At 38.1% G+C, this 72089-nt stretch overlaps 3 protein-coding genes and 2 non-coding genes across 5 annotated transcripts in view; 3 read left to right on the top strand and 2 right to left on the bottom strand.

Moving 5' to 3' along the window:
- The window catches only part of LOC141617310 (uncharacterized), a 1364-nt gene extending 79 nt beyond the window's left edge, over positions 1–1285 (top strand). The window contains exons 1-4 of the mRNA XM_074434492.1: positions 1–263; positions 388–447; positions 738–1010; positions 1082–1285. The exon at positions 1–263 is cut by the window's left edge and continues 79 nt beyond it. Coding sequence (XP_074290593.1) covers positions 1–263; positions 388–447; positions 738–1010; positions 1082–1285 — 800 coding nt within the window. The remainder of the gene's footprint in view (positions 264–387; positions 448–737; positions 1011–1081) is intronic.
- A 19981-nt stretch (positions 1286–21266) lies between these two features.
- LOC141625494 (small nucleolar RNA R71) lies at positions 21267–21373 on the top strand. Its single transcript, XR_012535273.1, has one exon. It is a non-coding gene; the product is annotated as a small nucleolar RNA R71 (small nucleolar RNA).
- Positions 21374–28544: 7171 nt separating this feature from the next.
- LOC141625617 (small nucleolar RNA R71) lies at positions 28545–28651 on the top strand. Its single transcript, XR_012535387.1, has one exon. It is a non-coding gene; the product is annotated as a small nucleolar RNA R71 (small nucleolar RNA).
- A 14531-nt stretch (positions 28652–43182) lies between these two features.
- On the bottom strand, positions 43183–45037 carry LOC141617309 (uncharacterized). The gene is made up of 4 exons (XM_074434491.1): positions 44789–45037; positions 44600–44743; positions 43965–44516; positions 43183–43905 (listed from the first exon to the last, which is right to left on the bottom strand). The coding sequence occupies exons 1-4, from the start codon at positions 45035–45037 to the stop codon at positions 43183–43185; spliced, it is 1668 nt and encodes a 555-aa protein (XP_074290592.1).
- A 1164-nt stretch (positions 45038–46201) lies between these two features.
- Positions 46202–56335, bottom strand: LOC141621382 (protein PIN-LIKES 1-like). The gene is made up of 10 exons (XM_074437933.1): positions 56186–56335; positions 48960–49039; positions 48709–48833; positions 48313–48434; positions 47780–47950; positions 47534–47644; positions 47328–47428; positions 47142–47194; positions 46858–47043; positions 46202–46738 (listed from the first exon to the last, which is right to left on the bottom strand). Exons 1-10 carry the CDS (start codon positions 56318–56320, stop codon positions 46614–46616), a joined length of 1209 nt encoding a protein of 402 aa, XP_074294034.1. The 5' UTR covers positions 56321–56335; the 3' UTR covers positions 46202–46613.
- Between the last annotated feature and the right edge of the window lie 15754 nt (positions 56336–72089).

The raw sequence follows: 72089 nt of genomic DNA, 5'->3' as shown, positions 1-72089 counted from the left end.
ATGATCTGCTTTTGTTCTGTAAAGGGGATAAGAATGTGGTTATTATGTTGCTAAGGGCTTTTAAAACATTCTCTCAACCTTCAGGTCTTTGTATGAATCAAAGTAAGTCTTGCATCTACAGTAATGGAGTTCCTAAAGAGATTATCACTGAGATTATTCATGTGGCTGGTATAGTTGAAGGTAAGCTTCCTTTTAGATACTTGGGAGTTCCTATATCTGCAAAGAGGTTATCTGCTCTGAACTGTGCAAAACTAGTTGATAAGGTGAGTGAAAGGATAAGAGCTTTAGGGTCAAGGAAATTATCATATGCTGGCATATTAGTACTTGTGAAGTCTGTTTTGAGCACATTGCATTGTTACTGGGCCAAAATTTTTGTTCTCCCTTCAGGCATTCTTAATAAAGTTGAAGCATTATGCAGGAGCTTTCTATAGCAAGGAAAAGAAGATGGTAATTCTCCTCCTTTAATTGCTTGGGAGAAATGTTGCAAAAGTAAGAAGAATGGGGGATTGGGCATTGTTGATTTGAGAAGATGGAACAAAGCAGCACTAGGTAAGTATATATGGTGGATTAGTCAAAAGAAGGACCATCTATGGGTCAGATGGGTTCATTTTATTTACATTAAGGGTACTAACTGGATGACTTATCAACCTAAAGCTTATTCTAGTTGGTCCTGGCATAAGATCTGTGGTATTAAAGAGCAGCTACAGCCTGGTTATCATGGAACTTGGTGGCTGCAGGATAGTAATGCATATACAATCAAGCAGGGGTATCAGTGGTTGGGTGGAGTTGATGTGCAACAGCAGTGGCATAAGTTTGTGTGGAATCATCTTAGTCTTCCCAAACATTGCTTCATTGGGTGGATTGCAGCTAATAGAAGACTCCTTACGAAAGACAGACTGCACTCTCTGCTTTTGAGTACTGATAAGGTCTGTGTTCTCTGTGGGATTGAGGATGAAGATCACTGTCATTTGTTTTTCAAGTGTCAGTTTAGTAGAAGATGCTTAGATCTGGTGAGTCAACTGGTAGGACTCCAAATTCCAATGGATGATGTTATTCAATGGTGGCTCTCACAACGTTGTAGGACTTTACTCAGGAAAAGGTGATTGGTGCGATGATCCAAGCTCTGACTTATAAAATCTGGGAAGTTAGGAACAAATGTCGTTTTGAGAACCTCATTGTTAGACCTGAGTTTATTGTAAAAGTGATTAAAGAGGAGGTCATGTTTCGAGTCCTTCATGTTAATAATGCTAAGAATAGAGATAGTATTAGTCAATGGCTAAAATAGCATTAGATTAGTACTCTCTCTCGTTGATGAGTTGGATGATGTAATTCGAAGGTTATTTTGGTTATAATATACTTACATTTTACCAAAAAAAAACACTTTATCTTTTCTTTGCCCCAACACAGCTCCAACTGCATAATCACTAGCATTACACATAATCTCAAAAAGGTAGGCTCCAATTCGGAGATCGGATTATAGAAGTTGAGATAAGAGCATGTTTAATCATGTCGAAAGACTTAACACACTCATCGGTAAACACAAAAGGTGTATCCTTATGAAGCAACTGGTTTAGAGGTTGAGCAATTTTTGGAAAAACCTTAATAAAGCGGCGATAGAACCCTGCATGACCAAGAAAACTACGCACACTTTTAACATTAACCTGGTACGGGAGTTGCTTAATTACCTAAACCTTAGCTTTATCCACTTGGATACCTTTACCTGACACTAAATGACCAAGTATCACCCCTTCAGTAACCATGAAGTGGCACTTTTCCCAGTTGAGCACAAGATTGCTCTCCTCACAGCGCTACAAAACCTTAGTTAAATTTCTCAAACAAACATCAAAGACAGTACCATAAACACTGAAATCATCCATAAAGACTTCCATAATAGACTCTATGTAATCAGAAAATATGGCCATCATAAACCGCTGAAAGGTAGCTGGGGTATTACACAAACCAAAAGGCATCCTCCTATAAGCAAATACACCATATGGACATGTGAAAGTAGTCTTTTCCTGATCGTCGGGATGAATGGATATCTGAAAGAAACCGGAGTAGCCATCTAGGTAACAGAAATAACTATGACATGCTAGTCTTTCTAACATCTGATCAATATAGAGAAGTGGGAAGTGGTCTTTCTTAGTAGCCGTGTTCAACTTCCTATAATCAATAATACACATTCTCCATCCTGTAACAAGTGTAGTAGCAATTAACTCATTTTTATCATTCTTTACTACGGTAGTACCTCCCTTCTTAGGTACAACTTAGACAGGACTGACCTACTTAGAATCAGAGATAGAATAAATAATGCCAGCATCAAGTAATTTCTGTACTTCTTTCCTTACCACCTCCTGCATTGGAGGATTTAATCGTCTTTGACCTTGTGCACTAGGCTTGTGGCCTTCTTCCAAGTGAATACGATGCATACAAAAGTCAGGACTAATACCTTGTAAATCATCAATGCTATACCCAATGGCCTTTTTATGAGTTTTCAAAACGGTCAACAAAGCAGAAAGTTGGCCTTCAGTTAGGCTAGCATTGACAATTACTGGGTTCATTTCACAGTCATCCAAAAATTCATACTTAATATGAGAGGGAAGGGGTTTAACTTCAGGTTTCTTTACCTCGGTAGCTTTAGATGGGCTATCTAAGCTGTATACATACCTTTTGGTTTGGGCATTCCTCTCCAGTTAGCAACTTCTCAATCTCATCAACTTCTTGACTCCATGAACCCGTCTCAGCAGCTGAATCAGAAACAAGGGCAATCTCCAGAGGATCCCTGTTTAAACACATAGCAAGACACTCATCAATAGTAAAATTAACAATTTCAATACTATGACAAGTTTTTTATATCATGGGATGTTTCAAAGCTTTTTCTAAGTTGAAAACAATACTATCATCCCCCACAGCTAATGTCAGTCTCGCTCTCCTAACATCTACAGCCGCCCCCGCTGTGTGAAGGAATGATCTACCCAAGATGATAGGAATTTGGTTGTCCTCAGCCATATCTAAGACAACAAAATCAACGGGAATGAAGAATTTCCCAACTGTAACTAGAACATCCTCCAACACACCCAATGGGTGCTTAATAGATCGGTCAGCCATCTGCAAAGTCATATTAGTAACAGTCATTTGACCCATATTTAATTTCTTACAAATAGAATAAGGCATGACACTGATGCTAGCTCCTAAATTACAAAGAGCTTTACTAATAGCAAGATGACCGATATGACAAGGAATAGAAAAACTTACTGGATCCTTTAGCTTAGGTGGTGAATTAGCTTGCAACACGGTGCTGCACTTTTGAGTAAAGGCAACTGTTTCCACTTTATCAAAGGACCTCTTCCTTGTCAATATTTCTTTCATAAACTTCGCATAAGACGGCACTTGAGTGATCAACTCAGTAAAAGGAACACTCACTTGTAAGTTCTTTACTACCTCCATGAACCTTCCAAACTGCTTGTCCAGCTTAGATTTTTGTTGACGATGCGGAAAAGGTAGTGCAATAGTAATCGGCTCGGCTTCCTTTGCTTTAGAAACAATTTTTAAAACACCGTCATCAACTGCAGGGGTCCCTCGATCGAGCCTGGGTAACATTCGATCGAGCCTTGGTCTACTCGATCGAGGATGTTTGGCAGTTCCATCATTTCTGCTCTTCTCACTTTTATTCTCATCTCGTGTTTCAGTTTCGTCAACTTCTTTTTCATCGTCACTTAGCTCCAAATTTCCCAATCCCTTAGGATGCATATAGGGTACCTCATCTTCATTAGTGGGCAATTCATCTTCATTACGAGGCAACTCCGTATTTTGATATGTGGTACCGCTCTTCAATTAAATGACATTAGCTTGCTTACCTTGAGGAGGAAGATTTTCGGGCTGTTTTGAGGAATTATGAACCGCCATCTGAGCCACTTGTGTATCCAACATCTTATTATGGGCAATCAGCTCAGAAATTTGAGTCATCTGCTTTTGTTGCTGGTCGGATTCACTTTGAGTTTAGATTTCGGTTACTTGTCGTTAGGAGCACCTAGACCAAAACAATATTTATAACTTAACAAAGAACTCTACTACTAGTAAAGAGGCAAGTAAAGGTCGGATCCCAAGGGACGAGTATTGATGTAGGATTTTCGATTGCAAGTAGTGGTGTCTAGGGGTGTCACAATTTGGCTTGAGATAAGAAGATCGCTAAACTAAATAACAATTAAAGTAAACAAGCAAGATGACTAAAATGAGATGTAAACAATTGATTAAAAGCACTAGGGTGTCATGGGTTCATAGGGGATTCATGGGAATTGATCATACAAACATATTCTCAAATTATAAGCAAGCAATTATTGTTGTGATAGGATCGAGTTGGTTTATATCTTACAATCCTAGGAAGGTTTGGGTCCCGGAGCCGAATCGATTAGATTGTACAACACCTACAACTCAACTTAATCCTCCCTACTCAACTATATGCATGGTCTAATGAGACTCGAGTTGGTTTATTTCTTACAAGTCTCATTGAAAAGGTAGGTGATGAGTAAAAAATGCAAGGATTCACAGGCTCGCATTTCATCAAACATAACATGTGAATAAGTTGAAATCACAACAAGCAAGCAAATAAATTATGAAAACATATTAAATTAAGCATGAATCATCCCCCATGTTGGTTTCCCCTAATTACCCATTAACCCTAGTTAAGGAAACTACTCACTCATTATCAAATTTAACATGTTAACAAGGTTGTCAATCATATTAACAAAGCAAAACATGATGAATAAATGAAGATGATTAACAATAATTAAAAAGAGATTAAGAGAGTTATACCTAATGATGATTCCAAAATAATAATGCAAAGAATAATAGAAGTACTTGATGATTGATGGAAGGTTGTCAATCTCCCAATAAACTCAAATAATCTTCAATTACCCAAAATAAAGGATGAACAAAAGATAAATTAAGGAAATGAGATTTGTATTAATATTTGATTAGAAGTTGATTACAAGATTAAAGAGAGATTAGAATAATATAAACTACACTAAAGATTGATAAGAAGAACATGATAATCTAATTAGACTAATGGGGTATTTATAGTGGGGATTAGGTGCATAAATTAGGGTTACTAAGGGCATAAATGACGATTAAGTCCTTGAGGAATCGCTCCTCTCAAGAAAAGATGCGGGTCTTCTTTAAGCTAGTCTTCCAAAAATATGCGCATCTCAAATGAAGAAAGAATAGGACGTGCCCCTCTGGAGTACAATCCGAGCGTCTAAGGGTCGGGACGAGCGGATTGGGGAGCTGCTGGACGGGCGGACTGGTGGTAAGGACGAGCGTCCTGGGTAGCTGTTGGATGGGCGTCCCGATGGTTGGGACGAGCGGATTCTGGCTCAGCTTCTTTTTCTTCTTTTCTTCTTCCAACAATCCTCCGGGATTTTGTCGGGGATGCAAGGATCTTCTTCATCATTGCCCATCTACTACATTATGTACAAAGGCCTTCTAGTCTTGTCTTCTGTTTGATGCTTGGTCATTAGATTCGATCAATTTAGCTCTATTTTGCCATGAAAATGCAAGGTTTGAACTCCTCTCCTACCAAGGAAACAAAACCTCAAAGAATGTGCAAAACAAAGACTAAAGATAGTAAATGACCCAAATATGCACTAAAAAGCATAGGAACTGTTGGAATATGTGTCGTCCGACAATAATGCGATCACAACTGTTGATCATGATGATCACATGTTTAAGTCTCATTATAAAGAATACAATTGGGAAGTAATATTTACTGTCAACTGGTCCACACATATCGGTAATGATTGGCTGACTAGAGTTTGACATTACTGTCGTGCGACGGTGGTGATCAGTTGATCCCCTAGGTCATACCTAAAGGGCAACACTCTTAATTGATCAATTAATTGATCGTATAACGTTACGAGTCAATTAAATTATTTAAAATTGACGGACGATTTTGGAAGTAATATTTACGTGTCTCATTGAAATTTGATTAAATGAGATACGGTCTAAGTAATCGAATTGTTTCATTACTCAGATGAAATTATTGTTTAAGGAAACAATTGAAATTGAATGAATTATTATAAATACAAGTTATTGTGATTTATAATTGGTAAAATATTGTGGTACAAGTAATTATGAATTACTAGGTCGATTTTTGTATATGACGTATTTTATTAATACGTTGATTTTTAATATGTTAAAAATACATAACAAATTTATGTAACATATGACATGTGACATAAGACAAATTGACATTTTGACAAAGATAATATGGAGTCCATATTATCTATGTATGCCAAAATTAAGAGGAGAATTAGGCTAATATTGTGTTGATTATATTAGTGGAGAACATGATCATTACCTAAAGACTAGCCATGCAAAACCTATTTGTCATTGTGAAGAACAACTAGTGCATGCATTGGCTCCCTCTTCTCCCTCTTCCACCCGGTTTTACACAAAGAAAAGCAAAGGGTTTTGCCTTATATTTATTATATTCAATACATAACAAATCATGGTATTGGTATTATTCATTCATTATCTAAAAATAAGAATTTTAGAAAGATAAAATACTTTCCTCTTCCTTCTTCTCTTAACCGGTTTTAGGAGAACAAAACCAAATTTTTTGGGTCAATTTTATCACTAAATTAATATTGTTCTAGTATACATAATATTAATTTTATTAAGAGTGTGCCTTGGGTATTATACTTTGGGAGAGATCCTATACTTGGATCTTAGTTCTTCCATTGAGGAAAGCACAAGAACAAGAGAGAAGGAGATCTCTCTTGTGCCCAAATAAACCAATATTCCAATGTAAGATAAAGATTTCTTCTTTATATTAATTATAGTTTGCATGCATAAGATCACCATTTAATTTTATGATTAAATTAACATAAAACATATATGATTATGTTAGTATATAGATCTAATTTTCCTTCAATCGGTATCAAGAGCCTTGGTTGTTTGCATGCAAATCGGTTAAAAGTTTTTCCGAGTTATACGATTAACATATAAAACTTGTTTAATTTTGTGTTATTATGATATATCACGAAAATCATTATGCATGTTAAATTTTCTGGTCCTAAAATGTTATTAGGATATTTTGGTTAATTTATGGATTTTTTATTGCTCATATTATATAATAATGGCATTAAAAATATGATTTTATGAATAAAATGTCCTTTTCGGACTAAAATTAGCTAAAATTCGAATTTTCCAGTGATTTTTGGATATGTTGTCACATATATTATTTTGAGATGACCTGTAAATTTTCTTAATTTTTGGACTTCTTATGCTCGAAAAATGGATTTTTCATTATTAAAATCGGATTTAGATGAAAAATATGTTAATATGAGATAAATTTCGAATCTGGTCATAGAAATTTAGTATGTTGTCACATTCTATTTTCCAAGATGTGTGTAAAATAATAGGCTATATTGAAGTCTTTATGCATGATTTATGATTTTTGAAGAAAAATAGCATAAATAGTGACTTAATTAGTGAAATATTAATAAAACATACTCTATGACTAAGGAAAAACATCACATGTTGCATTTTATTATCTTTTTTAGATCTAAAATTGAAAAGTTGATGAATATAATTTTTCTCATGTTTTTATGATTATTTTGTTAAAACCGATAAACCGCAACATTGTTTTTCCGGATAAATTTCGAATTTTTTAACCTAAGTTTTTGAACATTATGAGTGTCATGGTATTTTTCCAGAATGTTCATGAGTTTAAATTTCAAAGTTTGAATTTATTTGAAATTTTGTGATTTATTTGAAGTTTATAGTTTTTATTATAATTTTAGGTCCATTAATGAACAAATTTTAGAAATATGAGTTAATTATGGTCAAATTATTAGTGAAGACTAAATTTTGAGTCCTAAGAGGTTAGGGTAATTAACTTATGCATAAATATGAATTTATGTAATTTTTGTGATTATAAAATGTTGAATCACGCAAATCCGTAAAAACCGATCAATATACGATATTGGCTACTTAAAGGCGATTTAGCATAAAATTGGGCATGTTCATACATATTATAATGCTGCATTTTCTTTATGATTGTCATAATTTTATTTATGTAATTTTGAATTATGTAATTTTTACTTAGTATGGCCTTAGTTTTTAATTGGTATTACCCGAAATGTATGGGAATATCGATTCGGTTGTAATTTATTGTGATCTCGTATCACCGTTTTGTAATTTAATAGATTTATTTTATTTTAGTTACAAATGTATAATAGGAAATTATGTAATTTGTTATGTAATTTTATTTATTTCGGAGTTCCCAAAGACGGATTTCTTCAAGATGGCGATACATAAAGACGGTGTTACCTCGAGATGCGTGCCACAACCGAAGTTCAAGGGACCAATGGAGTTGGTTTCCGAATATGTAATAGTTAATTAGATTTTCTATTTTAGGAAGGCCATACTAGGATTTTTTATGCTTTGCATTTTATTTATATGTCACATGCATCGCTAAATCGCCATAACTAAAACTTGCATTATCATTTAATCGAGTTTATCGACCGTGTCAATAACAATTATCGTAGTTCACCGCTTTAGTTCACTAAAACGTGATAGATAATAAATTGACATGACCTCTCTCTAAAACAATCAATTGAGACATAGCCTTACCAAATAGTAGAAACCATGAAAACCTATTTCGTGAGAGAGTGCACTCGGCCACACCGGGGTACAAACCTTGTTACGTAGGGGAAGTGGGTGATAAATGTCTATCCACCGAATTCATGTTGATGAGGGTTTTATCGGCCACACCGTGCCCAAGTTAATGTGGGTTTGGATCATGGACACATTTATTCGAAATTTGGATTGAACTCAACAAAAGTTTTTCGATAAGGGTTTTATCGGCCACACCGTGCCCTTGTTGAATGTGTTTTGGGCTAAAGATAAATGTTAATGTAATATTATCGACCAAGAATTCTAAAAGTAGAATCGATTAAAGTGTTAATCCACCGAGTTATATTAATAAGGGTTTTATCGGCCACACCGTGCCCAAGTTAATATGAATTTGGGTCTTGGAATCATTTATCTAGTTGGGTAGAGGTCACTAGAAAAATGCATATAACTTGTTTAAATTATAAATTTTTACGAGTATTATTATTAAAACGACATTTGTTTTACTCCTTTTCTTTTGTTTTGTAGACCACTTCTTTTTCTCATAACAAATGGCTACACCAACCCCTAACGCCACGCCTCTCGCTAATTCATCGTGGCTCCGATCCTTCATGGATCGATGTAAACTTGAAAAGAATGGGTTAAATTTCTCCGATTGGGATGCCCAACTCAAATTAGCCGCCCAAGGTGACGACAAGCTTCGTTACCTTACCGAGGCCTCTCCACCCGACCCTACTACTAGGTCGACCGCCGCCACTAGGGAAGCATATGAGGCTTACCATAAGGAGTCCGCCGCAATGAAAAATGTGTTGATCTTTGCAATGGAGGCGGATCTCCAAAGGAGAACCTTTAAAATGGGCACCGCTAATGAGATTTACTCCAAGCTTGTGACAATGTTTTCACAAACTCCGTGGATCGTCCAATATGAGGCGGCCGCGGCATTCTTTGATCTCGACTTCAAAGAGGGCCAAAAGGTTAGCCCTCATGTGCTCAAACTTATGGAGCTAGTCGAGACCTTGAAGATTCAAAAAGTTGAAATCCCCAAAGAACTCATTGTAGAAAGGATTCTACACTCCTTATCCAAAGTCAAAGCGTGTGTTCAATTCCGGGTGAATTTTAACATGCAAGACAAGGATGTGTCTCTTGAAGAATTGCACAAGTTACTTGTGCAAGCCGAGAGGGGCATGGGGTTAAATGTGAACCCACCAAAGGATGTGCTTAACATAAGCACTAAGAGCAAAGAGAAGTTCAAGAAGAATGGGAGGAAGGGTAAGAAACAAGCTCCCACTTTCACCAAAGCTAAGACTAATGAAGCTAGCACTTCAAAAATCAAGAAGGGTCCTCTTGATAAATGCCATTATTGTAATGGTATTGGACATTGGAAAAGAAATTGTTCCAAATACCTTGGTGATATTAAGGCTGGAAAGATTACTCCAGTAGGTAAATGACTATCCTTTCTTTTTATGTTTCTATTTCAACTATGGTATTGTGATACAAAGTTGTGATAATGTATCTCCCTTTTTATTGTAAATAGGGCCTCCACCAAGCAAAGACAAGGGAAAAGAAAAGCAAGCATGAGAAACCATCAAGAAGCTAGGAATAGCTTTCATGGAGCTTCGCTTTTTATTGTCTTATTTTAATTATGTTTTTGATTTTAGAACCTTTTGATTTCCGTGTTCGACATGGAAAGGTATTTTGGATAATTGGTTGTATTTTGGATAATGGTGGCTTGGTTTGCAACCCAAGTCACCCGTTTTATCATTTTATCCTTGTTCTAAAATTCGTATTTAAATGCTTGCTCTTAGAAACATATGATTATTCACTTAAAGTGATCTAATTTGACAACTATAATGATGGGATTCATTATATGTCCACATGCTTAAGACTTGTGTATGATCATTTATAAAGTGATATTGAGTCTATGAAATCTCTTAAAGGAATGTCAATCACCAAGTACACTTACGAAATCTAAAACTATTAGTCAACCTATGAGATAGTTCTCCTTATACTTCAAAATGATTATTTGTGTCTCATATGCTATCTTTGAATCTATAGTGTATTTATTCTAAAGATAGAGTGGGAGAAAAATGAGGACACAACTCACACCAAGATAAGTTTGTGTACTTGTGAAAATGAGATCTACGCAAGGAAGAATGATTTGAATGGAGGTATATCTATTTATATAGTATACCCAATAGATGAGATCTATGGTCTGAAATAATTCTATATGACTAAAGAGACCAAGTGAAGTAATCATAAGAGTATGTTTTCAAGATAACTACACGAGGAGACCAAAAGAAAGTTTTGGAACAAGAATGACTAATGTAAAGTCTTAATTGACTAGTTTATGATAAATTTTGACCAATAGTTTAAACTTTACTTAAGAGCTTAAATGAATCAAATCAACATTCTAGTAATAAACAATATTTATGACTAGAGGTTGCAAGGATTGATATACCGATATCCTCAATTGCTAAAAGTTAAACCACGCAAATGTCATTTCTTAACCACATTATGAAAATGAATTGGTTAAACCTCCTTCTGAAAAGGGTATTTTGAAGGACGTGTATTAGATATTATTTATATTTAAACAATGACATTACTACGTATCATTATGACATGAACGAATTAGAGATTAAAATCTCTTTCCATAAGGTTAAGATGAGACCTCTTCAAAATAGGAATTTTGAAAGGATATGATGGGAACATATATGGCTTCATCTTAAATAACTTTGCAAAGCACATACATTCCAATTTTGAAATATTTTCGATTGAGTAATCAATTTCGAAACATGTGGAATTAAGTGGGAGTTTAGAAATTTTCATGTGAAGACATGGAATTTAGTGGGAGCTATCATCCTTTGAATGTTTACAACTCATTACTCATTAGGAACGAATTTTAGAGCAAGAAGTATTTGAGTTTTCAATTCTGGATGAATATGGACTATGATGAATCCAATTACATCAAGAGATATTGGATTAGTATTAAGAAATACACATCGTATCAACATACACATAGGTTATTCATGTAAATGAAAATGGAATTGCCATTAGCAGTCATGGTCGTTCATTGAACCTAAGAACGGTTGCTCTCATGATTATTAGTAACTAATGTTTCCGCCATTAGAATAATCATGCACATGTCCAATGGTGAATCATATGCATGAGAGCATGATAATTCATTGGTAAGCCATAATAGAAACGTCATGAATTCTCGAGAAGAATCCGATGAGCGATTTCGGTGTTTGACAGAATGCTCTGTTATGTGACAAGAGGTTGCACATATTAATGAAAATCCGAGCACATGTAAGGATTTATGAGAATCCTAAGCCTTTCAAGCTAAAAAGAGAAATAAGAAGTTTGGAATGATACTTAGTTGAATAAGAAGTTGCTCAAAACTAATCTTTCCTAATATGCTAGGACTTGTGAGAAGTGCTAGACTAATCATCTTGACAAATTGTTGCAAGACTCTACAAAACATATACCTAGTGCATTGTGTGTGGATGGAGCACTTGATCAGTACAAGTTATATCATTCACCACAAATTCGTTCGTTATGTGATAATCGATAAGGAAGTTCTTTCAAGATAAAGAACCGAAACCAAGGTCGGGAACCTTGATGTGTACTTGGTAAGGTTCATGCTATGAGTGATAACATGAATGTAAAGGATAATACGATTAAGAAGTTTGAACACATGGACACGTAACATGTTAAACTTCTATTGCAATCAACAAGTGTTTACACACTTACGATATGCATCACAAGGTTGTAATATGTATTGACTACCCGAGTGTGATGTTGACATTTGTCGTTTGAGTTATTATTAACTCACCTTATACTTTGTTACATCCAACGGGTTGTAGAGACAATTGAACCCCGTTTAAGTGAACACGGTTTAGCATTGTATTTGCCCATAGTTACTTACATGAGGTGGCGTCTCGAAGTGACTAGAGTGTGATGCGATTGATGGCAAGTTCAAGTGCCATAGAGTCATGTGAGATGACTAGTCGATCATATAGGCAGAGTGTTAGGAACATTTTGTCGGGCCTTATGACCGCTTATAGAGTTCTGGCAAATTTATATAGCCTGCTCGTGGCGAGAGCTACTATAGTATTCAAATGAGTCGATTCTTTTGACTAAAGACTATTCGCCTAAGATGGCACAGTTTCAGATTAACTTTGATTTGTGTTACTACGACCTTCGTAAATGGGGTCAAATGGGCATATTTTGGGTTATGATAGCTGTGGCTAGTTGAAGGGAATGAGTGCGATAGGAATTGTCCACCCCTAGTCAGGGTTATAACAATATCTCAGGGCCACTCGAGGAGTAATGAACTGGAAATGCGTGGCCACGCTCGGATTGTATCCATGGTGGATAAATCCGGTCAATCAGTTATTCTCCAGATCGAGGAAAGCACTCTCGATATGATCACTTGCAAGTACGACCTGAAAGATGCCTTGTATTGAGTGGGAGATAGTAATAGAACAAGAGAATTGGTGACGCACACTTGTCGAGGACAAGTGGGAGATTGTTGGAATATGTGTCCTCCGACAATAATGCGATCACAACTGTTGATCATGATGATCACATGTTTAAGTCTCATTATAAAGAATACAATTGGGAAGTAATATTTATCACAACGGTCCACACATATCGGTAATGATTGGCTGACTAGAGTTTGACATTACTGTCGTGCGACGGTGGTGATCAGTTGATCCCCTAGGTCATAACTAAAGGGCAACACTCTTAATTGATCAATTAATTGATCGTATAACGTTACGAGTCAATTAAATTATTTAAAATTGACGGACGATTTTGGAAGTAATATTTACGTGTCTCATTGAAATTTGATTAAATGAGATACGGTCTAAGTAATCGAATTGTTTCATTACTCAGATGAAATTATTGTTTAAGGAAACAATTGAAATTGAATGAATTATTATAAATACAAGTTATTGTGATTTATAATTGGTAAAATATTGTGGTACAAGTACTTATGAATTACTAGGTCGATTTTTGTATATGACGTATTTTATTAATACGTTGATTTTTAATATGTTAAAAATACATAACAAATTTATGTAACATATGACATGTGACATAAGACAAATTGACATTTTGACAAAGATAATATGGAGTCCATATTATCTATGTATGCCGAAATTAAGAGGAGAATTAGGTTAATATTGTGTTGATTATATTAGTGGAGAACATGATCATTACCTAAAGACTAGCCATGCAAAATCTATTTGTCATTGTGAAGAACAACTAGTGCATGCATTGGCTCCCTCTTCTCCCTCTTCCACCCGGTTTTACACAAAGAAAAGCAAAGGGTTTTGCCTTATATTTATTATATTCAATACATAACAAATCATGGTATTGGTATTATTCATTCATTATCTAAAAATAAGAATTTTAGAAAGATAAAATACTTTCCTCTTCCTTCTTCTCTTAACCGGTTTTAGGAGAACAAAACCAAATTTTTTGGGTCAATTTTATCACTAAATTAATATTATTCTAGTATACATAATATTAATTTTATTAAGAGTGTGCCTTGGGTATTATACTTTGGGAGAGATCCTATACTTGGATCTTAGTTCTTCCATTGAGGAAAGCACAAGAACAAGAGAGAAGGAGATCTCTCTTGTGCCCAAATAAACCAATATTCCAATGTAAGATAAAGATTTCTTCTTTATATTAATTATAATTTGCATGCATAAGATCACCATTTAATTTTATGATTAAATTAACATAAAACATATATGATTATGTTAGTATATAGATCTACTTTTCCTTCAGGAACGAGGCTAATTCGGGGACTAAATATGCTTAAATATTGATCACATCAAATATCCCCAAACCGAACTTTGCTCGTCCCGAGTAAAGAGGTGACAAAACTAGGACCCTTATTTAAACTATCCTACTAATATAGCCGATATGAGACAATTAGCGGGTCTCACTCCGCCCCTTCAACTCACAACAAGACAACCATGAGGTAGGATGCCTTCTTGCAAGGCAAGGTGGGGCTTGCCAAAATGGCGATACATCCAAGCATTAAAGCACACAAAATCAAGTAATGGATGCATCTATAAAAGAATAGCCACATTCCTCATCTAAGTGGCAGAAATTATCTAAAGGGGAAGCAATTCAAAGGTACACACTCCTTCATAGATATGGTTTCTTCAAACTACTAAGCCTAGAAGGATACAAATAAATCACCTCCAAGTTGTGTCAAGCTAGGGTACCTTTGTCCTCAATCGTTAAATGCTTTTGTCAAGAATAGGCTCCTTATGGTGTTAGAAACACTGGAGGATCGCGGAATTCCCCTTCTTGCCTAGACAAGAAGAAGGGTCGTCTTCTGTCTACCATGCACAAAAATGGATATGATGGATAAAGGGATTCATAGTAATTGAGTTTCATTTGGGAGTTTGCTTTTGTTGTTGTTTTCCCCCCAATTTCTTGTGGCATTTGACATTTGAGAACACTTTCTCTTTTTTTTGTCATTTCTTTTGATGTTTGGCATTTTCAATGCTTGACAACTTTTCAACTTTTGTATTTTCTTTTGAACATTTTCAAAGTCACCCCAATTAGTAACGAGGGTGCCTTATATTTGAAGCATAGGAGTTTTTATTTTTGTTACTCCTCTTTTCTTTTGATGCAGTTTGCAAACTTTTTGACTTTTCATTTCATTTCTTGAACTCAAATTTTTGAATAATTTTTGTGCCCATTCCCTTTGATGACAAAATGTATGGTAGAACATGGATGAATGATGGTAGCATGGTTTCAAGGGTAACCTTGGAATAAACGGTAGCCAAGAAGTTATCACACCACAAGGTACTCTTGACTATGCCTTAATCCATGGGTCAAAGGATACTAGCATGACACATCCTAGGGTGTTTTACAAGTATTCTAACAAGCAAAATCTTAAGAGGAAAAAGTATCTACAAGGGCCTTATATACACTTGTCAAGCTTCCCAAATAGACGGTTTCACAAACATTTTCCTAAATGCAACTATATGCCATGATGCAACTAACATATATACATCCTAATGCATATGCTTCTACCAACTAGTATGTCATATAAACTAAATGCAATCCTAAATTCACATTGTTTATACCGCATCAATCAAAATAAAGCCACATAGTCATTAACATAAAGAGGAAAAAGGAGATTGGAAAGATCATACCATGCGGTCTTCTATATCCTCATGTCTCGGATGTGGCTTAGTCAATCAATGTGAACAAGGATGAACAAACACAATATATACAAACAATATATACAAGACTATACTACAAAGGAAATGAACTTGTTTTTGGATTTTCAATTTTTCAATTTTTTTGAATTTTTCGAAATTTTTGATTTTTTTTTGGATTTTGAGTAAAAGTCAAGTTAGAATTTCCCATACCCACACTAGTATGGGCATTGTCCTCAATGGCCAATACGATAGGAAATTATGCAACTAGTATGCATGATTTCTAAACTAAATGCAAACTACACTAAGCTACACTACATGATGCATGTGTTTTTGTTATAGCGGAGAGCATAATTTAAATTAGCTCCCGATGCATATGCATGGACTTCCCCAAACCAAAATAGACATTATTTCTAACGTCATGAATTTCTGGGGAGTTTATGCACATGGAATGCAATGCATGAAACTAAAGATTGTCATTTTGGATTTTACAAGTTGGGAACAAAGATAAAGAACACCTTAATGAAGACAAGGTGTTAGTCCTCTAATGTTGCTAGGACTCCACAAAATAAATGATCAGGATAAAATAAAAACAAGAGAAGTAGACAAACCATAAGGGAGATGTAAGAATGTAGGAGCCTCAAAAGTTTGCTAATCCTCACCCATTGTATCATCATCATCATCATCATCATCTCTTGAGGCATCATCAACCTCCATAGATGTGGAATCATGTCCACTCTCACTTTCACTTGCTTGTTCTTCCTCACTTTCCTCTTCCTCTTCTTGAGCTTCTTCTTCTTCTTGAACCTCTTCTTCTTGAACCTCTTCTTGGTCACCACCCTCTTCAACAACCATCTCCTCTCCACCCGGTTTACTACCACTAGGAATGCTAGGAAAGAATATTTCCCTATCCGCCCAACTAGGCAAAGGACAAGACGGATCAAGAAGTCCTTGCCTAGCTAGATGTAAGAGGAGTGGATATTGGGCCTTGTAAGCATCCACTCTATCATTATAAGTTTGCTTGTGCATTTCCCTCATGAGTAGTGTCAAGTATTCATTTCCCACTTCGACATCCTTGGGTTTGAACTCTTGGTATTCAAATGGGTAAGGTGGGGTGATAATGGAGGAGGAGGAGGGCTCGACAATTTCGCCCCTTTGTTGTTGAATGATATACTCGGTCTCTTCGGAGAGTGGCAGAAGGTAGTTCGGTCGGTGAACATTCAATCGGCAAATTTTGGAAGGAAATGTGAAGGATCTAGCTTCATTTGTTAACCACCCATATTTGTCGTCAAAAGTGTCGTGCTTGACCCACTTGAACTTGTGAATCATGGTGTCCATATCAACAAGATGGCCTCCTTTAACCGACACATAAGTGTTGTTTTGTTGAAATCCCGGTTAAAACGCCTAGCCAAATAAGTAACTAGTCCTCCATTGACAATAAAGGCGGCGCCTTCTTTGCCACAATCGACATTAAGCCATCGTTCAAACAAAAGTCTTAGAGCATTGTATGGCTTGGTAAATTCCCTCCCAATGTTCAATGCCGACTCAAGAAGAATACAATCGAGTTTGGTAAGATGATTTGTGCCATTTCTAGCTATTAAAGTATTCCCAATGACCTTATGCCATACTCTAATGCCCGGATGGTGGACTAAGAGAGCACGACAATCATGAAAGCGTATGAATTTATTTCCGGAAATTTCCATCCAAAGAGGAGCGGGGTCATACTTGATAGGAGTCTTTGTATATTTCGGGTTATAACTAAGGCCTAATATCTTACCCAATTCGCTATAAGTTATGCGTCTATCAACATTTTCAAGACGAAACTCGATGTTGGTTCGAGTATCCACCCTTGTGAGTTTCAAAGAACTTAAAAATTCCAAGGTGAGGGAGGGGTATGTCAATTCTTTCATTGTAAACAATTTACCCAATCCCATAGACTCAAAGAAGGTTTTGGTTTGTTCAAGAACACCCAATTTTGATAATGCATCTTCACAAATAAACTTAGTAGGCATGATGGTTTTCTTAGCAAAGAGAATGAATTTCTCCCTATGAGAGTCGAAAGTGAAAGTTACCTCCGGATAATTGGATAATTGCTCAATGACCGGAGTTGTTGATGTTGTAGCTTCCATAGGGGATCTTGTTGTTGAACCTCCAACCTTGCCTCATGGACTACCAAATCCTTTGACAATTGTTTTGCTTGAAGAGCTAGTTGCCTTTTGGAAAGTGTCTTCGTTGGGGGTGCCTTGTTACCTCCTTTAGTTCTTGCCATTCTCCTTTGCTTGATTACGCCAATGAGAGTTTGAAATCTTCAATTTTTAGTTATACCCAAATCAATTTAGGATGAATGTTGCTTTGTATCCTAAAAATCGACTCAAAGGTTGAAGATTTTGGTGTTTGAATCACTTGTTGTTGCAAAAGGAGTGATTAATTTTTGTTGTGAGGAAGTTTGGATTTGATTTGGTTGAAGTTGGTTGAGGAAATTTTATTTTGTTGATGGAGAGGATGAGGGTTTTTGGGGTTTTTGGGTAGTGGGTAGTGGGTAGTGTTTGTATATTGAAGAAATGAGAATGAATGGGAGAAAGGGGTTTAAAACAACCGTTATATTTGAAAGTGCATCAGAGGACGAGCGGACCAGGCATCGGGACGGGCGGATTCTTCAATGTTTGGCGCAGGAAAAGACGCCACAGGACGAGCGTCTTGCTTCTAAGACGAGCGGATTCCTGGGTAGGGACGAGCGTCTTTCTGGGTGGATGCTCGGATTCCTTTACAGAGAAAATCCCAGATTTTTGCCATTAAAAAGACGAGCGTCTTTTGTGAAGGACGGCCGTCCAAAACAAGACGAGCGGATTCTCAGCTGAGACGCTCGGATTCTTTTACAGCCCAGTTTTTTTGTATTCTGCAGCTCTACCAGACGAGCGTCTGGTGACTTTGGACGCTCGGGTTCTTCAGAACGAGCGTATTGTCCATTTGGACGCTCGGATTCCTCCTTGACCACATGGATTCAGGTCCATCCGTGAGTACATCATAACCCGTGTCATTTTCATTCTTCAATTCTCGTGTTCTTCATTGTAGGGGCACTACAAAGGCATGCATAGCCTAGGCAATTGTTATCCCCACACTAAGGTAAATCACTACACATCAATAAAATCAGAAGTCTCTCCCTCACTTCTCTCAAAATGATGAATATCTTGATCAAGGCACAAAAATACAAACCCAAAAATGACAAAAATGCAATGTAATAATTGAAATGCAAGTTAGGGAGTTAGAATATTTACAAATGATGGTTTAGGGAGGACTCCACCAAACTCTCATCCAATGTGAGATGTCAAGGGGGCATATTCAAGGTGTTGTTGATGTTACTCAACACCTTGAAGAAGTAGTCGAAAGCTTGCTCATTATCATGATAAAGGTCCTCAATAAATTTTTGCACTTGTTGTTCTCCGTGATGGTCTTAGTTCATAGCATTACCAATATAGGAATTGAATATCCCTTCGAACTCATCATCCCAAAGACCGCAAACTTCATCTACTTGATCATTAAAAATTTCTTGAGTTGATAGAGACAACTCTCCTTCTTTCTTGTCTTGGCCAATGAGGCCATCTTCTTCACTTGTCATGAGTGAGCTTTTTAAGCTCTCATTGTTGCTATTTCCTTGCTCTTTTGATGGAGCATCATCCACTTTCTTTTTCCATTCCAACTTCTTCCTATCATCCTTCCGGCTATAGTGATCAACCATAAAGCACGGCTCATGCAATCGGGGAGCTCTCATGGTCTTGTCAAGATTGAAAGTGATGGTTTTATCTCCCACTTCAAGGGTGAGTTCTCCATGCTTTACATCGATCACCACTCCCGCGGTGTGCAAGAAAGGTCTTCCTAAGACAATAGGAATGTTGGAGTCTTCTTCCATGTCAACAATAACAAAATCCACCGGGATGAAGAATTTTCCAATTCTCACGGGAACATCTTCCCATACCCCTAAAGGTGTCTTTGTTGATCTATCCGCCATTTGAAGCGTGATGTTGGTACATTTGAGTTCTCCCATTCCTAGCCTTTTGCTAACCGAATATGGCATGACACTAACACTTTCCCCAAGGTCACATAAAGCTTTGTTGATTGTGGTGTCATCAATAGTACATGGAATGGAGAAGCTTCCCGGATCCTTGAGTTTCAGAGGTGAACTCCCTTGAAGGATGGCACTACTCACCTTAGTGAAGACAATAGTCTCAAGCTTCCGGATTGATTTCTTCTTCGTAAGGATGTCCTTCATGTACTTTGCATAGGCCGGAACGTGATTGATCAATTCCGTGAAAGGAATCGAGACTTCTAAATTCTTCACAATTTCCATGAATTTTCCAAGTTGGTCATCAAACTTAGGCTTAGCTTAACGACTCGGGAATGGAAGTCTAATCACAATGGGCTCCTTCTCTTTGGCCTTTTCTTCACTTTTCTTTGAAACTTCTTGATTGGTGGGTTCTTCTTCCCTAGAGTTTTGCACAACTCTTTCCTTTTCACTAACTTCCACAACTTCATCCTCAACTTGCTTCTTTGGTCCTTCATATCTCGTACCACTCCTCAAGTGAATGGCACTAACCGTTTCATGTCTTGGGGATTACTTTGAGGTGGTAATTGCCCCTTTTGTCTTTGAGAGTTTGAAGATGCGAGTTGGGTCAATTGGGTTTCTAACATTTTTGTGTGGGCTAGGATGTTGTTGATGGTGATGTCTTTTGCTTGGCTATCTTTTTGCATTTGAGTGAAAAATTCTTGTTGATTCTTTTGCATTTGGAGGACCGCTTTTGAACATCAAAACCTTGGTCATTTTGTTGATTGTATGGAGTTTGATTTTGATAACCTTGGTTTAGGTTGAAAAAGGGTCTTTGATTTTGGTTTCTCATGGGAGGTGGGGTGTATGTTGGTTGAGGGTTTTGAACATTTTGGCTTTTGTATGAGAGATTTGGGTGGAATTTGGTGTTTTCATTGTAATAGTTGGAATAAGGGGTACCACTTTTGTATACTTGAAAAGCGTTCACTTGCTCATTCGTTCCCCTACATTCACTTTGGTCATGTCCCAAAGTTCCACAATTCTCACATATCCCACTTGGGATTGATGAAGATGCCACCATGGCATTAACATGATGTTTTAGTGATTTTGAGGCTTATTCAAGCTTAGCCATAGCCTTCTCGAATTTCAAGTTGATGGTATCAATATGCGCACTAAGTTGAGCACCCAATTGAGTAATAGAGTCCACTTCATGCTTTCCTCCTCTAGTAGCCTTGTGAGGTCTACTATATTGTGAATTATGGACTGCCATTTCCTCAATCTTGTTCCAAGTTTGATTATCGTCAACTTCGGTGAACATGCCATTTGATCCCATGTTGAGAATGTTTCTTGAGTCTTCATAAAGACCATTCCAAAATTGTTGTACCAAGAACCACTCGCTAAGTCCATGATGAGGACATGAGCGACAAATTCCTTTGAATCGCTCCCAAGCTTCATACAAAGATTCTTCATCCCTTTGCTTAAAACCCGTAATCTGAGCTCTTAGCATGTTTGTCTTTTCCGGAGGGTAGAATTTTTTGTAGAAAGCTAGAGCCAACTTCTTCCAAGAGTCAATTCCAAGAGTAGCCTTATCAAGGCTTTTCAACCATTGTTTTGCGGTGCCAATTAGAGAAAAGGGAAATAAGACCATCGAATTTGGTCTTGAGTCACTCCGGTTTGTGAAATTGCATCACAATAGTCACAAAAAGTTTCTATGTGGGAATGAGGGTCTTCACTAGGCATCCCCCCAATTTAGCTTCTTTCGACTAATTGGATAAATGCGGATTTTGCAATGAAATTTCCGATTAAGTGTTTTAGTGTGGGAGTACCATTGGGTAGGTTCTCCTCGGTTGGTACGGAATGTGATGAAAATTTAGGCATTGTGGGTTGATTGTGTGATTGATTTTGTGTTGGGTTTTTCTCACCTTCTCTTGCAAAAGGGTAGATGAACTCAATAGTGTTTGGTTGAATATCTACAACCTCACCAATACCTCTCAAAGTATTTCTAGCAAGTCTTCTATTGGTTGTCAAAGTCCTTTCAATTTCGTGATCAATGGGTAACAAGTTACCTTGTGATCTTCTAGACATGCAAACTATCAAACAACTTGAAAATAATTAGAACAAACCTTGAGGAGTTTTACTTCCCCAAGGCAAAGAAAGACACAACTAATAACAATTAAAGAAAATCAAATCAAGTTAATACCGTCCCCGGCAACGGCGCTATTTTTGGTCGGATTCGCTTTGAGCTTAGATTTCGGTTACTTGTCGTTAGGAGCAGCTAGACCAAAACAATATTTATAACTTCACAAACAACTCTACTACTAGTAAAGAGGCAAGTAAAGGTCGGAACCCAAGGGACGGGTATTGATGTAGGATTTTCGATTGCAAGTAGTGGTGTCTAGTGGTGTCACAATTTGGCTTGAGATAAGAAGATCACTAAACTAAATAACAATTAAAGTAAACAAGCAAGATGACTAAAATGAGATGTAAACAATTGATTAAAAGCACTAGGGTGTCATGGGTTCATAGGGGATTCATGGGAATTGATCATACAAACATATTCTCAAATTATAAGCAAGCAATTATTGTTATGATAGGATCGAGTTGGTTTATATCTTACAATCCTAGGAAGGTTTGGGTCCCGGAGCCGAATCGATTAGATTGTACAACACCTACAAGTCGACTTAATCCTCCCTACTCAACTATATGCATGGTCTAATGAGACTCGAGTTGGTTTATGTCTTATAAGTCTCATTGAAAAGGTAGGTGATGGGTAAAAAATGCAAGGATTCATAGGCTCGCATTTCATCAAACATAACATGTGCATAAGTTGAGATCACAACAAGCAAGCAAATAAATTAAGAAAACATATTAAATTAAGCATGAATCATCCCCCATGTTGGTTTCCCCTAATTACTCATTAACCCTAGTTAAGGAAACTACTCACTCATTATCATGTTTAACATGTTAACAAAGTTGTCAATCATATTAACAAAGCAAAACATGATGAATAAATGAAGATGATTAACAATAATTAAAAAGGGATTAAGAGAGTTATACCTAATGATGATTCCAAAATAATAATTGTGAACCCCCGCTATAACGCGTAAAATATAACTTACAAATTCAAGCGGAAATTAGGAAATTTATGAAACTTTTAAAGTTTAAAGCGCGGGTTCATTAAAATCTAGAAAAAAAAAAACAAATAAAGAATGCGGAAATAAAGTTAAGTTTATACAAACGTGATAGTCAAAGATGAAGGAAAATATATCCCTCGAATGACAATACAATAAAAGGTGAGTCTAAGCAATCCTAATAAAACGACTACTAGTCCAAGGTGCTCGCTAGGTCACACGTCCAAACCCCACAAATGCATCTTCACAAACCTGTCATTCATGTAAACATGAAAGCCACAGTCAGTGGGCAGTAACTCAATGTTCTCCCAGCCACAAAACGTCAAAACGAACATAACAAAGAACGTGAACAACTAATCATATTAGATAAGTTATGAGTGAATCGACTTATAACTAAACATGGAGTCATACGTGTTTAAACCAACAAGGATAGAATAAATGATAGAATAGACAAGTAAGTAAGGCATAAGAAACAATAAATAAATGGAGAAGAAAGACAAGGAAACAGACACGACCACTTAGCCACGAGCGTGTATTTCAAGGAGATATGACCAGAGTAACCATCCAAATAATGCAAGACATTTATCACTCTTAGACTATAATTTCCCCGGGTAGGACTACGATAATAATACGGTCCTAGTCTAAATATGCAGATTCTCGGGTGTACATCCCGATTCGATGTGCGCCAGCACAACATGCACCCAAGACTCGACTACTAAGGAGACAAAGTACCCCAATCGCCAGAACAGCACGAAAGTGGCGGAAAGACTAAGATCAGACTCACTTGCCGTAACAAAGACACAGTGGCCAAAAGCCGTACTTGCCGAAACAAAGACAAGTAGGCCAAAACCGTACTTGCCAGAACAGCACAAGTAGGTCAAACCCGTACTTGCCAGAACAGCACAAGCAGGGCAAAAATGTATGTCAAGCACATACGATGGTATTATGGCATTTCTACAAGAATACGACTCTTTGCAAGTAGTCATTTAAAATAATCTTTTCATACTTGTAAAATATAAAAATAAACATTGCATTTCACTATTATACATACCGGTTAATAAAATAAATTGAATATAACAACTGGTAATGGATACTTTACGTCATGTGAAAATTCTCGAAAAGCACACAAAACCAATACATGTGACAAGGAGAGCTCAAACACACCAAGAAATTGAGTCCATATAAAATAAGGGAGTGAGTCCAAGTACAATAAGAAATCGAGTCCTAATATTATATGAATTCGAGCCCGCAAGATACAAGCAAGATAAACACTTTATAGCACTAAGGAACGAACTATGCACACAAACACGTAAAAACCGCTTCAAAGTTAGGTCACTAAATGATGATGGCAATATAGTATGGTATGACTTAAACTGTACTCAGAATGTTGTAAATAGAGCCGCTAACTTTAGAGCAACCAAAAGTGGCTTAAAAGATGCTCCTAGTTTCGCTATTTATGGACTGTCGTATGCAAAAAGGTCCGATTTTCATGGAAATGAATTATTGGTCAAATGAGACCTATCCAAGACCTAAGACCCTATATCCCAATTCCTAAATTGAAAGGTGAGAGTAGTAAGCCTGAAAGCAGGACGCACCTGCCCCAAACAGAGTTCAACACGGCCTGTTATGGCTTTCCAAAGCCGAGGCCAACACCTAAAAGACGGGTTTAGCGAATACTACACTATCTAGCCCATATGTTTACATTAACACAACATTAATAAGGTAAAGTCACACATTTTTATCGACCCATAAACAACCCATAAATACAGTCCCTCATCAGTACATAAGCATCCTGCTCAGTCGCGTTCAAAACCATCCCAAACAGCCCACTCGCAACCCTACTTTGACTGTCCCAAAACATTCTAAAAGCTGCATAAAACTATACTACAACTAGTATCAAAACGGTCCCCATGTACCTGCAAACACTACCCCAAACACGGTCCTGAAAACTATTCAAAACCATCTCCAAAAGCAGAAGAATGAGCAGCACTAGGCACTGTACCAAAACGGAGCTCAAGCAGTCCTGAACCGAGTCAAAACAGAGGTAACACGACAATTTTCGCAGCACAAAATCAGTTCCAAGCAGCCCGTTTAGACCCAACTTAAGACGGACATTGAAGATAGAGCTAAGACAAGAATTAGCATGACTTTAAAATGAATAAACAGTATTTGATTTACAAATAACAATACTCAAAGAACAGCAGCAGGTACCAAAGCAGCAGCCTGCAAAGGAAAGCACAGCAGCATACGAAAAACAAAACCACAAAAAGAACACCAAAGCCGAGACCTTTATACGAAACGAGCCATGGGAATACTCAAGCCCGCATATAGAATATGGCTGCTACACTCACATTCTCGACCATACAAATGAAGAAAAGCAAAAAGGACACAACTTTAACACACAAGAGCTAAAAACGAGTTTATAAGACGAATTTTAACATTTTGTCGAGTAACCTATCACCGTTACCTCGCAATTTCTTCGAATAAATGGCCCCCTAAGCTTGATTAATCCACCGGGTATTCGAAACCTTCATCAAGGAGCAAGAAAAAGAAAGGATTGAGGCAAAAATCGAAACTTTTATAAGACGGCGAAAAATGAGACCGTCACAAAAACGTGACTTTAATACCTTGAAAGATGAAGGAGGAAGCAAGGATGAGAATGGTGCAAGAATTACAAACTTTGGTTGAGAAATGGAGGAGGGATCGGGGTTTGAATGGTCGACCAAAAATGGAGTTTGAAGGTTTATGGTGTTTGTTGGTTTGCAGGTGAAGGCTGAAGGATTTTCGAAAAGAAGAAGGGAAAAGGTAGGGGTGGGGACACGACATCACAACCACACAATAATAATAATAATAATAATAATAATAATAATAATAATAATAATAATAATAATAATAATAATAATAATAATAATAATAATAATAATAATAATAATAATAATAATAATAATAATAATAATAATAATAATAATAATAATAATAATAATAATAATAATAATAATAATAATAATAATGATGATGATGATGATGATGATGATGATGATGATGATGATGATGATGATGATAATAATAATAATAATAATAATAATAATAATAATAATAATAATAATAATAATAATAATAATAATAATAATAATAATAATAATAATAATAATAATAATAATAATAATAATAATAATAATAATAATAATAATAATAATAATAATAATAATAATAATAATAATAATAATAATAATAATAATAATAATAATAATAATAATAATAATAATAATAATAATAATAATAATAATGATGATGATGATGATGATAATAATGATGATGATGATGATAATAATAATAATAATAATGATGATGATGATGATGATAATAATGATGATGATGATGATAATAATAATAATAATAATAATAATAATAATAATAATAATAATAATAATAATAATAATAATAATAATAATAATAATAATAATAATAATAATAATAATAATAATAATAATAATAATAATAATAATAATAATAATAATAATAATAATAATAATAATAATAATAATAATAATAATAATAATAATAATAATAATAATAATAATAATAATAATAATAATAATAATAATAATAATAATAATATATAAATATATGTAAAAGTAGAGTGTGGGTGAGTAGGTGTATGTGTTGTTGGTTTTTGGTTGGTCCGGATTAAAGTAGGTACAAAGTGAAATGTGACGGTCTAAAGCTAGACGGAAATTAAGACGGAATTTATTATTATTACGGCCACTATTATTATTACCCGACTAAAAATATGTATACATTTATTCTTACATAAATTATGTCTCAAGAATATAATTTAATAATACGTATTTTTATATAAATGAGCTTTAAAATATTACTTTTATAAAAATCGTATTTGAAATGGAATTATTTAAATTGAATAATTCAAAAATATAAAATAAAGCAATCAAACGGTTTAATAAATTTTAAATGTCAAAATGGGAAACTCGCGGGTGTTACAATAATGCAAAGAATAATAGAAGTACTTGATGATTGATGGAAGGTTGTCAATCTCCCAATAAACCCAAATAATCTTCAATCACCGAAAATAAAGGATGAACAAAAGAGAAATTAAGGAAATGAGATTTGTATTAATATTTGATTAGAAGTTGATTACAAGATTAAAGAGAGATTAGAATAATATAAACTACACTAAAGATTGATAAGAAGAACATGATAATCTAATTAGACTAATGGGGTATTTATAGTGGGGATTAGGTGCATAAATTAGGGTTACTAAGGGCTTAAATGACGATTAAGTCCTTGAGGAATCGCTCCTCTCAAGAAAATATGCGGGTCTCCTTTTAGCTAGTCTTCCAAAAATATGCGCATCTCAAATGAAGAAATAAGAGGACGTGCCCTTCTTGAGTACAATCCGAGCGTCCAAGGGTCGGGAGGAGCGGATTGGGGAGCTGCTGGACGGGCGGCCTGGTGGTAAGGACAAGCGTCCTGGGGAGCTGTTGGACGGGCGTCCCGATGGTTGGAAGGAGAGGATTCTGGCTCAGCTTCTTTTTCTTCTTTTCTTCTTCCAACAATCCTCCGGGATTTTGTCGGGGATGCAAGGATATTCTTCATCATTGCCCATCTACTACATTATGTACAAAGGCCTTCTAGTCTTGTCTTCTCTTTGATGCTTGGTCATTAGATTCGATCAATTTAGCTCTATTTTGCCATGAAAATGCAAGGTTTGCACTCCTCTCCTACCAAGGAAACAAAACCTCAAAGAATATGCAAAACAAAGGACTAAAGATACTAAATGACCCAAATATGCACTAAAAAGTATAGGAACGAGGCTAATTCGGGGACTAAATATGCTCAAATATTGATCACATCAGTTGCATTGACAAAGTTTGTTGTAAGAGAGATTTCAACTCTGACGTCTCATTATTTGGAGCTTGTTGAGGAGGTTGTTGGTATTGATTATTGTACTGTAGACCTCCTTGATTCTGCCTTTGATAACCTCCTTGTGGTTGATTACCACGGTTTTGAGGAACAATATACGGATTTTTCTATGGTTGTTGCGGCTGTGGATTTTGCACATTTTAACTAGACCATTGAAGGAAAGGATGCTCCTTCGTTCTTTCATTGTAAAAATTAGAGAAAGGTGTGCCTTGCCTGAAAGACTGATAGGCATTAACCTGCTCCAATGTGCTCAAACACTCAGCTACATTATGACCATCCATACCACATCACGCACAAGACTCCTCCTGTTGACTCATAGCATGGACTACCTCCTTATTACCCAAATATTGAGTAGTCTTCATCTCAGCAATTTGGGTAGAAAGAGCCTCTAACTGCGCCGCAATATCGCTATCTGCTCCACTTCCACGGACACTTCCCCTAGGATTTCCATACTTAGCAGTATGGGTAGCAATCTGATCAATCAACTTCCATGCAGTATCATCATTAGTGTTGCCCTGAAACCTCCCATTAGCTAAAGAATCTAGCAAAGCACGATGATCGTCTTCCAACCCATTGTAAAACTGGTTGCAAAGAAACCACTTTTGAAAGCCATGATGGGGAACCGAACGAACTAATCTTTTGAAGCGAACCCATGCTTCATTCAAATCTTCAGTGGATGTTTGTTTGAAGCTGGTAATCTGATTCCTCAATGTATTAGTCTTCTGCGGTGGAAAGTACCTCTTATAGAAAGCAAGAACTAGAGTATTCCAGTCGGTAACTCCCTGATATTCCATATCCAAATCTCGCAACCACTCCGCAACACCATCTTTCAAGGAAAAAGGAAATAGCACTTGCTTCACCTGATCTTGTGTCACCCTAGCTGTTAAAGGGATGGAACAACAATAAGTGACGAATTTCTTCATATGTTTTGCAGGGTCTTCAGTAGCCCCCCTTCTAAATAAATTTCGTTCCACCAAATTGATGTAAGATGGACGAATTTCAAAAGTGTCATCATCTGTGGTAGGGAGCTTGAATCTTTTAGGGATGGAATCCAAGGTAGGCTCGCAATGACTTGCTGAAGTAGGCATGATGGTAATCTTAGGAACTGAAATATCATGGTCAAAAATAGTCTCCTCTTCAAAGGACGGATTTTCTGAAGTAATAGAATGCTCCGTCTCAACGTCAAGTATACTCAAGTTTTCTACTTGACCCACTTCTTTCTGAAACTTTCGTCTGTAGCGAAAAGTCTTCTCTAGCTCGGGATTTATTGGAAGAATATCAGACCTAGTTGACCTGGGCATACACGAAACTAACAAGAAAAGTGTGAGAACGGTCTCAAGGAACTAAAGTTCCCTGAGACAAAAGAGAAAATAAAAGAAAATTGTTGCCTCCTCGGCAACGGCGCCAAATTTGATAAGGCTAAAGTTGTATTACCTAAATCAAAGTAAATATATCTCAGTACTTACAAAATAGCTAGTGGTAAGACAGGTAACGAATCCACAGTGAGGCGGTAATATTCAGTTTGCTAATATTTAGATCGTCTTAAAGTAATAATTTCTTGGGGGTTTATTTGGTTTGTTTTCTAACAACTAATAGCAAGTGAAATAAAGATGAATAACAATAATATTAAGAAGTCTAGGATGTCGGTTTACTAAGTCAATTATACAGGGTGTATCTTAATCAATTGTTAGGTCAATCAAACTATCTAAGGTCACAAGATTCATTAATTCTGTTATGCCCTTTAGATTAAGTCTAACATGCAATCGCTATAGTTAAACACAACCTATCTGATTATCGCAGCCTATATTAATCCTAACACAGTTGATGAAAGTATTAATTCGCTACACTAATTATAGATTCAAGCCTTAAATCAAATAAGTAGAATAAGAACAATAATCAAACGATAGTTTAAACGATATTGCTAACAATCAATTAATAACCCCCCCCCCCCCCCTCCCTTTAATCAACCTAGATCCCCTTTATCGTAGATGAAAGATTTAGCTACTCATATTAAATAGATTAACAACAACAAAGATAGATGAAAGCATGATTAAAGATACAAAACAAGAACAATTATATAAAAGCATAAACCTGATTATTAATTAACAGAGAACGATTAATGCTCCTTAACAATTAATGAGAAAATATTGTAGATCCAAAAGTAATGCTAGCCGACTAAACTAAGAGTTTTTCGAATTCATAATATATTAAAAGCGTAACCTAATTGTTCTCCCGAGTTTAGAATATATAACACAAATAAGACGTGTTTTAGAAAAATTCGGAAAACAATCAGACAAAAGGATCCTCGATCGAGCCTGGTGATACTAGGACACCTTACTAGATCGAGCCCAGTGCTACTCGATCGAGGAATCAGGTTCCTCAGCCATCTTCGTCTTAACTTCTCTTTTTATCTTCAAGTATCCTCGTTTATCGTGCCATGCCTCGTGTGTTCCGCTATGCCATATCCGCAATGCTCATATTTACTTGATTCTCTTGTAATGCGTCATTTCTGCATTAAAATATAAAGTAGCGGCAGTATCGACATTTTACTACAAAATGCATATAAATGACATAATAAGCACGGAAACGGTATCAAAACTAACATGAAAGGGGTCATAACAGTGTGTATAAAAGTGATACATCAATCTTGAAAACCCACTTTCTGTCAATAGTCTTCTTATTTAGAGGCAGTTCAGTCAATTCCCAAGTCTTGTTATCCTCAAGAGCTTTGAGTTCTTGATTCAATGCAACAACTCATCTCTCATCTTTACATGCCTGAGCATATGTACTAGGCTCATGTTCCTCAACCACATTACATAGAGGCATGACAAAATCCTTGTCATATGTGGTAAGATCATTTAAGGTCTTGACATGTAAAGCATTGTGGCCCTTCTTAGTTTTGGTTAAAACAAAATCTAAGAGAAGAACAAAAGGTTTCCTTGGCCTATCTAACTTCCTAATACCTTGATCAGTTGGATTATTTACCACTGTAGACTAATCAGTTTGAATAGCATCATTTGGACCAGATCCACTGGCGAAAGTTGGACCAAATTGCTGACTACTAGGAATGTCTGAACTTAATTGACTATGAACTGCAGTGTTCTCAGGTGTAGATGTAACAGGATCAGAAAAATTAGAAGTAACATGCTCATCTTGCAAGATAAAAAAATCATCAACTGCTGAATGAGAATGTTGGGGCTATGATCATGTAGAAACAAAGATAAAAAGAAAATGTATCCTCTTTAAAAAGAACATCTATACTTGTAAAAACTATATGCTTTTCCAAGTCATAAAGCTTATACCCCTTCTGATTACAAGGATAACCAAGGAAGAGACATTTCCTAACTCTTTTGGAAAACTTATTATCAGTTGATGTGGGAGGCATTGTGTAACATCCCGTAAGTTTGAAGACCTTTATTATATTATAAAAGTAATATTTTAATCTATTTTTAATTTTATATTAATTTCTTTGAAATAAAATTTATTTGATAAAATATAATCTTATTTTATTTTGAAGAAATGTAATTATTTTTGATAGTTTATAAATGTTTAAAAAGTGATTTAAACAATATTTAAACCTTTTCCCTTGATAAAATAGATTTCGGATAAAAGTCGTAAAATTGGGATTTTCCCATTTCTTACGGTCGTTGGGTAAACGAGTTTGGATATTGGGCATATGAGTACTTAATCTTTTAGTAAAATCGTGTTTAAGAACTTTAATTTTCTCGGAAATCGCGTTCGACGAATATTTCTAATTTCCGTCGAAACGAACCAAAACGTAAACAATTGAAACTCACCCATTCACCCTCCGTCCTCCATGGGTCTCCTCTTCATCTTTCATTTCCTCAATTCTCATTCTATCACTTCCTTCTCTCAAATACCAAATTCCTCTCAAAATAACCTCCTTACAATCCCTAAATCCACCATAACTTCTTCATTTCTCCACCAAATCGCATAAAAATTATATATTCGGAATCCTCTCTTCAATCCTCATCTACTAGTAAGCTTTATTTTCATTTCCCCCAAATTTTGTTTAAGACACTTTTTTTAGGGTTTCGAATTTAAGCTTAATAATTGTGTTTTTGTTGTTCTTATAGGTGAAGAATATGAAGATGAGTTAGGAGACTCATATATTGTTGAAGATGAAGAGTAATTTTGGGGTTTAGAAGCTTTCTCAAGTTATTACTTGTCTCTTTGCTAGCTTAAGGTAACTATTCCGAGTTACTCGACGATTTAATGTCACATTAGTGTTGATTATGATGTGTTGGATGCTTATGTGATTGATAACATGTTAACTTTAATTTTCACATGAATGGTTGTTGTTAAAGTTTGTTAAATATGTTGTTTTTCACATGTTTAAGTGTTGAAACGGAATGAATATTGTTGAATGTTGCTTGAATATGTAAACTATTGATTTCCTCCCAAGTATACATGTGGAATTCCTTGTTAATTACATGCTCTTGTTCAACCGGATTGTAATGATAATATAAGATTGACTTGAGGATGAAGATTTAGTCCGTATGTGTCGTGGTAATCAGGCCTTTGCCGCAGGCTCCGGCCACCACCGCAGGCTCCGGCCGACACCGCAGTTCACCACTATCGCAGTCGCGGTTTAGGCCCGACCGCTTTTAAGTAAAATGGCCATAACTTCTTCGTTACTTGTTTGTTTGAGGCTTATGACCTACCGTTAGAACCGTAAGAGGATAAGCTATCATCTCCAATTGGTTTCACCTTATTTAGAACTCACGTTATGACCGTTTGAAGTTGACCCTTGTTATAGTCGAGTACTAAACTTGTTGTTATAGATTGGGTTTTGAGTGTCTTGTTGGGTATGCATCTTAACCTTGGTTCTAACACTTGTGTATGGTGTGTTGAGATTCTTTTATCATGGGAGTACTAATTTACCGTGATGTGGGCCAAAGTAGGCCAAGACTCTGAGCTGGGCCAATTTGACCAAATGAGTTTGGTCAAACTCGATAAACCCACAAATCGACCTCGATTTGACCAATGACCCGTCGCGGGACTTGGGTCGAGGGTTTGTCTTTGAGGTGAGATTGGTTGATATTGTATGTTTCATATTGATGCCTTGATATTTATGATTCAACATGTTGGTAGCTTGATGTTTTAATGCATGATTATTATTTCACATGTTGGTTGTTGGATGCTTTGGTTGCCTTATGCTTGAGTCTTGTTTGCCTTTGGCCATTTTAGCTTATTCTCATGGATTATGATATTGATGGTTAGCTATAATTTGGTTATTGATGACATTGAGGATATGGTTGGATTGTCTGCTGAATAGACATTTATATAGCCTTTCACATGATAGAATGTTAGCATTTATGTTTGAAAGTTGGACTCTTTGCCCCTCTTCTGGTTAAGTGGGTGTCCTACTTGTCTTAAGTGTTGTAGGCTAAAGCATTCAGTTGGGACTAGGTCCTAGGTGAGTGACTTCGGTCGATGTCATAGATAGGCCCTTATAGTCTTTGACGAGTGTATGTTTGCGGCTTAATAGCCTTTGTGTCTTAGCTTGGTGGGCTTATATCCAAGTTAGGGCATGACCTCCTGACGTACTCTTAGAAGTATGTGGTCAGCTTAAGTACTAGCCAACTCTTTGGTGGACTCCTTAGGGGTACTCATGTGTGTGATCATGGGTCTTGGATGCGGTATTTTCCGCATGTCGCTAGGTCTGCGCAGGTTTAGGACTAGGGTGTTTACCTTACCTTGTGGTATAGACTCGAGTTACAGAGTGACTATTGACCGTTCTAAGAACTTATGCTTGTCTCTAGATATATTGTCCTTTCTTGTTTGATGATTCTATGAATCATAGAAGGTGAGATGCAAGCCGGCTATGGTTGATAGAGTTTGGATTCCTGGATGTTATGTGATTAACATGATAGTGTAGTATGAGTCGGTCTAGTATTCAAATGCTAGGACTATGTGTTGTTTTATTGTGGTTCACATGATAAGCACAATTGTCTAGCATCTATATGCTAAGGCTATGTGTTATTCATATTCATATTCTTATGTTTACATGTTATATTAATTATGACATTTCGTGGTCGAGAACTCGAGTTACTCCCCACCGATGTGGCTTTCGTATTTGTATAAAATGCGATTGACAGGTAGGTGATGCATATATGGGGTACATGGACGAGCTAGCGAGCAAAGTAACCTTGGGATCTAGATTGGCTTTATTTTATTGTGACCCTTGAACACTTTTTATGTCATATACTTTTTAGGGACATATGTCTCCCTTTTTCATACTTGGGTTGTATAACTTTATTTCGCGACTTTAGCGATGTTTTATTTATGAGGTTTATTTTGGACCTTGCATGTTTGACACCTTCCCATTTGGATATTTTTATAACAGTTCGAGTTTTAAAAATTACAGGTTTTTACCCAAATGAACCTATTACAAACATATCCATGCGCTTTTTATCTAAAATTATGTGTTTACTTTTTCGCAATAAATGAGGGTGTCACAGTTTGGTATCGAGCATATTTGCTCCCGACGCACGTTTGTGCACCCCCAATATAAATAACTTGACCTTAAAATAATAAACTTGAGAGATGGGTAGGATGGGTAGACTTAGGACCTTATGTTGTAGTCTCTTTGTGATTGCTATTTATTAGGTGCTAATTAGTGTTCTCTTTTGCAAGATGGCTCCTACAAGAAACGTTGATAATGCAATCTTACAAGCTCTTACTCAGATTCTCCAGAACCAGCAAGACATACAACAAAACCTACAAAACCAACCTCCTCCTCCTCCCCCTCCTCAGTTTCCAGAAGGTGAAAGACCCGGTTCTGACACTTGGGTGGCAAGTCAATTGACTCAAAACAAGACTCAAACTTATGGTGGTGAAGTAGACCCGGTGGCACTCACCGAATGGTTTCGTGAATTGGAGAAAAGCTTTGCCTTGTATGATGTGCGTGAAGAAGACAAGGTGAAATTGGCTTCTCACTTCCTTGTGAAAGAAGCTGATAGATGGTGGACCATGACTAGTCCTACTTCCACTCTTGAGCCTGGCTTTGGTTGGGATCGCTTTAAGGATCTAGTTGAGGCTAGGTTCTATCCAAAAGAGCTGAAACAATAAAGGCTCAAAGAATTTATGAATTTGAAGCAAGGAAGTCTTTCTGTCCAAGCCTTTACCGACAAGTTCAATTAACTTGCTCATTATGCTTCTAGACTTGTCAAAAATGAAGAAGAAAAGGCTTTCTTTTACCTTGACAAGCTTACTCCAAAGCTTAAGAGCTTGATCCGTAGGGATTCTACTTCCTTTGTCTCAATCTATGATGATGCATTATGGGCCGAGAGCTCTATTCGGGCTATTGATGAAGAGGATCGTGCTTCTCGTACTTCCCTTGGCAAGAGGCCACTCTACTCCACTTCTAGGCCTTATGTTGCTCCTTCTAGACCCTTTGTGCCTACTTCTTCCCCCTCTTATCCTAACAAGAAGAGGTTTGTTCCGAGTGGACAAGCAAATCAAGGTGCTCGTGTTCTATCTCCTATCAACGACAAAAATCCTAAGGGTCGTATGTGCTATCATTATAAGAAGCCTTTGCATCCCGGAATTCGTTGCTTTGATAAGCAAATTGTGTGTTTCTCTTGCAACAAGCCTGGACACAAGGCTAATGAGTGTCCTGAGAAGAAGACTACTACTACTACTCCTGCTATTCCTGAGAGGCCGAGAGGTCGCATCTTTGTGATGAGCCGTGCGGAGGCTGAGGCACACCCAGACATAGTCACTGGTACGTTCTTAATATTTGATTTCCCTTGTTTGGTTTTATTTGATACCAGTGCTTCTTTGTCATTTATATCGATGAAATTCTCCGATAAATTACCTCTTGAACCTTCACTTGGAGATAGTACATCAATATCTTTACCCTCCGGCGACATCTTCTCTTGTTCTTATTTTTATTCGGATGTCCCTATATTTATAGCGGGATCTATTTTCCCGGCTAATCTCCATCGATTTCCACTTGAGGAGTTTGATGTTATTTTGGGCATGGATTGGTTATCTACATATCATGCTCGATTTGAATGTCGAGATCAAAAGATTGTTCTTAAAAGCCCTTTGGGTACTCGCGTATCTTATCAAGGGGTTAGAAAGCAAACAGGTGTGAAGTTGATCTCGGCTATGAAGATGGTGAATGCTTTGAAGAAGGGTCATTAAGCATTCCTATGTGTAGTGACTACTTCTAATTCTCCTTCTCTTCCTCCCTTGAAGGATGTCCCCGTTGTTTGTGAATTTCCGGATGTATTTCCCGATGAATTACCCGGGATTCCTCCTGAAAGAGATGTTGAATTTTCTATTGACCTAGTTCCCGGAACCGGTCCTATTGCTAAAGCTCCTTATCGTATGGCACCTTCCGAATTGAAGGAGTTGAGAGTTCAACTTGATGACTTGATTGAGAAAGGCTTTATTAGGCCTAGTGCTTCTCCTTGGGGTTCCCCCGTCCTCTTTGTAAAGAAAAAGGATGAATCTATGCGACTTTGCATTGATTATCGTGAACTCAATCGTGTGACAATCAAGAACAAGTATCCGCTTCCACGAATTGATGATCTCTTTGACCAATTGCGTGGTGCTTCTACTTTTTCCAAGATTGACCTCCGATCGGGTTATCATCAAATTCCGGTTCGTGAGTCCGATATTCCTAAGACTGCTTTCAGCACGAGATATTGTCATTTCGAATTTAATGTGATGCCTTTCGGATTGACTAATGCTCCTGCTATCTTCATGGATCAAATGAATCGTACCTTTAGTGAGTACCTCGATAAGTGTGTGGTGGTGTTCATTGATGATATCTTGATTTTCTCAAAGAATGATGAAGAACATGCCCTACACCTCCGTATCATCTTAGACATTCTACGTCGTCAAAAGTGGTATGCTAAGTTCTCGAAATGTGAATTTTGGCTGCATCAAGTCACTTTTCTTGGACATGTCATATCCAAAGATGGTGTTATGGTAGATCCTTCTAAGATTGAGGTCGTTGTTGATTGGAAGAGTCCGAAAAATGTGACTGAGATTCGAAGCTTTCTCGGTTTGGCGGGTTATTACCGTCGATTCGTGAAAGATTTCTCTAAGTTAGCTAGACCGATGACTCAATTGTTGAAGAAGGAGTCTAAGTATGTGTGGACCGATGAGTGTGAGAATGCCTTCTTAGAGTTGAAGACTAGGTTGACTACCGCTCCGGTGTTAACCTTACCTGAGGATGGTGTGGACTACGATGTTTATTGTGATGCTTCAAAGCATGGCCTAGGTTGTATCTTGATGCAAAACCGAAGGGTTATTGCTTATGCTTCTCGACAGCTGAGAGTTCACGAGGTGAACTATCCGACTCATGATCTTGAATTAGCCGTCGTAGTACATGCCTTGAAGACATGGAGGCATTACCTTATTGGAGTTCATTGCCGCATTTATACCGATCATAAGAGTTTGAGGTGTATCTTTACCCAGAAAGAATTGAATATGAGGCAAAGAAGATGAATAGAGTTGGTGAATGATTATGATGCCGAGTTGATTTATCATGAAGGGAAAGCAAATGTGGTGGCCGATGCTTTGAGTAGGAAGACTAGTCACTCTTTGAGCACTATCCGTGTGTTACCTGATGAACTTACCACGGAATTTCAAAAGTTTGGGATAAGCCTTGTTGGGAAGGGCTTTGACTATCTTAGTGTCTTGAGTGCAGAACCCGACTTTTACCGTGAGATCCGTACTTGCCTACCTGAGGATGCTACTTTCAGGTCCATTCAAGCAAAAATCCAACTTGGGCAAGCTAAGGATTGTGTGGTGGATAGTGATGGATACCTTCGTTACCAAAGTAGGATGTATGTTCCGAGAGTAGCTGAGTTGAGGAAGAAGATCCTTGATGAAGCTCACCTTTATCCTTACTCTATTCATCCTGGTGGTGACAAGATGTATAAAGACTTGAGATTACAGTTCTGGTGGCCTAGGATGAAGATTGATGTCCTAGAGTATGTTAGCAAGTGTCTTACCTGTCAGAAAGTGAAGATCGAGCATCAGAAACCCGGAGGTTTGCTACAACCTTTGGATGTTCCCCTTTGGAAGTGGGAGTCCATTTCCATGGACTTTGTGATGGCTTTACCTAAGACTGCTAGCGGAAAAGATGTTGTTTGGGTAGTTGTAGATCGATTGACCAAGTGTGCTAGATTTATACCTATCAAGGAGACATGGAACTTAGTTGTCCTAGCTGAGGCCTATGTGAGGGAGATAGTACGCTACCATGGAGTGCCTAAGGATATAGTTTCAGATTGTGACCCTAGATTCTGTTCCCGTTTCTGGACTGCTTTGCAAAAAGCCATGGGTAGTAAGCTACTGATGAGTACCGCTTTTCATGCCGCTACAGATAGGCAGATTGAGAGGACTATCCAGACTTTAGAGGACCTCTTCCGTGCTTGTGCTTTAGACTTCCACACTTCTTGGGAGAAATGTTTACCTCTTGTCGAATTCTCCTACAACAATAGCTATCATTCCTCTATCAAGATGTCACCTTATGAGGCTTTGTACGGTAGGAAGTGTCGTAGTCCTGTTTGTTGGGATCAAGTCCAAGATGCTCATGTGTTGGGACCCGATTTGGTGACTGAGACCATCAATCAGGTTCAGATCATTCGAGAGCGTATGAAAACCGCTCAAGACCGACAAAAATCTTATGCCGATGTCCATCGTCGACCACTTGCCTTTGAGGTTAATGATCGAGTGTTCCTTAAGGTATCACCTATGAAAGGGGTGAAACGGTTTGGTGTGAAAGGAAAGTTGAGTCCCAAATACATTGGACCTTTCCGTGTGCTTGAGAAGATTGGCCCCGTTGCTTACCGTTTGGAGTTGCCCCCGAATTTGAGCAAGGTTCATGATGTCTTCCATGTATCTCAGTTGAGGAAGTACATTAGTGATCCGAGCCATGTTATTCAAGAAGAAATCCCAGATTTGGAACCTAACTTGACTTTGGAAGAAAGGTCAATCCGAATCCTCGAAAGAGCAAACAAGCAACTTAGAAACAAAGTTGTGCCCCTAGTTCGTATCCTTTGGCGTTGTGGAAATGTCGAAGAAGAAAATTGGGAGCCTGAATCTTCTATGTTAGCTAAATATCCCGAACTTTTCTCGTGAGGTAATTCTCTTCCCTTTATCTAATTCTTGTGAGTTTTAGCTATCCTTTCGAGTGTTCCTCTCCTTCTCTTAAATACTCTCCGCGTTAGTAGTCCTTACTTAGTTGTTTAAAAGTCGTAGTTAGAGTTTGGTCATAGCTAGTGGAGTTATTATCCTTATTATAGAGTTTCGAATTAAAGATTTTTGAAAATGTTTAATGTTTTCCACTGGTTTTAACGTCAATGAGTGGTAAAGCATGTTATTGGAGACGTCCGATAATTGGTTTTCTCATTTGTTGGTGTAAAAATATATATTTTTATGTCTTTGATTTGGAATGTTGATGTTCTTGGACGGCCGACGAGGATTCTCCGTTCCATTGAAAAGACACTTATACTTCATACGTCCATATTTTGAAGATTTTGTTTACTTGATTTTAAGGAGATAGACCTACATATATACAATGTTCCTTCTTTTAAGTTTCGGGGACGAAACTTCTTAAAAGGAGGGATGATTGTAACATCCCGTAAGTTTGAAGACCTTTATTATATTATAAAAGTAATATTTTAATCTATTTTTAATTTTATATTAATTTCTTTGAAATAAAATTTATTTGATAAAATATAATCTTATTTTATTTTGAAGAAATGTAATTATTTTTGATAGTTTAGAAATGTTTAAAAAGTGATTTAAACAATATTTAAACCTTTTCCCTTGATAAAATAGATTTCGGATAAAAGTCGTAAAATTGGGATTTTCCCATTTCTTACGGTCGTTGGGTAAACGAGTTTGGATATTGGGCATATGAGTACTTAATCTTTTAGTAAAATCGTGTTTAAGAACTTTAATTTTCTCGGAAATCGCGTTCGACGAATATTTCTAATTTCCGTCGAAACGAACCAAAACGTAAACAATTGAAACTCACCCATTCACCCTCCGTCCTCCATGGGTCTCCTCTTCATCTTTCATTTCCTCAATTCTCATTCTATCACTTCCTTCTCTCAAATACCAAATTCCTCTCAAAATAACCTCCTTACAATCCCTAAATCCACCATAACTTCTTCATTTCTCCACCAAATCGCATAAAAATTATATATTCGGAATCCTCTCTTCAATCCTCATCTACTAGTAAGCTTTATTTTCATTTCCCCCAAATTTTGTTTAAGACACTTTTTTTAGGGTTTCGAATTTAAGCTTAATAATTGTGTTTTTGTTGTTCTTATAGGTGAAGAATATGAAGATGAGTTAGGAGACTCATATATTGTTGAAGATGAAGAGTAATTTTGGGGTTTAGAAGCTTTCTCAAGTTATTACTTGTCTCTTTGCTAGCTTAAGGTAACTATTCCGAGTTACTCGACGATTTAATGTCACATTAGTGTTGATTATGATGTGTTGGATGCTTATGTGATTGATAACATGTTAACTTTAATTTTCACATGAATGGTTGTTGTTAAAGTTTGTTAAATATGTTGTTTTTCACATGTTTAAGTGTTGAAACGGAATGAATATTGTTGAATGTTGCTTGAATATGTAAACTATTGATTTCCTCCCAAGTATACATGTGGAATTCCTTGTTAATTACATGCTCTTGTTCAATCGGATTGTAATGATAATATAAGATTGACTTGAGGATGAAGATTTAGTCCGTATGTGTCGTGGTAATCAGGCCTTTGCCGCAGGCTCCGGCCACCACCGCAGGCTCCGGCCACTATCGCAGGTTGCGGTTTAGGCCTGACCAGTTTTCGTAAAATGGCCATAACTTCTTCGTTACTTGTTTGTTTGAGGCTTATGACCTACCGTTAGAACCGTAAGAGGATAAGCTATCATCTCCAATTGGTTTCACCTTATTTAGATATTTAGAACTCAAGTTATGACCGTTTGAAGTTGATCCTTGTTATAGTCGAGTACTAAACTTGTTGTTATAGATTGGGTTTTGAGTGTCTTGTTGGGTATGCATCTTAACCTTGGTTCTAACACTTGTGTATGGTGTGTTGAGACTCTTTTATCATGGGAGTACTAATTTACCGTGATGTGGGCCAAAGTAGGCCAAGACTCTGAGCTGGGCCAATTTGACCAAATGAGTTTGGTCAAACTCGGTATAAACCGGTCAGCCTCGATTTGACTAATGACCCGTCGCGGGACTTGGGTCGAGGGTTTGTTTTTGAGGTGAGATTGGTTGATATTGAATGTTTCATATTGATGCCTTGATATTTATGATTCAACATGTTGGTAGCTTGATGTTTTAACCATATGAGCATGATTATTATTTCACATGTTGGTTGTTGGATGCTTTGGTTGCCTTATGCTTGAGTCTTGTTTGCCTTTGGCCATTTTAGCTTATTCTCATGGATTATGATATTGATGGTTAGCTATAATTTGGTTATTGATGACATTGAGGATATGGTTGGATTGTCTGCTGAATAGACATTTATATAGCCTTTCACATGATAGAATGTTAGCATTTATGTTTGAAAGTTGGACTATTTGCCCCTCTTATGGTTAAGTGGGTGTCCTACTTGTCTTAAGTGTTGTAGGCTAAAGCATTCAGTTGGGACTAGGTCCTAGGTGAGTGACTTCGGTCGATGTCATAGATAGGCCCTTATAGTCTTTGACGAGTGTATGTTTGCGGCTTAATAGCCTTTGTGTCTTAGCTTGGTGGGCTTATATCCAAGTTAGGTCATGACCTCCTGACGTACTCTTAGAAGTATGTGGTCAGCTTAAGTACTAGCCAACCCTTTGGTGGACTCCTTAGGGGTACTCATGTGTGTGATCATGGGTCTTGGATGCGGTATTTTCCGCATGTCGCTAGGTCTGCGCAGGTTTAGGACTAGGGTGTTTACCTTACCTTGTGGTATAGACTCGCGTTACAGAGTGACTATTGACCGTCCTAAGAACTTATGCCTGTCTCTAGATATATTGTCCTTTCTTGTTTGATGATTCTATGAATCATAGAAGGTGAGATGCAAGCCGGCTATGGTTGATAGAGTTTGGATTCCTGGATGTTATGTGATTCACATGATAGTGTAGTATGAGTCGGTCTAGTATTCACATGCTAGGACTATGTGTTGTTTTATTGTGGTTCACATGATAAGCACAATTGTCTAGCATCTATATGCTAAGGCTATGTGTTATTCATATTCATATTCTTATGTTTACATGTTATATTAATTATGACATTTCGTGGCTGGGAGAACTCGGAGTTACTCCCCACTGACTGTGGCTTTCGTATTTGTATAAAATGCGATTGACAGGTAGGTGATGTATATATGGGGTACATGGACGAGCTAGCGAGCAAAGTAACCTTGGGACCTAGATTGGCTTTATTTTATTGTGGCCCTTGAACACTTTTTATGTCATATACTTTTTAGGGACATATGTCTCCCTTTTTCATACTTGGGTTGTATAACTTTATTTCGCGACTTTAGCGATGTTTTATTTATGAGGTTTATTTTGGACCTTGTATGTTTGACGCCTTCCCATTTGGATATTTTTATAACAGGTTCAGGTTTTAAAAATTACAGGTTTTTACCCAAATGAACCTATTACAAACATATCCATGCAGTTTTTATCTAGAATTATGTGTTTACTTTTCCGCAATAAATGAGGGTGTCACACATTGTGGCATAACAGAGTGTACCAAACACTCTGAGCTCATCATAAAATGGCATTTCTTTATACAACAACTCATATGGAGTTTTCCAACTTAAAAGCTTTGCAGACATCTTATTGATCAAATAGGTGGCTGTAAGAACACACTCACCCCAGAACTTGATAGTAACATTGGACTGAATCTTGAGTACCCTAGCAACCTCTAATAAGTGTCTGTGTTTCTTTTCAACACAACCATTTTGTTGAGGTCTTCCTACAATACTCCTCTGATGGACTATACCCTTGTCTCTAAAAAAATCTTTACACTGAACTTGGAAAAACTATGAACCATTATCTGATCTAATAGTTTTTATCTTAGCACCAAATTGATTCTCAACATAGGCAACAAAACCATTAATGAAACCAAGCACTTTGTCTTATTTTGAATCAGAAAAGTCCATGTATTCCTTGAGTGATCATCTAGTATAGTAAGAAAAGATTTTGCACCAGACAAAGATGGAACCTTATATGTCCCCCAAACATCAATATGAACTTAATCAAAACAATTTTTAGCATATGACATACTTCTTAGAAATGGAAATATATGATGTTTAGCAAAAACACAAGTCTCACAATGAAATTGTTTTATTTCTTTCAAATTTATTCCATGTACATGTTGAAGCTTCTCTAAGGAACTATGACCAAAACGAGAATGTACAAGAGCTATATCTGTTACACTAGTTGCATTTATATGACAATGAAAAGAACGAGTTTTATTTGAACAAAAAGGAACAACTTTCTGAACAACAGGACTAAAACGTGCTCTAAATCTATAGAGATTCCCAATTCTCTTTGCCTCAGCAACTGCCTTACTTTTATGGTCCTGAAAAACACATTTAGTTTTCAAGAAACAAACAATTAAACCAGTAGCAGTTATTAACTTTGCTACAGCCAATAAATTTTGTTGCAAATCTGGTATGAGAAGGACATCATGCAGTGTCAATTGGTTTCTTAAATAAACTTGACCAAATTTATGTACAACTTTGATTGTCCCATCAGGTAACCCCACATATACAGGTTTAGCAAGATTTTTCACATTATGCATCAATTGAATATTAGATGTTATATGATCAGATGCTCCTGTATCTACTATCCAATCATGGTCATTAAAATCAGTCAAACTAGCAATAAAAACATGGGAAGATAGATGCATACCAGAAAAATTAACTGATGATTTTAAATCAGAAGAACTGGTAGATGGAGCATCAGAAATGGCCTGAAATCTGGATTGACATGAAGTGAAACAAAAGCCTGGAACTGGGATAACTGAGGAACCTGAGAAACAGCATGAGGAAATTCAAGAGAAGAGACATCCTGATACCCATAATCTTGATCATCAGCAAGCACATCAACATTATTTGCCTTAGCATAAGAGCTGGAACCAACTTTTCTTTTCCCCTTCAAGAAAGCCTTGTACTTGTAGCACCTCTCTTGAATATGCCCCTTAATCTTACAGAAGGTACAACTCATCAACATGTAACACTCTTCAATGGTATGCCCAACTTTCTCACAGTGAGAACAGAATTTATGATCAGAAGCAGGATCTTTCTTTGGGCGTTTGCCTGCATTACCAGCTTCAGTTGTTGCTCTGTTGAAAAACCTTTTCTTTGAAGCAAAATCAGTTGTCTCAACGGAAACCTCAACAACTTGATCATTGATATGCTTCTGCCTCTCAACCTTCTGCAACATACCCAAAGCCTTGTTGATAGGAGGCAATGGCTCTATAGACAACTGATTTGTCTGAGCATGCTCATATCTTGATGTTAACCCCATAAATAACCGTAACAACTTGACTTGCGTTTCTCTGTCAACTAGACGTTTCAACATCTGACAAGAGTTCATGGCACCACATGTACAGGAAGAAATAGGGTCAATATGATCCAAATTTTCCCAGATATTCTTCAACTTGCCATAATATTCAACAAAAGAAAATTATCTTGAGTAATTCTACCAAGATCCTTCTTCAACTCATAAACTTCAAGGATATTTGGCTGACCAAACCTCTCAACAATGTCAGTCCATAAGGCTTTACAAGACATAACAAACTGCAGATTCTAACGAAGAACAGGAACGATGGAATTAAGAATCCAACGTTTAACCAAAAGATCACATCTGATCCACTGATTATACTTCTTGTCTGTGGCAGCAGGTAAAGAGCATTCCCCATAAAGAAATCCTCTCTTGTTCTTGGATAGCAGAGCAGCAACAACTTCACGTTGCCATTGTAAGAAGCTGGTGCCATCGAACAAGAAAGAGGACAAAGCCAGACTAGGTTGATCAGTAGGGGAAAGAAACATAGGATCATCGAAAGGAGAATAAAGATACATGTTTTCAGAAGAATATGACATTGTTAAGCTTGGGAAAAAGAAAGATTATGATGTTGTTTTGTTTGTTAATTGCGGAAGCGTAAGATCGTAACACTAGTTCTAATACCATATGAAACTAATCTAATATTAGTTGATATGAACTAGAATTGAACTATTCATAAGGAAGTATTAGAGAGAGAATTGAGTAAAGAATTATATTTCATAATATTGTGTTTGTTACAATCATTGATTTCCTTTTATAGTAGTTGTAATAGGTTAAGCATAACAACCTTTAACTACCTTTAACTGATTTCCTTAATACATGGGAAGTTAGTTGATTATTAACAACCTATAACTACCATGCTCATAGTATTCACTGATGACTGAATGCATTTCATTCGACCTGCAAATAAGAGGATATAGACAAAGTATTTTCAGAAATTTGCAACCACCGATCCGGTAACCCTTCCAGACTCTCTACCCTGCTTATCCGTAGGCGGAAAAAATCTAATGTAAATAAAGTCTCAAATTCGTTAATAATGTGTACGTAGTGGATATACAATTAAAAATCTGCTATTCTAATCACCATCTTATAGGTGGTGAAAAAGTCGTAACTTCAGGCCTGAATGAAGGGATGGGGTATTTGGACATGGTTCCAATATCTCTTGTGTATTATTTTTAGGCTATGATGATAAAAACGTATGTGCACAAATTAAAATATGTGCGTGAATGTGGACATAAGTGACAATATTTTTAACGTTTTTAAAAGAAAACTTAATGTCTGAAAAGGTAACTACGAGTGAGAAATACGAGGTATGTACTATATATGCAGTGGCGGAGTTAGGGTCGAGCTAGCAGGGGCGAGCGCTTCCGTCGAAGGATAGAAATTTCAATCTTCAATGAAGATTTTATACATTATACCAGTTTACACAATCCTTACCCTCTAGCTAACTAATGACATCAGCAGAGCTAACTAACTAACAGTTAATAACAACTTTACAACTAACCATACTTAAGTAGTTGATACATACGCCCTCCAAACTCCAAATTTGAATGTTCTTCTCATTTTTCTATTATATGTGAGTAGTATTTTAATGAAATGGGTAGAATATTAAAATTGAAAGGAGTATCATTTTACTACGAAGTATTGTTTATCGCGATCGATCAGAACAGTCCAGCAAGAAGAAATCCTTCAAAAAATTTCCAATTATTTTATTGATGTAAAAACGATTGAGATACAGAATAAAGAGTTACAGAGTGTACATAACTCATATGGAGTAGGACAAATTAAAGACCACTAATTTTCCAACAATTTGTAGAAAAATAAATAAAAATAAAACAAGACTAGATTGGAAATTGTTCATGGGAACGGATTACTTGACAAGTAACCATTGTATTTGAATAGAATATTGTTGATGATCAACCTTGTATACTTTGAAATGTTAGTTGCATTAACGCTTGAGCTCGTCCGAAATGTATCATGTTTGTAATTGACTAGTTGTTCAGAATCTCGATGGCACAAAACCTGTGTCATCTAGATACGAGAAGATATACCATATAAGTACGAAGCGATTTTTGGTAGAGATGGTAAATGAAACAATGGCCTAGTTTCAATAGCCTAAGATACAAGTGACATGAAGTATGTGGCCCAAAGGGTTAAGGCTAATGCGGACACAATATACGTCCACAACATAATGACTGAGCATTCAGCTTCGCCCGCCTCAAACAGTTGGCTTATGGTACCTGTCAAACAACACAAATAGAAACATAAGATAATTTTAAGGTTTCAATTAATAAGCTTGAAAGGCGTGTTGAGTTAAGTGGTTGAATTGTAAATGTATGAAAAAAAACATGGAACATACCGATTGTCATTGCAGGCGGAAGAGCAAATTGTAGCATGAGAACAAATTGATACTGTGGATTGTTTCCCACCATCCCAAAATGATGCGCAGTACGGACAATGACAATGCCAAGGAGTGGCAATGCGATATAACGGACGACTATCACCCCTATTATAATCAAAGCACTTACTCCTGATCTTCTTAATCCTGATATATCACCAACCCGAAACAACAATTCAACTACAGATTAATTAACTTGCAAATGAAACACAGTTCAATTATAGACACGCTATGCATCAAATTACCTCTTAGAAGGTTTGCTCCGACAATGAGGGTCACACAAGGGACTGTTGCTCCCCTGTTGAAACAAAACAATTCATAAAAACAACGCAACAATATAAGTAGAGTATCTCTTAAAACTTGTATGTAAGAGTCTGATATTTTAGGATGGAGAGTACATGTATAATGAAGTGGACAAGAAAGATAAATACCCTAAAATTTCAGCAGTACTGTATCCAACACGAAGAGGAGCACTGCTACCAACCATCAAGTGCTTTAGAAAAGGGACTACTCCAATTATGAGCCCAATGATCTTTGTTAAGCAAAACACCACCAATTTATTAGGTTAGGCATATTAATTAATTAATTTAGTCTAATATGTTCAAAAGTTAAATTAATATATATAAGTTATATATACCGATCCAATGGTAGTTGGTGCCAACAAATGCTGTAAATCGACAGTTCTGAGTTTCACTAGTAAATCGGTCGAAAATTTCTTCATCTTATCCAACATAGGTAGCGGTCCAACCTACATGAAACATTTCAAAAGCTAGTCTTCAACTCAATAATATACTACGGAGTAATATTTAGTTGTTACCAATGGCAAACAGACATTTTAATAATATCATCTTCCACTGATTGCGGTCCATAACAATTTGCGTACCTTGGAGAGTAATAGTTGGGTGTTGCTTCCGTCTGATGGTAGATTAGCAGACCTTATACTCACTATACTATGATGGCTGCCATCTCCCCCCGGCTGTATTCCTCGGTTACTTTTTTCTGCTGATATCTTCATTATCACATACACATATGACCAAATGTATATGGCTCCTACCTGCCATTTATTCATTGTTAGTGTTACCACTGTTTTATTAGACATACATCACACGGTAACAAAGCCATTACACGGTAGAATCCAATGTTTATATATATATATATATATATATATATATATATATATATATATATATATATATATATATATATATATATATGTCGTGTTTTGTGTGGCTTGCATAAGAATTACTCGATCTGAAACCATGTTTTATATCAAAATTGTGACATTCTTTTACAAAATAGTCCGTGATTAACTTTCAAGCGCTCATTTGCGTCGTCTAAATTTGGAGTCAAAGATCGGTAACAGCCCGATTTCAAAGATTATAGGAGAACTTAGTAAGTGTAGATATGAAATAATACCGCCATGGACACAGAAACATAAGCTGCTCCTTCGGCAATGCAAACCGAGTATTCGCCAAAGGGATTGTTTGGTTCATGACATATTGCTGGGATGACAATGAGAAGCAAGTTTCCTAAATTCCCTGTTCATTATCCATTCACAAAGACGTGTAAATAACCTTTTAATAAGTCTTGTGCAAGTTCTAATTTATACAGACTAAAAATGTGAGACAATATATATACGACATTATCTCACAAATTACAAAAATATGACTAAATATTATGAAATGCATATTCATTTAGGTCTTTTCTTAAGCAATTTTATAATATAATTTTAGTTGTCGGATTAATACATTTTTTTTTAAAACGAAAACGTCATGTATAAAAAAAAAAAGGAGGGAATATGATTTATTGTACCGGCAGCGCAGCAACCAATGACAAGGCCGCTCAAATTGTGGGGAGCTCCGGTGATTTTAACAAGTATCCATCCTAGAATTGATCCTATGATAAAAGTAAGCAAGATGTTGACGGGCATGAACCACCTACATTATTAACGCCTTGCTTAGAAATTTATACAAAAAAATGTACAAGATGTTTCAAATTGCACCCAGTAAGAGCATTGTATAATAAAATTAACTTGTTTGATCGAGATATAAAATTAAACTTACATGTCCATCATAACTTGAACCGTAACTGTCTCTGCTAGGTATGCACCCATAAGACAAGGACTAAACACGTAAAACACCAGCTGTTCAATAAAACATATTCATATGTTAATTACTTTTGTGGAGGCGAATTTTCCTTGAAATTCGAGGGGTTAGCCGAGGCGGCCCAATAAAAGGTATTAACACTTTCGCACAGCACATATATTATTACTACCTAGAAAATTACTTTTGTGGAGGCGGATTTTCACGAGGGGTTAGGATTTAAACACGAGGATTTCTAATAGTATTAGATATTGAACACCTAGTGACCTAACCAGCAGGACAAGTGAAATTTATTCCTCTGGTTATGTAATGACGTAAAACAAAATGGTCATTATCTTAGCATAATGGGTTGTCCAAGTAAAAGGGTATCGATGAGATAAGTAACACTAGCAACTACTCGCTTGGTTTTAGTCATTTGTTGTCCTATTCTATTTTAAGGTGTCTTAGTTAATTCTTGTCCTTTCTATTTGTGAAGAAACACAAAGTTTCACATGTAAGGGTTGTCCCACATTGATTAAAGAGAAGAAGAATTACCACTTAAGGCAAGGGGGTACTCCCTCTATTGCCAATTGGTTTTATAGTGGAACCCTCTTAGACCTTTTGTTTAATAATTGACTCATTACTCTTAGTAATATAGAGTACCTTTGTTGAGCATGTTCAGTATACAAACTATGTAATCTATATCTATATCTATATATATTTATATTTATAAAATAGGCTTTTTTCGAGCGATTCTAGAGCGTCCACATCATCAAAAATCAATTTAGGAAAGTATCATAAATAATAATTTTTGATGTAAAAAATAAAGTGGAGAATCTTCTAATTATTATAATATATATATTTCCTAAATTATATTCAAGTGATATTTCCAATTTTTATATAAAAATTTTTCCATTTCATTTGACAAGAAAGTATTGTTAAAAAAATTATGAAAATAATATAATTAGATTCGTGAAAAAAATGCTATCATTAGAGTATAAAATTTTATCATTTGCACATATTAAAGATAGTACTGTACCTCTTAGTTATTAATACATTATATGTCCCACATTGAAAAATAATGTAGGTGTGGAGAATATACTACGTATAAATAATAGAATTGTCCCACATCGAAAGATTAACAAATTGGGTTAATCCTATGATTATAAATAAGAGTCATTCTTGAAACTTAGGTATTAACCCAAATCTTTTGAGTCTCTTAAGTATTATCTTAAAGAGATCTTAAAAGTTTGTATCATATCTCCACAATATGATATAAAAATAAAGTGGATATTTTTTAATTATTATAGTATATATTTCATATATTATATATCGAGTCATGTTTATAATTTTTATATAAAAACATTTTACATTTCATTTGATAAAAAGCTATCGTAAAAAATTATATAATTAGATTTGGGATAAAAAAAATGAAATTATTAGAGTATGAATTTCATATCATTTGCACAAAAAAAAGAAATAAAAAGTACGATTATTAATAGACAGTATATGATGTTGAACTAGGTGAGAAATAGAAGACGTGCTTCTTAGTATGTTATATGTCACGCATTGAAAAATAATATAAGTGTGATGAACATACTACGTATAAATAGTAGAATCGTCTCACATCGGAAAATTACCATAAGGTGGGGTCATCCAATTATAAATAATAGAATTATCCCACATCGAGCATAAGGTGTGACGATCCTATGATTATATATATGAGTCATCCTTTGAACATAAATATCAACCCAAAATCTTTCGAGTCTCTTAAGTATTGTCTTAAAAAGCTCTTATATGTTACAGTTGTCTTATATGTTACATTTGTTGTGCTTTAATAGTTAAATTGATACAAGTGACCTTGATTTTCTTGATTCAATTATCTAATTATATTATACTTTAATCTAACAATCGAACACCGATAAGACTAACTAACAAATGTAACAATAAGTATGCATGATCTCCATAATTAATAAGTCTTAAAAGCGATTAATATTGATTAATTCAATTTAATGAGAATGAGAATATAAAAATGAGTTAGGTATGATTTCTTACAATTAGACCAATTAACTGAATATTAGTAAAACAATTAAGCGGACAACAGTTGAAGAAATCCAAGTATAGCAAAGAGCTCAAGGTTCAGCTACCATATTAGCTCTAGGAACTGCCAACACACTCATAATAAAATTCTACAAAAACATTTTCCTAAAAAATCCATAGGCCATAGCAGCTTATGTAGTCTTAATACCAAATTTATTTGTATTTTATTATCCACGAATTTTTATTTAAGACGGAATTATCCGTCTTCAACCTTTTTTTGTTTAAATATGTACTTAAAATTAAAAGACTTACAAAAAGAGTTCATACAGGGGGGAAATCCAAAGAACAAAACGTTATTAAATCGAGTTAGATGTCGAACTAGGTGCAAAAAAGATGATGTAATTCTTAGTATATTATATGTCACACATTGTAAAATAATAAGATGTGGTGAACTACTACGTATAAATAGTAGAATTGTCCCACATCGGAAAATTATCATAAGGTGTGGTCATCCTATTATAAATAGTAGAATTGTCCCACATCGAAAGATTAACATAAGGTGTGCTGATCCTATTATTATAAATAGTAGAATTGTCTCACACCGAAAGATTAACATAATGTGGGGTGATCCTATGATTATAAATTATGAGTCATCCTTGGAACTTAAATATCAAACCAAAATCTTTTGAGTCTTTTAAATATTGTCTTAGATAGCTCTTATAAGAGTTTGTATTATTACCCCCACAATAGTGAAATTTATTTGTACTATACTTTTGATTTTGGTGGTTTCACAATTATATAATTATATATTGTTATATCATCTCCTTTTCTACTCAAATTTAGTAGTTTAGCAATAAGTTATTTAGTTTTTAATTTTTAAGCTGAATTTTTAAATAACGAACATACATGAGTAGTATTCTTATTATATAAGAGACTTTAAAAGCACTGTTACATACTGTTAATTTTTCAAGTTTTAACATTTTTTTCATCTAGAGAGTTCAACCCTTAAAAACTACTTAATATTTATAAGAAAAAAATGTTAATTTTATACGTAAGAAAAACTTTGTACTTTAGATAAGATTAATTTGTTAGCAATAAGATAAAATTGCACAAATGTTACCTATATACGTGCGAAAAACTTTAGACTCTAGATAAGATTAGTTTGTTAGTATTTGCTCATTATTAATCGGATTGGATGTTGAATGTATGAATATTAACATATAGTATTTGCTCATATTATTAAATATTAAATATAACTACTATTAGATATAATGCGTAGCAATTGTCCGTATTTCGGGATTCGGGTTGGATGTCGAGCTAGGTGTGAAAAAGATGGTGTATTTATTAGTATGTTATTGTCCCACATTGAAAAATAATCTACTACATATAAATAGTAGATTTGTCCTACATTGAAAGATTAGCATGCATAAGGTAGGGCGATCTTATGATTATAAATAGAAGCCATCCTTGAAAGTTGGGAATCAACCCAAAATCTTTTGAGTCACTTAACTATTGTGAAAGAGAGCTCTTAAGAGTTTCTATTATTAACGGTTAAAATTAAAATTTAACAAACTATAATTTTGTTGTCACTAAATTGTACTTATGTTTGCTTATAGTGGCAAAAAACATAGACGTATTTATCTTTTACGCCTTTACGCTGGAATTATAGCAATAAGATGATCATAGGAGTATACATTACATGTGCTTTGTGAAAGAAAGAACATAAAAATGAACTCTATGTATCAGTAATTAGAAGATTAATTATTATTATTATTATTATTATTATTATTATTATTATTATTATTATTATTATTATTATTATTATTATTATTATTATGTAAGACGGTCTTATTAATTGAACAAAAAAAAATTGAAATGACTAAATTATAAGAATTCATGTGTAAGTAAATTGTCCATATTTGAAGGGTAGGTATATGGTTCAAACAAAATATATACTCTCTCTGTCTCAATCAATAGTTTGCATTTGCTTTATTCTCCCTACCAAAATATAGCAAATGTAAACTATTCATTAATTTCACACCTGTCTTTGTATTACTCACAAGGGTTATCAAAGCGCCCCCATTGGATTACACTTATGATGATTAGTAATTAATACATTTTGCTAGAATTCGAGATAACAAAGCTTTAGAGGCTACTTAATGCTTAGAATCAAGTACGTATCAAGAGACCATAAGGGATTATGATATTTTTTTTTTTTTTTAAATTATGTGACATCCGGATTTGAACTTCGAAACACCTATATTTATATTAATCATAAAGGCTATGAAAGCGCCCCGATTGGCTTACACTTATGATGATTAATATTTAATAAATTTTGCTAGAATTCGAGATAACAAAGCTTTAGAGGCTACTTAATGCTTAGAAACAAGTACGTATTAAGAGACCATAAAGGATTAAGATATTTCATTTTTTCGAAACACCTATTCGATAATTTTATATAACTTAGTTTTAAAATAATCAAGGTCATTAACCCGTACGAAGTACGGGCTTTCAAACTAGTATCTGAGTAAATTGATCTCTTAATGACATACGGAGTATTTATACAAGGAGTAAATCTCTTGTAAATTGGTTTACAATATAATTATTACTAGTATTGGTGCCCGGCTTCGCCCGGGCTACCGCTATTTACCATTAATTTTTTTTCATAAAATAAAATTACTTAAAGTTGCATAACCCAGAAATTTATCATTAATATATTTTTCTATGACATATCCTTAAATTACGATGAAATAAATTTTGAGACACATTCACTACTCCCCCTATTAATATTTTACTCTTATTAATGAAACAATAGTAATAACATTTCACTATTTGCCCGTACTCATTGTTACTTTCCCTACTCCCGCCGTAATTATTGTTACTGTCACTACTGCCGCATTAATATTGATTATTTCACCACTCCCGTTGTTGTTTCTACCACTTTTACTAATGCCGCTGATAATATTGTTACTTTTACTATTCAAATGAGTTATTATTATCATATAACTATATCTAATGTTACTACAATTATTTTCTTTACTGACATTACTTTTACTACTTAGGCATGCAATTTTAAGAGGTTTATATATTTATATTACATGTATGCATTAAATCAAATCGAAAGAATTATGCAATATTATATATTATGGAATCTAACTTGAATTATTTATAACCTACTTATATTATATTTTTGTATGTTAAATAATTAACATCTCTATACATCTAATAAACTATAAAATTTAATAAAATTGCATAGATTTTAGGAAAATTACCAAGCATCTTCTTTCTTTTAGTCTCCTTGAAATTGACCATCTTAATTAATTATTTTATTTTAAGAAAATTGACCATAATTTAGTCTCTTACAAATGTTTAGGAAAATTACCAAGCTTCTATATAATTTAATTTTAACCCAAACTACATAATAATTGCATTGAGATCCCTTAATCGGGTTCATCACACGGTGCTAGTGATTTAAAACTATATAGTATAATTAATTTGTATAACTTTCTTTAATTACATTAAAGTCCCTTGGTTTCTGGATTTAATATCATTGAACTCCCTATGTTTGGTGCCTGGCTTCGTTCGGGCTACCTCTATTTACCGTTAAATTTTGTTTTTAATGAAATAAACTATGTTGGAGTTGTCTAACTCACACGTTTACTATTTGTACTATATTTTTCTACGGCATATCTTGTAATTATGAAGAAATGTAAAATTTATTTTCAAATTATGAGACACGTTCACTACCCCTCTATTAATATTATTACTTTCACGACATTCTTTCTTAATATCATTACGTTCACGACTCCCGTGTTTACTATTGTTTCTTTCATAATTCCTCTATTTTTTTCTGTTAAATTCATTATTCCCGTTAATTTTATCCGGCCTATATTTAAGTAAATAAAATATTTCCTTGAGTCGATTGGTTATTTAATTGTTCATACTTTTTCTCATTGTTACCACTGTTACTTTCATTACATTCGTAGTTACTTTCACTACTCCACTATCATTATTATAAGTGTCACTACTCCCACTTTAATATCGTTAATTTTATTAATCTCGTTGCTGCTACTATTACTTTTACTACATTTAATTTAATGTATAATTCTATGATGATACTAATTAATTCCATAAGTGGGGCATGTTAATTTTAAGGAAAATCACTATATTCTTGTGTTTTCTAAATTTAATTACTTTAATTTAATGTAATTTCCATAAATATTCTTCATCAAGGCATCTTTATATTATACTTTTAACCAAAACTATATAATATTTACATTGAGGTCCCTTTATCAGGTCCATCACATGGTGCTATCGATTTAAAACTATATAATATAATTAATTTGTATAAATTTCTTTAATTACATTGAAGTTCTTTGGTTTCTGAATTTAATACTCCCTCCAATTTCATTTATTGTTCCTCTTTCCCTTTCCATCCATTTTCCTTATTGTTCCCTATTTCCTTTTTTGGACAACTTTGTGTGGTCCAAAATCAATTTGATGTGGGGTCATGTGTATTGTGTGGTCCAAATTGATTCTCTTATTTCTTATGCAAAAAAGAAAGGGGAACAATAAATGAAATTGGAGGGAGTATATAGTATTGATAAGACTATTTAGTAATATAAGGTAACTATAAAAATCGTAAAATAAGTGTGAAAAAGTACAAACAGGTTACATGGGTAATAAATATGAAATACAATAAAAATAAGTACTCCGTAATTGAAGTGTATAAGCATCATTAAGAAAAACACTAAAACTTAGAGAGACGGTCTTTCAATAAGTTATTGAGAGATCAGTCTTCTGTACCCTTTTATTTGTATTTTGTGACCCTTTTGTTGTTTATTGTGACATAGTAGTTTCGTACCTATTTACAAAATAAATGTACCCATTTTCTCTTTAATCATGATTTGTACCTATTTTATTACCTTTAGTACCAGTTTTTCTTAAAATTGTAAAATATTCTCTCAATAACTTTATTGAGAGATCGTCTCTCAGAAGACCTACTCCTCCGTTCTATAATTAAGGGAGATTTATTGGGGTTGCATTCCCTCGTCTAGTTGCTAGTTAGTTTAGCTTTTTTTTCGAAATTTACCCCTCTTAATCAATACAAAAAAAAAAGAAAGAAAAAAAGAATTGAGAAGCATGGAAAAAAAGGGAGAACTACTTACATTATTGAGACTATTCCTAGCAGATGGGCCCAATAAATTTATACGATCCAATGCCAGAATTAGGCCTATTGCTGTTAACAGCAATGTTTTCAAGACAGGCATCAAAGCCACCAAAAACAAATCCACAAAGCCCATTTTTATCCTTTTTTTTTCTTCCTTTTTAAGCAACAAAAAATCTAAAATTTAATTGAAGTACATGAAACAAAATTTAATAACTCACTGTTTTATTTTTTTTCTTTTGGAATTTTGTGTAGGACTTATGGATGTTATATATAGCAGAATTCCAGGAATATTGGCTTGTTTTAATATAATAAATACCAAAAAAAAAAAAAAAAATTATTTGATCAACATATTAGAAATGTAAATGGACAATTTCCTCAAGTTTGCTAATTCAATGCTAATGTGGTGCCTATTCACCATCACCAAAAGCATGTTCATATATATTTACAATTTATGTCATTTTTTTGACAAAGTGATATTCACAAATGTTTATGGATATATGTTTTTAATACTTATATTGGTAATAGGAGTTTGAAGATATAGAGATTGACATTTTAAAATAATGAATTTTATTAAGTAAAAGAACGTTTTCAAAACTCAAAAAAAAAAAAAAAAAAATACAAAGCGTACGGCTATATTTTTATAAACCAAAGTTATTTATGTTTTTGGAATAAATTTAACCAGTTCAACTTGAATGATCGATAAGATGGAATCATAAATAAATAATCATTGGTTTCTTTGCTCAAATGTGGCATAAGAGCAATGTTGCACAAAAGTCAAAAAATGAATTTACGACCTATTATCTATAGTAACTAAGTACCTTCTATATAATTATTATTTCAGCAATTCTTCCTTGTGACGGTCACAATTTGCGATGGGCAAATGTGACCACTTTTTGATAAAATGTAATCATTAAGTACTGTTCATAAAATGTCATTTATAAAAAAATGGTCACATTTTCTCAAAAACTGATCACATTTAGTCCATCGTAAATGTGAACAGTGTTTGTGACAGAATAGTACCCGTCACAAGGAAGAATTTGCGTTATTATTTATCTAAGAACTCTTGGTTAAATCACAATACACACCATACCGTTGGTGATGAAGATATATCAATTTGCTAATTAAATTGATTAAAAAAGTTAGAGAAATTTGTTTTATCATTCACTTAATTTTTTGAATCGTCTATTTTAATTGTGATAAGAAATGTGTGTGATTAACTTATCGCCCACTTAAAGACCTACCGAATTTACTGCCCTTTCTACAACCAAATAATAAATACTCCCTGTACTGTTCATTTGTTATCCTTTTTCATATCAGGGTGTCTCAGTCAATTGTTGTCTTTTCTATTATAAAAATAAACTTGATGAGTAATTTGATTATTTACACTCAATTTGATCCACTTATTATTTAACAATTGACTCATTTATCTTTTCTTGGTCTTTGCGCCAAATCAAAGAATACAATTGACCGGGACGGGGAGTATATTAGGAGGCAAAGATGATCATCGAAATAGTGATTTAATAGTATGGTGTTTATTAGACTTAATCAACAGTTTTATGTGCTATATGACCTTGAAAAAGAGACAAGGAGTGGAGTCAGGGAAGCCTTTCATTAACATAAAGGACGAGACAAAGCATCATAACGATTCCATGGATGGCTTTTTTTTTTTTTTTTTTTTTTTTTTTTTTTTTTTTATCCACAGTGGGGTAGTCAATCCAAATTAATGGACAAATTCGATGTGCTACGTTCATGTCTAAAACAACAATAATTGTTAAATAAAAAAAATACTTGCATGAGATTTTTTGGACTTGTATCCTTTAATTATTTTGTTTTCTCAATTATACCCTAGATTGTTTTTAAAAAATAAAAAATAAAAAATAAAAAAACTTTAACTATGCATAACTCTTGGATTTTGATAGTAAAATTATTAGGTTGTCATTAATACTAGAATTACCTATCAAATTAACAATTTATAAACCTAACTAAACTCTACTAGCTTCTAACAATAAGGTAGTAAAATGGCAAGGTAGGTCGAACCCAGGGGAAGGACCTTTAACTAAAGACTCGAATTGTAAACTATTGGCCACAATCACTAACTAAGACTCCTCTAACTAATTAAGACACTAATGGCAATTTAGACTCAACAATTGCAACTAATCACAAACAATGGGTATTCACAATGTTCAACTTGTAGGAAACATATAAGGAGAAAGCATTGGTTTGGAAACAACATGAAAAAGAGTAAAAATGGAGACTTTCCTATTGAGACAATTCAACAAACAAGTAGTATGCAAGAATTCAATATAAGAGAAAAACTTGATGTAACTTGGCTCAACAACTACTTCCTAAGCATAAAGATCCTCTCTTTTCTTCCCTCAACAATTACTCAACAACTTTCATAAAATGGCGATTACTTGCTCCTAAGCTAGAGTAGTTAATCCTACCTATATGGTCACCCAATTGAAAAACCACAAGAGGGTTTGCACACAAGAGCATTAAGATCAATTCCAAACAAAAGAAGCCAAGATTAATCCTTTAGGAGGCTTAATCCAACCAACCAAGAACTAACTTGCAAATTCCACTCACAAAGATACAAACTTTAAACCAAATTCATAAAGATGCAAGCTTGCTATAAAGATTGCACTAGTAGGAAGAATAACATGCAAGGTTAGCTACTCCTAACACATTAACATCCAACATGAACATGAAATTCAAGGAAATTGCAATAATTATTGAAGAAAGATTAAGAGGTTCTTACAAAGAGTAAGGAAAGCAGTGTCTACCAAATTACACCAAGAAAAAGGTCTAGCCTTCCATAACCATAGATGAATCTAAGATTGATGGAAATATTGACATAAACCCAAGCCAAAGATTACAACCTTGCCTTCCAAATACCAAGTTCTTACTCAACATACAAGTTTGTGATGATTCAATAATGATATGATAAACTAGGTTTTCAAACAATGAACTATATATATGGCTGCACTCTCTTCTAGGTTAAACCTCCTTTGGGCTTTCACGATATGGCTTAAGATGGGTGATCAACTTTCGAAAGCTGAGGAGAACGCACGCTATGTCATACACCGCAGGCCTGCGTCATACGGCGCAGGCTGCGTCAACAGACACAGGCTGCGTCCTAGGCTGATCTCCGCCCCCATTCTTCTTCTCATTTAGCTTCTTTCACCACTTGTCCTTCGTACTCGTTCATCAAGGAGTGACAACTTATATACTAGCTCGTTTGGAGTCCGTCTTCATTGATTGCTTGTTCCGGGGTGTGGTTAGAGGTACTTGCTCGGGACTCCGAACTCTCTTCTCAAAACCATCCTCCATATATGCATTAAAACACGTTAAACACAACAACCAATGGGCGTGGAAGACTTGTTCATTATACTGACAAAAGACCCTTAAGTAAAACCAAATTAGGCCTAATAATGCCTTATTGACTCGGCAAGTTTGACTCTATCAAACTCCCCCACACTTAGACTTTTGCTCGTTCCGAGTAAAACTCAAGGAAGGCACTTGGGCAAGTCTATAGGTGAGTATAGGGGTGAATGATCACTCTTCCCTTACCACTTCCAGCTTATGTCTCCCTCATAAACAATCCACCAATTAAATGAAAATCTACTCAAATTTTTGACACTCGCTCTTCTCTCACACTTCCTCCTTATATCACCCTGACACAAAGACACAACACAACTCCAACTCCGACTCATTCCAACTCCACCCTTCTTATACCACCAAGTAAGAGATGGCCACTCTCACCTTATCCCAAGGTGATAGCAAAGTGGCCTAGACAATCCTCCTAAATCATCACATTACTCCACTTATTTCACCCCCTTATCACTCCATGCAATGTAGGATCAGGCTATTTGGTTGGCCAAACACCCTTAAGAATCAACAACACAAGTAGCCAATCGGAAAAACCACCAATTTGAAGCAAATTTTTTGTGACATAAAAAGAAATTAAGTCCTAAAGTTAGCCTCCTTCCAAGACCCTCCTATTGCTCCCTTCTTATCTCTCCATCTTTTTGGTGTTGCATTTTCTCAAATTTCCATTTTTTTTGTTGAAAATCCCTCATTTTGCCTAAGGTGCCCTCTCGGGTTTTCACCTTAGCTCTCCTTTCCTCTCATGGTGGCTCACTTCTCTTTTTTTTTTTTTCATTTTGCCCGGAATGCCCTTTCGGGTTTTCATTCCGTCCTCGGCTACCTTCCCAATCTTGCCTTAGGCACCCACCCTTCTGGGTTTTCACCTAGCCGGGATTTTCGTTTTTTTTAAGCATCAAAGACTAAGTGGGTTATTGCTCCTCTCCCTTGCTTCTCTTATCCTTCTTGCTCTAGCATAGCCATCTTTCACTTGTTGCTCATTAATGGTGGGTTGGTATTCAGGATTGTTTTGGTGGAGTGTCATGCCAAAAAGGCCTCGAATTATGCCAAAGGAATCCTCTTGTGTTTGAGCATCTTCGTAGGAGTCCTCAATGTATTGATGGTGCCGTTCATTTTGGACTTCGAATTGTTGACTCACTTGCTCTCGCCATTCATTTTGGGCGTTCCACAAGGCTTGATTTGCTTCCCATTGTTGGGCTTGTTGTTGTTGCCAAGCAAGGGATTCTTCTTGTCTTTTAGCAATTCCCTCAAGCATTCTCATTTGGGCCGCTTCGGCTTCCGCCCCCAACCGTTGGTGATCATCAAAAGCGATTTTCCATTGTTCCAAACTCTTCAATCTTGGCCCATATTGTTGTTGCCAAGTGTGTGAGTTCTCAACCCTTCCACTAATAGCTTGCAATGTTCCCCGGGTGTCCACAAAATACTTGTACATTTGATGTTGCCAGGGTTCCAAAGGTGGGTTAGTGGAACCTCTGGCTTCTTCCATAGGAGTATCGTGCAGAAAAGTGGAGTGCACACCCGGTTGTTGGAAAGTAGGCTCTTCAATCCTCTCTATCTCCCTCTCCTCTTCTTCTCTTTCACTCTCCCTTATTTGCCTCACTTCACCCCTTCCCGAAACACTTCTCCTCGCCCCTTTCTCTTGCTCACTCTCAATACTAGCATCTTTGTGACAATAAAAATCACGAGCCTTAGGCCCTCTAGGAAGTGGCATGCTTGGGGGTAAACAAAGATAAGGTAAAGCATTATTCCCCAACCAATACCCCGAAAATCCAACCGTTGGAAGAATTCGAAACATGTTACATTCTTGAAGGGCAAACTCATTGTAATTGTTCCGGGTGTAATTCCAGAGCAAGTATCGTTACCACCCGTGGCTTGTAGTATGATGTCTTGAGTTGGATTCTACCTTGGTCTTAATCGTTCCTCTCGGCCTCTCCTGCAACAATGAACGAACTGAGGGCTTGGCTTTGTGCCAAGCGTACTCACTCCGACGCCCAAGTCAGTAAACTTAAATGTATAAGTTGTATGCTAATTGGCTAGGAATATATTATAGAGAGATAAGGAAGATTATACCAGATGAATAGTGTATTTAGGTCAAGTTATGTATTTCTGGATTGGATCCTTTCCTCAATGAAGGTTGAGGAGTATTTATAGACTTCACCTTTTGTCACGTAGTGGCCAAGTGGCCAAGTGGCTAGCAGGTGGAAAGACTGATCTACCCCTCGGCCGAGGGACCTATGGCTGGCCGGCGGGCTCTGATGACCCGCCGCCGAGGGTCTGGATATGAGTGCGCGGTATGTGCCCGGTGGCGAGTTGACATGCCGGACCCGGTTGACAGCCGATGGGCTGCATCGGCTAGGTTGTCTAAGTCGTTGACTTGCTGTGGATATCTTTGACCTTGTCTAATATGTTGACTTGGTCAGCGGTGCAGAATATGCCCCATCAATTTGCCCCCAGCGTAGTCTATGCCGTGGTATGGGCTTCGATGTACGTCTGAGCGTATATTCTGCGCAAGTGATTTGTCTTCTAATTTCCTGCATCGGCTTCTTCTGCGGCGGCTTCTTCTGCTCTGCCTAGTCTTTCTTAGGCCGTACCATATCCCCCCTCCACATGGATGTGTATTGGGCATCCGATGTGGAAAAGAAAGGGACGCCGGCCGAGACCGAGGTTGATACTGCCGGTTATTTTTGATTGCCCCCGGCCGGCGGTGTCTAGCTTGGTCGTTTATGTGGCCGGCGGAGAACAGATGCTTGGGAATTTGTTGAGGAAGGTGAATAGGCGGGGAGATTTGAATAGGCGTGTTGAAGACGTTTGGTCACTGTTGCATTGATTGACACAACTGTTGCAACGATTGACATCCCGTGGTTGCATGTCCGACACGTGTCTGCATGCTGATTGGTTGACGCTTCATGGGCTGTTCTCTGATTGGTCCTGCTTCATGGGCTTTTCCCTATAAATAGGGCAGTTGCCCCGTGAAATTGGCCACCAATTTCATTCTTCAAAATTTTCTTCTCTAAACTTTCAAGGGCTTCGTCTTCTAACATTCGAGTTGTTATTCCGGTAGTGTTTTTCTTCAAGGTAAACAAACAAACTTCTTCTTTTTATTTTTGTTAAATAATTGTTGCTATTATGTCTCAAGCTCGGCGCCGGGACTAGTACTTCTGCGCGCCGAGGATTCCCCGTTGCGTCTTGATGGGGAGGAGATACTAGACGCCATTCCGATAAGGTTTGGGGGCCCTAGGTCTCCTTCTCCCGTAGTCGATCCACCAATTTTGGAGGGACGGGAGGACGAGGGTGAGGATGCTGATGAGGATGAGGGGACCCCTTCCGATGGTGGGAGGTCATTTATCTGTCCCCGGATCATGGCGAGCCCCTGTACGACCGGTCTTGAACGTGGTTGGTTCCATAAGTTCGCGCTTGTTCCGCGAGACATTTTTCGGAGGCCATTTCTCGTTCGGTGAGGGGTATAAGATCGTTATTCCTAAAGAGGGCCAGGCGGTCTGTTGCCCTCCACCGGGTCACACCGGCGTGTACATCAGGCATCTGGAGTATGGGCTGCGGTTTCCTCTGAATAGATACGTCGTTGCCATTATCAGAGCTATGAACGTCGCGGTGGCCCAACTACATCCGCTGGCCATGAGGACGATAGTTGGCTTTGTGTGGCTTTGTCTCTTTAGGGGGGAGATCCCGACAGTCAACTTATTCCGCCGACTTCACGAGCTTCGACCGTCAATTGCTGGTAAGGTGGGGTGGTACAGCGTACAGACGGAGCCAGGCTATGTCTCCGTGAACAAGCTTACTTCCTGCAAAGACTGGCAACGGCGGTGGGTTTATGTCCAAGTGCCGGAGGATTACCCATTGCCCCGGTCTTTCCGAGCCCCATTTTTACTTGCGGTGTGAGAACCGGGAAGAGTATGAGGAGTGTACCTCCCGGGGTAAGGTGAAAATGGACGCTTCGAAGGTTCCTCTTACTGAGGATGAGGAGCGGGCGATGCAGCTGTTCGATGCTGAGAAAGGATGGCTGCCCCCGACTCGTTATTCTTCAAGATGAGCTGCTCTGTCACGTCGGCCTCATACCGGCCCTCAGCCAGGGTGAGTGGGGTCGGTGTGAGGCCTATTTTTGCCTGTTATGCTCTGTTTTTTAGAGCTATGTTCTATTCTGTCGTGTAATTCTTGTTTGGTTTTCTTTTTGCACCGGTTTGGCCGGATCTGTCCGAGAGTACCTTGAAGCGGGTAGGCCTTGATAAGGACGGGAAGGTAGTTGTGCGGCATCCTACGGCTGAATTGCGCGATCGCAGACCGTCTCCCAACGAGCTCATGGATAAGCGATTAAAAGGGGTGGATCCGGTGGCGGCTCGAGCAAGGGTTCTCGGAGCGTGCCAAAGAGAACGAAGAGGGCTGCGTCCCTGGGCCACGGCGGCGTGCTCGTGCTGCTCCCTCTTCGACCCCAGTGGTTCAGAGGGAACCTGTGGAGGTCGTTGATATTACCGGGGGGTCGGTGACCATTGCTAAGGAGCCGCCGCTTGCTTCTACCGTTGTTGGGGAGAAGAGGAAAGAGCCACCGTCTTCTTCCGTTGTTGCCGGGGAGAAAACCGATCCATCCGGCCCTCGAACAAAAAGGGCCCAAACTGGTACGGATCTAACTTGTGGTTCGGATTTAGCCGGTTCGGCGGACATCCCGGGCACCGGCTTTACGATGTGTCAATGCAAGGTGACATGGATGCTTTGTGCAAATTTTTGCAGATCCTTCCTCGGCGACCGCCGTTCTTATTGAACGGCAATCGGGAAGCAGCCCGAGAGGGCTATCGGGACGGCGGGTGACGGAAATGTCATTGTTGACTCCTCCGCTCAGAACATCTCTGCCTCCGAGCTTGTGGCGGAGGGTGTGAAAATGTATAAGAGGCTGGCGAAGTGGACCCAACAAGCCGGCTCCTATATCGCGGAGCAGGAGAAAACCATGGGCCAAGCTGCGCCGCTGATGGCGAAGCTTAGACTTGACCTCTCTGCCGCAAAGGGGGAGGCCGCGAAGTTTAAACTGGATTTCTTTTCTGCCAAGAAGCGCGCGGAGGAGGTTGAGAAGCTGCTGGGGGCCGAGAGGGCCAAAGTTGAGGAAGCTGATGGCGCTACTGCCAAGATGATGGAGGAGCGGGATAGGTACAAGGACGCTCATAACGCCGCGGTTGCCGAGGGGGAAAAGTGGAAGAATCAGTTCCACAACCAGGCGAGGCGCTTAGGGACGCGCAGCATTGTCATTGCTCAAAAGGAGAAGGATATTGCCATGCTCCAAGATGAACTTCTCCCAAAAATGTGTGCCCAATTCCGGGACCAGGCCGAGGAGGCGACCAGGGAGGCAATAAGGAAGCTCGTCCCCGAGGGCTCTTTCCCGTGGGATAAATTTGAGAAGCTTTTGGACGAGATGGCCGAGGTCATGGACGAAGCGGCGGCAAGGGAAGACGGAGGCTGAGAAAGCACTTGAAAATGTAGAGCCCTCTTCCGAGCCGCCACCGGAGAAGCTGCTGCGATGGAGGACAAAGAGCAGGCATAGGGAGACGGGCGGTCGTCACCGACTCACCCCGTCTCGGATAGCTTTAGCTGTTCGGGGGCCAACTATTGAGCCTTCTCTCCCCTCGCCATCTTTTGGCGCTTCAAATCCTAAGTCTGTAACCTTTTGTTTTCCTTTGTTTCCTTGCTTTTTGTAAAGCTTTGGTAGGTAGAGTTTAGGCTATCCTCATGGGGACTACCGTCGTCCGTACTCTCCTTGCAATCATTTTTAACAATTTTATCTTTTGGTCCTTGGCTTTGGCCGGGACTTTGATCATCATCCTTCATTTGTCTCTTTGCGTTTTTTTTTTTTTTTTTTTTTTTTTTTTTTAATTGAGTGCCTTTGTTTTTACCGTCGCACGGCCGAGGCGCGATTAGTACGCGCATCACAACTGTGTTAACGTCTTTAGTATTTACTCTAGCGTACCGGTCATTGTGTCCCCGTCGCTCTCGGCTAGGGCCGAGGTAATCGGGGTTATGGCTCGATAGCATTCGTAACTGTAGGCATATTGACCGCCAGACTCGCGTCTCAACTGCACTGAGTATACGTTTCTTCTAGCATATCGGTCGTTGTGTCCCCGTCGCTCTCGGCCTTGGCCGAGGTAATCGGGGTTACGGCTCGATAGCGCTTATCGGTCATTGTGTCCCCGTCGCTCTCGGCTAGGGCCGAGGTAATCGGGGTTTAATGGCTCGATAGCATTCGTAACTGTAGGCATATTGACCGCCAGACTTGCGTCTCAACTGCACTGAGTATACGTTTCTTCTAGCATATCGGTCGTTGTGTCCCCGTCGCTCTCGGCTGAGACCGAGGTAATCGGGGTTACGGCTCGATAGCGCTTATCGGTCATTGTGTCCCCGTCGCTCTCGGTTAGGGCCGAGGTAATCGGGGTTATGGCTCGATAGCGATTCTTCTAGTGTACCGGTCATTGTGTCCCCGTCGCTCTCGGCTTTGGCCGAGGTAATCGGGGTTAATGGCTCGGTAGCGATTCTTCTCTTTGAGTGACAAACACTTCGACGGAAAAGTTGGGTGATTCATTCGTTTGCTATGATCATGCGTTGGGGTGTCCACAATGGGTTTGGACACCTCCGCCGCTATACAAAGTATTTCCTCAAGTTGTCGGTGTTCCAATGGCTCATCAAAGGCACACCTCCCATGTCTGTCAGCCGGTATGTGCCCGGTCTCATCTCTTCAATCACCTTGTAGGGACCCTCCCAGTTGGCCGTCAGTTTACCATGAATATTTCCTTTGTTGGTGGCAGCCGACTTCCTTAGGACTAGGTCTCCCACTTTTAAATCCCTCTTGTGGACTCTTCATTTGTAGGCTCTTTTCATCCGGCTTTGATATACTTGCCAAGTTGAGGCGTCTTTGTATCTCGGCTTTCTTCGACCAGTCTAAGGAAGCTTTCGGCCATCCTCGTTTTCAACCGGGTCAAGGTAGCCGTTACAATGTTGGCACCGTTGCTTCAATCGGTAGGGGGACTCGCTTGGAACCGTAGACTAGGTGGAAAGGGGTGTACCCCGTTGCTTCTTTCTCCGTGGTTCGAAGGGACCATAGGGCGCCGGGTAGTTCATCGGCCCATCTTCCCTTAAGGTCTTCGATTTGTCTTCTTTAAACCGTTGAGGATCGTTTTGTTGGCCGCCTCCGCCTCGTCCGTTGCTCGTGGGTGGCGGGACGGAGGAGTATGCAAACTTGATACCAAGCTCTTCTAACCAATTCATTATCGGTCACTCCAACTCTCGGCCGTGGTCAAATACTATAACTTGGGGTAATCCGAAACGAGTTATAACATTTTCCCGTTACCTTTCGACGGCCGTGGGTCTTCGCCGCATCGCTACGCTTTCAACCCATTTGGTGAAGTAATCAACAATGACGATCAAGAACTTCCTTCCTCCGGAGGCCGTTGGGAATGGTCCTAGCATGTCCATCCCCCACCGTGCGAAGGAAGAGGGCCGAGCACCGGTTGTAGGTCCCCGGAGGGAGCGTGTATTACGGGGCATGCATCGACGCTTCGTGCACTTCTTGGTCTTTGTTCTGGAATCTTGAAGCATGGTGGGCCAGAAGTAGCCGGCTCGTAGAGCTTTGTGGGCTAGCGTTCTTGCCCCATGTGGTGTCCAAGATGCCTTCGTGAATCTCTGTCGATTAGCTCGCGTCGGCTGGACCGACACACTTCAAAAGTGGTCTTATTACGGACCTTCCGTACGTTCTCCTTCGAACACTAAGTACCTGGCGGCGATCCGTTTCATTTTGGCCGAGGGATTGCGGCCCTCCGTGTAATTCACCCGTAAGTTTGTATTTCATTATCGGAGTCATCCATGTTGTCTCGGCCTCTCGTTGCCTACCATGCCGTCGGTCTCGGTGATGCTCTTCGCATTCGGATATCTACCAAAGACGGTTCGGTGACGTTCTTGATGGTTGAGTTGGCAAGTTTGGAGAGAGCGTCGGCCCGGTTGTTCTCGGATCTGGGAACGCATTGGATTCGAAAAGACTTCAATTTCGCTATGTCGGCCTTTACCCTTTCTAGGTACCTTACCATTCCGTCGTCCCGAGCCTCAAACTCCCCTCTAATTTGGTTAGTAACCAACAGTGAGTCTGTCTTTAACACAATGTGCTCTGCTCCGGCAGCCCTAGCTAGCTCGACCCCGGTTATCACCGCCTCGTATTCGGATTCGTTGTTCGAGGCCGAGAAGGTGAATTTCAAGGCGTACTCGAACTCGTCCCGTTTGGGCTGATGATGAGGATGCGGCTCCCGAGCCGTTCGTCGTGGAGGAGCCGTCGGTGTAGACCTCCCATACGCCTGGGTTTGGCTCTTCTTGATACGTGCATTCGGCCAGGAAATCTGCAAGTGCCTGCCCCTTTACCGAAGGTCTTGGTTTTATCTTGAATGCCGAAGCCGGAGTTCCACGCCCACTTGATGAGCCTGCCGGATTGCTCGAATTTTTCCAAAGCTTTCTCTAACGGCTGATCGGTTAGGACCGTCACAGGGTGCGCGTCGAAGTAGGGTTTTAACTTCCTCGTGGCAACGACGACGGCAAGGCGCTTTTTTCGATTAGTGGGTAATTTCTCTCGGCGGGCAACATATGGTGACAAAGTAGATTGGGTGTTCTTTGCTTGTCTTCTTCCCTGATGATCACTGCACTGACCGTGGCCGAGGTAACTGCTATGTATAGGTATAGCGTCTCCCCCAGCATCGGCCTGGACAGAGTTGGGAGAGTCTGAAGATGAGCTTTCAACTGCTTGAAGGCCGTGCTCTGCTCCTCCCCCCACCAAGTCTTTATTCCCTTTCAAAACTTTGAAGAATGGGGTGCTCTTGTCGGCTGACCGAGAGATGAAACGGCGAGAGCCGCCATTCTTCCTGGTCAAGATCATAACCTCTTTTTCGATTCCTTGGCTCCGGTAGGTCTAAGATTGCTTGGACTTTGTCCGGATTTGCATCGATGCCTCGGCACCGACAAGTACACCGAGAAATTTACCTGCCCGGACACCGAAGTTGCATTTCATTGGGTTGAGCTTCATCTTGTACTTCCTTAGTGAACAAAATGTTTCGTGTAAATCGGCCAGGTGTTCGCTGTCGGACTTGCTTTTTACAATAGCATCGTCGACGTAGGCCTCAATGTTTCGCCCTTTTTGATTTTGGAACACTTTGTCCACTAGCCTTGTATACGTTGCGCTGGCGTTTTCAAACCGAACGGCATCATTTTGTACATGTATGTGCCGTTAGCGGTGATGAATGCGCATTTGGGCATGTCTTCCTCAGCCATGAAAACCTGGTGATATCCCGAGAAGGCGTCTAGCAGGCTCGGATGGTGTAGCTGCCGTGGCATCGATTAAGCTGTCTATCCGTGGCGGGGGGTAACAATCTTTGGGGCATGCTTTATTAAGTTGGGTAAAGTCTACACACATTCTCCATGCCCCCGATGACTTCTTTACCATCATAACATTGGCTAACCACTCCGGGTAGGTGCAAGGCATAATAAAGCCCGCCGTAAGTAGTTTGTCTACCTTGGCTTTGATGGCCTCGTCTTTCTCGGCTGAGGAGTTCCTCATTCTTTGCTTGACAGGGCGAGCGGTGGGGAGTACGTTCAGCTTGTGAATAATCACCTCCCGGCTCACACCCGGCATCTCGGCCGCTGAGTAGGCGAAGACGTCTTTGTTTTCCCTTAGCAGGTCCAGGAGTTTGGCTCTGAATTTTGGCTCCAGGTTGGTACCGATGGTTACGGTGCGGCTGGGGTCAATCTCCACCTCTTCGGTCTCTCTCCTTCGACCATGCTAATGGTTCTTGTCGTGCTCGGGCCTGGGAGTGTGCTGTATCTGGAAGGATTTTAATTTTGAAGCGCCGGCTCTCACCCTCTCTAGATACCTCGTCGTCTTATAGTCCCGAGCCTTGTATTCTCCTTTGATCTGGTTGGTCAATGAGAGCGAATCTGTTTTTACCACGACGTGTTACGCCGCCGGTTCGCTAGCCCGACTCCGGTTATCATTGCCTCGTACTTGCATTCGTTGTCTGAGGTCGAGGAGGTGAGCTCCAAGGCGTGCTCAAACACATCTCCGTTCGGGCTAATGATAACGACGCTGGCTTTCGAGCTATCCGTCGTGGAAGGGCCGTTAGTGTGTATCTCCCATACGCCGGGATCCTTCTCGTTCTTCGAGGTGAGTTTATGAGCCTCCCCCCGGTCCGAGACGTATATTAATGTCAAGGCCCGGACGGATATTACGGCTTGGGTTTCACTCAAAGTGACCCGGCCTATGAGGACGTCGTGGGCAGATGTGCCGTTGATGACTATAAAATCAGACATAACGTTCCGGCCGCAGCTTCCTCGCCGAACCTTACCGGCAGTCGACCGACCCCGGGGTACCAGGCCGACCCCGAAAAGCCGTACAACGGGTTGGTGCGGGGTTCAAATCTTCGACTCTCGACCGAGGCCGAAAGCATTCTCTGTACATAATGTTCGTGTAGGCGCCCGTGTCGATTAGGCACCTCTTCACCAAATGGTTGGCTATGTTCGGGTGGACTGTGAGTGGGTCGTTGTGAGGAGCAATGAATCCTCGTAGTCCGCCCGTCCGATAGTCATATCGGGGATTTTGGGAGCGGGGTGGCTGTGTTGGGCACAAAGTTGACGGCCTGACATGGCTCATTCAATTTTGCGTTTGTGTCCATGAGCGGACCCATCGTTCCCGTTGCCTCTGATGACAACATGGATTACTCCTATCCGTTCAAAGACGGATTTGCTGTTTGACCCGCCGGCATTCGGTTTCTGGCCTTTGGCGACATACTTGCCGAGGCTCCCCTTCCGGATCAGCTCTTCAATGGCGTCCTTCAGATGTCGGCAGTCGTTGGTTAAGTGTCCGGTGTGGCCGTGGTACTCACAGTATTGGCTCGTGTCACCGTCACTCCTCGGCCTAGGGGGCCTTTCCCACTTCTGGCCTTCGCTCTTGCTCAGAGCGAATACCTCGGCGGCCGACACGACTAGGGGGGTGTGATCGCTGTACCGTTTTTTGTAGTACGCTCCCGAACTCCCCCCGGCGCCCGTCGAGTCCTGTCTCCTGGCAGATTTGTCAGACCGTGACCTATTATTGTCACGGCGTCTTTCATCGGGGTTGCCCTCCCGGCGGCTCTTCTTTTCTGAGTGCTCGGCCTCGTTGGGGCCTAACCACGTCTTGTGATAGTCTTCTACTTTGATGGCCTGGTCGGCCATTTTCCCCGGCGGCATCAAGCCCAGGCCTCCGCACTTGATGAGCTCATTTTTCAAATCTCCCCTTGGGAGGCCTTTCATCAGCGCGAAGGCCGCCAGTTCGGGATTAATCTCTCGAATCTGTTGGACCTTTCCGTCGAACCTCTTCATGTAGCCGCAGAGACTCGCCCCCTCTGTTTGATAGTTAGGAGGTCCGATGTCTCCACGGCCCTTCTCTTGTTGCAAGAGTCTTGGGCTAAAAGGCGTCCCTTAGGTCGGCGTAGTAGTACACCGAGCCGTCGGGGAGCCCCTTGTACCAACTTTGAGCCATCCCATGCAATGTTGTTGGGAAAACTCGGCACCATACTTCATCGGGCTGCTCCCATACTGACATGTGAGACTCGAAAGCCTCGGGCGTGGTCGGTGGATCACCCTCCCCTTTGTATGATATGGGTGGCAACTTGAGCTTAGTTGGCACTGGACTTCTAGGACGTAGGCGCCGAGGGGTCACGATCACATGCCGGACGACACGTGGCGATCGGCTCCTCGCATTCCTAGCCCGACTCCTCTCCTCGTAGCGGGAGGGACTTCTTCCCTGACTCTGGCGAGTCGGGCTTCTTCTTCTCCGACTCTGATGGGTCGGACTTCTTTCATTCCTCCGGAGTGGGCCTCGTGGCTGCTGCGGTGACGCTGTCCCCCCGCGAGTGCGGTCGGGACTTATGTCCATCACTAGCATTCAGGCTCCTCCGGTGTTTCAACAGGCCAACCTCTTCCAAAGGTCCGTTCAAGTCTCTTGAGTCACGTTCGGGCCCCGGGTCTCTGGACGGGTCCCACCGCTCTTGTCGGTGTGACAGTGTGAGCCGACGTCCTACCGATGAGGTCCAGGATTTGCTTTAGCAATGCCACGTCGACCACATGTCCCATGAGGGTGACTTGGTTGGCGGGCAGCGTCGCATCTGGTGTTATTGGCATCCCGAACTCCGGTTGGATTACTCCGCCGGTGGAGGGCTGCATGACTCCAGAATTGTTGAAGGTATCATCTGGGTGGAGGGGCTCATCGGTTACGAACACCTCTTGTTCTTTTGACATCTTCTTAGCTTTTTGGGTGGGTTTTTGTTGTTTTTTTTTTTTTGTTTGGGAATGAATGTGACTAGCTTCTAGTGTCTTTTCCCACAGACGGCGCTAATTGTTCCGGGTGTAATTCCAGAGCAAGTATCGTTACCACCCGTGGCTTGTAGTATGATGTCTTGAGTTGGATTCTACCTTGGTCTTAATCGTTCCTCTCGGCCTCTCCTGCAACAATGAACGAA

The sequence above is a fragment of the Silene latifolia genome, chromosome X (genome assembly GCF_048544455.1).
Source record: "Silene latifolia isolate original U9 population chromosome X, ASM4854445v1, whole genome shotgun sequence".
In the NCBI taxonomy this organism is placed as follows: Eukaryota; Viridiplantae; Streptophyta; class Magnoliopsida; order Caryophyllales; family Caryophyllaceae; genus Silene; species Silene latifolia.
This window is presented reverse-complemented; position numbering and strand designations above follow the sequence as displayed.

Excerpts from the sequence above, each read along its gene's own strand:
- LOC141617309 (XM_074434491.1), bottom strand. The coding sequence starts at position 45,037 with ATGTCATATTCTTCTGAAAACATGTATCTTTATTCTCCTTTCGATGAT. Across the intron at positions 44,517-44,599 it reads TTCTTTTGTTGAATATTATG|ATGTTGAAACGTCTAGTTGA; the intron begins GCAAGTTGAAGA and ends AACTCTTGTCAG. Across the intron at positions 43,906-43,964 it reads TTCCTCATGCTGTTTCTCAG|GCCATTTCTGATGCTCCATC; the intron begins GTTCCTCAGTTA and ends TCCAGATTTCAG.
- LOC141621382 (XM_074437933.1), bottom strand. The coding sequence starts at position 56,320 with ATGGGCTTTGTGGATTTGTTTTTGGTGGCTTTGATGCCTGTCTTGAAA. Across the intron at positions 48,435-48,708 it reads CATTGGTTGCTGCGCTGCCG|GGAATTTAGGAAACTTGCTT; the intron begins GTACAATAAATC and ends GATAATGAACAG. Across the intron at positions 47,195-47,327 it reads AGTACTGCTGAAATTTTAGG|GGGAGCAACAGTCCCTTGTG; the intron begins GTATTTATCTTT and ends TTGTTTCAACAG.